General features: G+C 45.4%; 3 protein-coding genes, 2 long non-coding RNA genes and 2 other non-coding genes across 9 annotated transcripts; 2 read left to right on the forward strand and 5 right to left on the reverse strand.

Moving 5' to 3' along the window:
• Positions 1–15,469: 15,469 nt before the first annotated feature.
• On the reverse strand, positions 15,470–22,073 carry LOC124693445 (glutathione reductase, cytosolic). Its single transcript, XM_047226922.1, has 16 exons — positions 21,615–22,073; positions 21,432–21,496; positions 21,211–21,280; positions 20,905–20,976; positions 20,618–20,821; positions 19,009–19,082; positions 18,841–18,924; positions 17,788–17,875; positions 17,617–17,698; positions 17,175–17,248; positions 16,863–16,970; positions 16,683–16,747; positions 16,305–16,418; positions 16,030–16,129; positions 15,891–15,944; positions 15,470–15,808 (listed from the first exon to the last, which is right to left on the reverse strand). The coding sequence occupies exons 1-16, from the start codon at positions 21,756–21,758 to the stop codon at positions 15,713–15,715; spliced, it is 1,494 nt and encodes a 497-aa protein (XP_047082878.1). The 5' UTR covers positions 21,759–22,073; the 3' UTR covers positions 15,470–15,712.
• Positions 22,074–23,640: 1,567 nt separating this feature from the next.
• TRNAM-CAU lies at positions 23,641–23,727 on the forward strand. Its single transcript is given in 2 exon segments — positions 23,641–23,678; positions 23,692–23,727. It is a non-coding gene; the product is annotated as a tRNA-Met (tRNA).
• Positions 23,728–27,164: 3,437 nt separating this feature from the next.
• On the forward strand, positions 27,165–27,321 carry TRNAM-CAU. Its single transcript has 2 exons — positions 27,165–27,202; positions 27,286–27,321. It is a non-coding gene; the product is annotated as a tRNA-Met (tRNA).
• Positions 27,284–29,776, reverse strand: LOC124688784 (F-box protein PP2-B10-like). The gene is made up of 3 exons (XM_047222419.1): positions 29,407–29,776; positions 29,177–29,295; positions 27,284–28,056 (listed from the first exon to the last, which is right to left on the reverse strand). Exons 1-3 carry the CDS (start codon positions 29,674–29,676, stop codon positions 27,558–27,560), a joined length of 888 nt encoding a protein of 295 aa, XP_047078375.1. The 5' UTR covers positions 29,677–29,776; the 3' UTR covers positions 27,284–27,557.
• A 1,224-nt stretch (positions 29,777–31,000) lies between these two features.
• On the reverse strand, positions 31,001–32,916 carry LOC124688785 (putative F-box protein PP2-B12). Its single transcript, XM_047222420.1, has 4 exons — positions 32,635–32,916; positions 32,414–32,532; positions 31,486–31,709; positions 31,001–31,401 (listed from the first exon to the last, which is right to left on the reverse strand). The coding sequence occupies exons 1-4, from the start codon at positions 32,914–32,916 to the stop codon at positions 31,208–31,210; spliced, it is 819 nt and encodes a 272-aa protein (XP_047078376.1). The 3' UTR covers positions 31,001–31,207.
• A 17,591-nt stretch (positions 32,917–50,507) lies between these two features.
• LOC124688786 lies at positions 50,508–51,644 on the reverse strand. The gene is made up of 2 exons (XR_006998621.1): positions 51,456–51,644; positions 50,508–50,537 (listed from the first exon to the last, which is right to left on the reverse strand). It is a non-coding gene; the product is annotated as an uncharacterized LOC124688786 (long non-coding RNA).
• Positions 51,645–53,010: 1,366 nt separating this feature from the next.
• LOC124688787 lies at positions 53,011–55,689 on the reverse strand. Of its 3 annotated transcripts, XR_006998624.1 has the most exons (5): positions 55,619–55,689; positions 55,336–55,510; positions 55,120–55,243; positions 53,195–53,326; positions 53,011–53,109 (listed from the first exon to the last, which is right to left on the reverse strand). It is a non-coding gene; the product is annotated as an uncharacterized LOC124688787 (long non-coding RNA). The 3 variants fall into 3 exon arrangements; XR_006998623.1 differs by having other exon boundaries at positions 53,195–53,271; positions 55,336–55,681; XR_006998622.1 differs by having other exon boundaries at positions 55,336–55,681.
• Between the last annotated feature and the right edge of the window lie 15,497 nt (positions 55,690–71,186).

Raw genomic sequence — 71,186 nt, forward strand, 5'->3', positions numbered from 1 at the left:
ATGTACGATGGATAAGTTATTATAAATCTTAATGGTGAAACACACATACATAACAATGACGCTAAAAATGCCATAAGGCAAATGATTTGAATTCCACTTATTTGTGGAACCGCAATTTAGGTCATGTTAGAAAGGATCGCATGAAGGAACTCCATGCAAATGGATTTTTGGAGTCATTCGATTTGTTGAATCATTTGGCACTTGCAAAATCTTTTCTAAAAGGTAATGACTGAAATACCGTTCATAGGCCGAAGAGTTGAACGGGCAACTAACTTAGTGAAAACATACATAATGATATATGTGGTTCACTCGGGCATAGTTGTGTGCGGAAGATTCTTCTACTTCATGAAAACTTTCAAACAATGAATTGAGTATATATGTGGATATATTCAATAAAGAAAAGTTTGAAACATTTGAATAGGATTCAAATAAATTTCAGCATGAAGTGGAAATCATCGTAATAGAAAAATCAAATATCTATGATTGGATCATGGTGGAAATATTTGAATTACGAGTTTTAGCGAACATCTAAGAGAGTTATGAAATTGTTCTACAACTCACATTTCTTGGAGAATCATAATGATGATATAGTATCCGAGATATGTATCCAAACCTTGTTGGATTAATGATGAGATAAAATATTATGACGCCATTATATTTTTGTGGATTATGCTTTAGTGACTACCGCTTTTACACTAAATAGAGCATCATCATGATCCGATGAAATGACACCATACAAGTTATGGTATGGGTATAAACCCTAATAGTCTTTTCTTTAAATTTTGGTCTAAGAGTTTACAACCAAAATCGGATGAATGTCTTTGTTGGTTATCCCAGAGATTTAATTGGGAATTCTTCCCACAAGACAAAGACAAAAGTGTTTGTCAATGTTTCTTATTTCCGAGAAATTGTTTCTAGTGAAGTATTTGAGTGGGAGGACAATATAATTTGATAAGGTTTATGAACCTGAGCATAATGATCAGAGTAGTGCAGCATCGGAATTGGTTTCGGAAGCGGCCATAACGATCATGGCTCCCATGACTACAAAGTGTTTTAGCCATGGAGATCGAAGTACATATTGAATCTTGTAGGTATGGTTTACTTTGTGATCAAATAAATGATTTGTGAACAAAGGATTGATTTTGAACAAATGATAAACCAACTACAAACAAAGAAGTTATGATGGGCCCTGACTCTGTTAAAATGGCTATACGCCATGAAATCCAAGATAGATGAATACTTTTTGAAAGTAAATGGATCTATAAAATTGATGGACTTGGGTGAAATATCTTTGAAGAAGCTTGACTTGTCGAAAAGTTGTTTACAACAAAGTTCAAAGAGTTGACTACGACAAAATTAGATCTTCCGTAGCAATGCTTATAGTCTATATGGATTATTCTAGTAATCACTACATATATATTTTTTTATGAGATATGTTAAAAGGATGGCAAAATACATTACTTATCAGAAGTGTGTATTAAAGGTGTATACAAGATACAACCAAGAGTTTTGCTGGTCCGTGGAATACTAGATAGGTATACGAACTTCAATTGGATGAAGTAAGTATCGCAGAGTTGGAATCTTCACCAGATGAAATAGTCAAAGAGTTTTTGATTTCATCAGAGACGAGGAAGAGGCTTGCATTTGCAAGAAATTAAGTGGGAGCGCTAAGACACATTTATAATACTTTATGTAGGTGACATATAGTTGGTTATAAATGATGTAATTATATACTTGATTAAAAAGGTTTCATTGAGAATTAACTTCAATGAAAGGATATGGACTGAAACAAATTTAGTGTCAAGATCTATGAAGATAGATTGAAACACATAAATAAGTTTAAGTCAAAGTACATATGATGGATATTGAAGTAGTTCAATATAGAAAAATTAAGAAAATGTTCTTGTCATGTGAAGGTTTAACAAGACTTGAGTGTATCTGACACTCAATGAGTAAAAACACATGAGTGATTATAGATCACGAATAATATGTACACAATCAGATATCATGTGCTATAAAGTGTTATGAGCATATACCAGAATGATTCATATGATGATCATTGGACAACAGTAAGAATATCCTTGAGTACTTTAGAAGAACTAAGGATATATATATATATATATATATATATATATATATATATATATTTTGTATGAAGAAATGACAAACAAATCGCTGTAAGGTGTTACACCGATATTGGTTTTGTCACATATAAAATATAATTTCAATCTCAAATTAGACTAAGTGTTGTTTAAAAGGTAGCACAATGAGCTAGAAGTTGTCTATGCTAGATTTAGAAAAGTTCTAAATATTGTGACGGAATCTACAAAAGAAGGCATTGTTTTGACAATGACAAAGGATGTTAAGTCAAGAGGTTCTTTGAGAACTTGGTGTATTTCCGACAGAGTCAGAACTTTGAAGCTATATTGTGTGTGACAATATTAGTGACATATTTCAGACTGCGGAATTAAGGTTCCACCAGAAGACCAAACATATTTAATGCCGACTCATTTGGAAATAAGTGATGCATTGAGACGCAAATGAATTACAAAATACATACGGTTCTGAGCATGTCAGATCCGTTGACTAAAACCTCTCTCGTGAGCGAAACATGATAAAGCACCAGAAGGCCAAGGTGTTATATCTTTACAAATGTAAACTAGATTATTGACTCTAGTGCAAGTGGGAGACTGAAGGAGATATGCCCTAGAGGCAATAATAAAGTGGTTATTATTTATATCTTTTATGTTTATGATAAATGTTTATATATCATGCTATAATTGTATTAACCGAAACATTAGTACATGTGTGATATATAGACAACAAAGAAGTCCCTAGTATGCCTCTTAAACTAGCTTGTTGATTAATGGATGATTAGTTTCATAATCATGAACATTGGATGTTATTAATAACAAGGTTATATCATTATATGAATGATGTAATGGACACACCCAAATTAAGCGTAGCATAAGATCTCGTCATTAAGTTATTTGCTATAAGCTTTCGAAACATAGTTACCTAGTCCTTATGACCATGAGATCATGTAAATCACTTATACCGGAAAGGTACTTTGATTACATCAAACGCCACTCGCGTAAATGGGTGGTTATAAAGGTGGGATTAAGTATCCGGAAAGTATGAGTTGAGGCATATGGATCAACGATGGGATTTGTCCATCCCGATGACGGATAGATATACTCTGGGCCCTCTCGGTGGAATGTCGTCTAATGTCTTGCAAGCATATGAATAAGTTCATAAGAGACCACATACCACGGTACGAGTAAAGAGTACTTGTCGGAGACGAGGTTGAACAAGGTATAGAGTGATACCGAAGATCAAACCTCGGACAAGTAAAATATCGCGTGACAAAGGGAATTGGTATCGTATGTGAATGGTTCATTCGATCACTAAAGTCATCGTTGAATATGTGGGAGCCATTATGGATCTCCGGATCCCGCTATTGGTTATTGGTCGGAGTGAGTACTCAACCATGTCCGCATAGTTCACGAACCGTAGGGTGACACACTTAAAGTTGGATGTTGAAATGGTAGAACTTGAATATGGAATGGAGTTCGAATATTTGTTCGGAGTCCCGGATAAGATCCCGGACATCACGAGGATTTCCGGAATGGTCCGGAGAATAAGATTCATATATAGGATGTCATTTTATGTGAATTAAAATGATCCGGAAGGTTCTACGGAAGGTTCTAGAAGGTTCTAGAAAAGTCCGGAAGAAATAAGGATGGAAGGTGGAGTCCCAGAGGGACTCCACCCACCTTGGCCGGCCAACCTAAGGGAGGAGGAGTCCCAAGTGGACTCCCCACCATGGTGGCCGGCCACCCCACCAAGGAAAGGGGGGAGTCCCACTCCCCCTAGGTTTGGACACTTGGAAGGTTTTGTTGGGGTCTTATTCGGACTCTTTTGACCTAAACCTTGGGGCCTCCACCTATATAAAGAGGGGGAGAGAGGGGCTGGCCGGCCACTCAAGCCACCACCATGGCCGCACCCCTCAAGGGTGCCCTGGCCGGCACCCCTCTCCCCAAACCCTAGCGGTCTCTCTCCTCCACCACATCCCGCACGCTTAAGCGAAGCTCCGCCGGATTTCTCCACCACCACCGACACCACGCCGTCGTGCTGTCGGATTCAAGAGGAGCTACTACTTCCGCTGCCCGCTGGAACGGGGAGGTGGATGTCGTCTTCATCAACAACCGAACGTGTGACCGAGTACGGAGGTGCTGCCCGTTCGTGGCGCCGGAACCGATCGTGATCAAGATCTTCTACGCGCTTTTGCAAGCGGCAAGTGAACTTCTACCGCAGCAACAAGAGCCTCATCTTGTAGGCTTTGGAATCTCTTCAAGGGTGAGACTCGATACCCCCTCGTTGCTACCGTCTTCTAGATTGCATCTTGGCTTGGATTGCGTGTTCGCGGTAGGAAATTTTTTGTTTTCTATGCAACGTTATCCTACAGCGTGGTCTTCCAGGTCCCATTCTTCTGGTGCGCGAATGTCCGGCGGTGTCTCACGGGAGGAGGAGGACCCGAGGGAAAGTTCCGATGAGGTGGAGGAAGAGGAAGACATGGTGCGCGAAGGGCTTTTGGGAGTGCTAATGTGAAGAGGACGAAGAGGAGAAGCTGTTCGATGCAGTTAAATAAAGGAGATGGAGATTTAATTTTCGAGCAGTTTTTGAGGACATGGTGCCAAAACTGTCAAATCGTGCAGAGAAGTTGGGAAGGCAAGTCGTCATGATGAAACATACTGCGACGGTTCTGCTCTACAGAGTGGTTTTGAAATTATCATTACCAAAACCAGGGGGGCATGTGTTATCACCAGATTTTGGCTAAATCAGGGGGTGGGCCGCGGTCAAGATGGGCTTGGAAGATTACACATGGAAGATCTCTGAAGCGGCCTTGCACGGAGAATTTGGGCTAGGTTGCCCGTGTATCTTTAATTACGATAGATTGTATCTAGATTAAAAGTTAGAGTTTATCTCGTGCACGGTTTGGTGCACGCCCACATTAGAAAGTCCGCTGGACTATAAATATGTATCTAGGGTTTATGGAATAAACAACAACCAACGTTCAACCACAAACAAATCTCGGCGCATCGCCAACTCCTTCGTCTCGAGGGTTTCTCCGGTAAGCACCATGCTCGCCTAGATCGCATCTTGCGATCTAGGCAGACAAGCCTGCCCACGTTGTTCATGCGTTGCTCGTATCGAAGCCTTTTTGATGGCGAGCAACGTAGTTATCTTAGATGTGTTAGGGTTAGCATTGTTCTTCGAATTACATGCTTTCGTTATGCGACCCTTGCACATCTAGCCGCCCTACACCTATCTTAGGTGTAGGGGCGGCACCCGCTTGATCATAATTTAGTAGATCTGGTCCGTTACGGTTGCTCCTTGTTTCATCAAGGATTAGTTTAACATCCGCAATAGTTAGGCCTTACAAAGGGTTGGAGGATCCAGCGGCGTGTAGGGTGGCGTTTGCTAGCCCTAGAAAGGATGTTCCGGGGATCAACCTCGTGTTGGTTTTTAGGCCCTGTCTAGGATCGGCTTACGGTCACCGTGCGCGAGCGCGAGGCCCAATCGTGAGTAGGATGATCCGATTATGCGGTGAAAACCCTAAATCGTCGTAGATCTAATCAGCTTTATCTTGATCAAGCGAGGACCACCATATATTCGGACACCTTGTCCGGATCATGGGTGGATCGGCTCTTTGAGCCGATTCACGAGATAACTCGAGAGCCGATCGAGGCTCGTATTTAATGTTTACGTGTATGCCATGCGGGAAACTAAGCGAGGCATCATCCACACCTTCCCGACCAGGTATAGGTCAGGTGGCACGCCCTTGCGATTGGCATCGGCGCGTGCGACCAGGAGGCTTTGCGGGCCGTCGCTCTGAGGGACTGGGGCCAGCCGCAGCCCTAGTTGTTCCCGGCTCTACCGTGTTGACCGTCTCTGCCCGCCAGGGGGTTTCTGACCGTCAACAGCTTGTTAATTTTATCTTGAGGCTCTTCAAGAGTTTCTAGCCTCTCCTCAAGAGAAGTTATAGTTTCTTGACATTCCTCAAGAGCATTTTTAAGAGCATGAATTTCGAGAGAGTCTTCTCTCTCTATTTGACCCTTTTTCTCAAGCATATCACTTTGTTGAGCTAAACGAATCATGAGGTTTGAAACATGCTTTTTAGTGTTACCTTGTAGGTTGAGAATAAAATCATCAAAATCTAGCATTTCTTGTTTCACTTTTAGACTAGCATCATCAACCCCTAGATCACTAGATATGTTAGGCATAGAGGGGCTAGGAGATGATACCTCGGAGGATTTAGCCATGAGGCAACTTTCTTCCTCCACATGAATGACCTCATTGGGGGATTCACTTGGTGATGAAGAGTTAGTGGAGAGGGAGGCAAGAGCGACCAATCCATTAGAGGTTGCATCTTCTTCATCATCAACATCATCATCTCCGGAGGTATACTCTTCTTGAGTTGATAGCACAATAGGTGTGTCCAAGGAGGACCTTTCCATGAAGCAATGTGCATTCTTGATAGGAGGGTTCTCATTGGGAGATTCAAAGAGAGATGAAGAGGGTATGTTGGTGGTGACGATGGCGGCCAATTCCTTTGAGCTTTCTTCATCTTCATCACCACTAGAACTTTCAACTTCATCGGATGAATATTCTTCCCTTGTTACAAGCACAACTCTTGAGGGCCTCTTGCCCTTCTTGGTCTTGTTGTTGTAGAACTTCTTGTTGGGGGATTTTGAATACTTGCCCTTTGTGTCCTTGCTCTTGTCCTTGGGAATGAGCCTCCCATTATGAAGCTCTCTATTTTCATAGGGGCATTCGGCAATGAAGTGGCGCTTGTCATCACAATTGTAGCAAGATCTTGTCTTTGGACCAAAGCTAGTGAAACCACTTTTGTTGTTCCTCTTGATGTTGTCTTCCTTGGCCTTGGAGGGATCAACCCAAAAGGATTTTGCATGGAAGGCCATGTGATCATGGTAGTGGCATTGCAAATCTTCCGGATAGGACATACTCCACGATGCCCTATAAGATTCTTGAGGAATCACTTCTTCACCGGAGTTGACCACCAAGGCAAGGTTGGCACCTTTTGCCATCCCAAGAGCACGATTGCGAGAATCATGAGAGGTTTCCTCAAGCACCTTGATAGCTTGCATCTCGTGCACGACTTGTTGAGAGGTGAGAGAGGAATAGCATTCCCTTCCCACAAGAGTCTTGACATCAATGGGTGCAAATGGCATCATGCATTCAATGTACTTCTCCTTGATCCAAGAGTCATTGATGTGAGTGGCACCAATAAGCCGGAAGGCATCGGCAACCGTGACAAGTCTTCCATACATGAGTTCATGATCTTCATCCGGTAGCCTCATGAATCCTTCGGCTTTATTCTTAAGAGCATTATACTTGTTCCTCCTTGTGCTCTCACTTCCAATGCAACTAGCAGCCAAGCCGTCCCAAGCTTCCTTGGCGGTGGTGTAGTTCCGGACACGATGCAATTCCGGTGTCCCCACACTAGTTTGAATCATGTGTAGGGCGGTGTTGTTGAGTTGACTATCAATTGCTTCTCTTCTAGTCAACTTGTCGGGGTTGTATGGCTTGAAGCCCTCCAAGATGATTCTCCATAGTTCATTGGAGGCACTACAAACATGAGAGCGGAACTCAAATTGCCAAGTATCGAAATTATCAACGGAAAACTTAGGTGGGTCGCCCGAATGTTCAAATGGGGATGGGGAACCGGTATATCGGGAGATAAGAAAGGTGGAGCTACTCGATTGTAGCTTTCACCTCCACTAGTTCCCCTAGGAGATGCACTTGGTAGATTTGATAGTGTTTAAGTTATCACCTTCCACGGGTTTGGTAGATGAGGGTAAGTCCGAAGCCTCTCCCTCATCTAACGCACCCGTGTCTTTTACCTCTACACTAGGAGCCTTGGGAAGGGCCGGAGCCAAAAGCTCGGCAATCATCTTTTTCATGCTTTCCATTTGGGCTTCCATGGAGGACTTCAATGAATTGAAGTCTTCCACGGAGACCAACTTGGCGGCCCCTACCGAGGGCTCCTCGTCCGGCATACTCTTAGGCGGTTAAGCCCGAAATAAGAGCCGAGGCTCGATACCAATTGAAAGGATCGTATGCCGCACCTAGAGGGGGGTGAATAGGTGCTAACCAATTTTTAGTTCTTTTTCAATTTAGGCTTGACACGAAAGGTAAATTCTCTAGATATGCAACTAAGTGAATTTACCTATATGACAAGGATATCAACTAAGCAAGGTATAGCTACGCAATAGTAGATAGAGTGGGATAGAGGTAACCGAGAGTGGAGCACGCGATGACACGGAGATGATTCCCGTAGTTCCCTTCCTTTGCAAGAAGGTACGTCTACGTTTGGAGGAGTGTGGTTGCTACGCAAGCCAAACCAACAGCCACGAAGGCTTCACTTAGATCTCCTGTGAGCAACGCCACGAAGGCCTAGCCCACTTCCACTAAGGGATTTCCTCGAGGCGGAAACCGGGCCTTTACAAAGTTCTTGGGGCACACATCCACAACCAAATTGGAGGCTCCCAAATCTGTAACAATACAACAATCAACAACAACACATCAACAACAAATCAACTAGGGAACCAAATAGGAACACTAGCATGAGATCCCTCAAACAAGAGAGGGGAAATGAAGAACGCTTCGGTGAGGATGTAGATCGGTGTCTTCTCCTTCGAATCTCCAAAGATCAAGAGCTTTGGTTGGGGCAGGAAGGAGATCTTGCAAATCTTGACTTTCTTGAGGTGGCTCTAATGGAGGTGGCTTGGCAGATTTCTTGTGTAATGATTGAGCAAGCAACCAAGGTAGAAGAAGGGGGTATTTATACCCCCTCTCAAAAATGAGCCGTTGCTCGCTTCAGGGGCCGGATAATCCGGCCTAAGTAAGGGCCGGATAATCCGCCCCCCCCGGATAATCCGGCCTTCGGAACAAAACCGTGACAAAATCCGGCCAAAAGTCCGGCCCTATGCCAGAGAAGCTTTTCTTCCAGTCCTTAGCCAAAAACGGGGGGGCCGGATATTTCCAAAATATCCGGCCCGGATAATCCGGCCCTGGTACAATACCGGGACATTATCCGGGCAAATGTCCGGCCCCCATACTGAGCAGCATTTCCTCGAGGACTTAGCCAAAACCAGGGGGCCGGATATTTCAACAATATCCGGCCCGGATTATCCAGCCTGGCCAATCTTTTTCTGATGACTTTTGACAGACGATCAAATCCAACACACATGAATAATTATCTATGTAATCCCTGTACCACTTAATCAAACATTAGTGTATCACATATATTGACATCAAACACACAAAAACATAATGTGAGAGATGTTCTTTCAATAGTATACTAATAGTGCCCGCACCTTGTCCTAATTAGCTTGGACTACCGGATCATCGCAATACACATGTTTTAACCAAGTGTCACAAAGGGGTACCTCCATGCCGCCTGTACAAAGGTCTAAGGAGAAAGCTCGCATTTTGGATTTCTCGCTTTTGATTATTCTCAACTTAGACATCCATACCGGGACAACATGGACAACGAGATAATGGACTCCTCTTTAATGCATAAGCATGTAGCAACAATTAGTGTTCTCATATGAGATTGAGGATATGTGTCCAAAACTGAAACTTCCACCATGATTCATGGCTTTAGTTAGCGGCCCAATGTTCTTCTCTAACAATATGCATGCTCTAACCATTAAAGTGGTAGATCTCCCTTACTTCGGACAAGACGGACATGCATAGCAACTCACATGATATTCAACAAAGAGTAGTTGATGGCGTCCCCGAAGCATGGTTATCGCACAACAAGCAACTTAATAAGAGATAAAGTGCATAAGTACATATTCAATACCACAATAGTTTTTAAGCTATTTGTCCCATGAGCTATATATTGCAAAGGTAAAGAATGGAAATTTTAAAGGTAGCACTCAAGCAATTTACTTTGGAATAGCGGAGAAATACCATGTAGTAGGTAGATACGGTGGACACAAATGGCATAGTGGTTGGCTCAAGGATTTTGGATGCATGAGAAGTATTCCCTCTCGATACAAGGTTTAGGCTAGCAAGGTTTATTTGAAACAAACACAAGGATGAACCGGTGCAGCAAAACTCACATAAAAGACATATTGTAAACATTATAAGACTCTACACCGTCTTCCTTGTTGTTCAAACCAATACTAGAAATTATCTAGACCTTAGAGAGACCAATTATGCAAACCAAATTTTAGCAAGCTCTATGTATTTCTTCATTAATGGGTGCAAAGTATATGATGCAAGAGCTTAAACATGAGCACAACAATTGCCAAGTATCAAATTATTCAAGACATTATACCAATTACCACATGTATCATTTCCGGTTTCCAACCATATAACAATTAACGAAGCAGTTTCAACCTTCGCCATGAAAAATAAAAGCTAAGAACACATGTGTTCATATGAACCAGCGGAGCGTGTCTCTCTCCCACACAAGCATTTATTCAAACAAAAACAAAAGCAAAATCACACAGACGCTCCAAGTAAAGTACATAAGATGTGACCGAATAAAAATATAGTTTCAAGAGAAGAAACCTGATAATTTGTCGATGAAGAAGGGGATGCCTTGGGCATCCCCAAGCTTAGACGCTTGAGTCTTCTTGAAATATGCAGGGGTGAACCACGGGGCATCCCCAAGCTTAGACTTTTCACTCTTCTTGATCGTAGTATATCATCCTCCTCTCTTGACCCTTGAAAACTTCCTCCACACCAAACTCGAAACAAACTCATTAGAGGGTTAGTGCATAATCAAAATTCACATGTTCAGAGGTGACACAATCATTCTTAACACTTCTGGACATTGCAAAAAGCTACTGGAAGGTAATGGAACAAAGAAATCCACCCAACACAGCGAAAGAAGCAATGCGAAATAAAAGGCAGAATCTGTCAAAACAGAACAGTCCGTAAAGACGAATTTTATTGAGGCACCAGACTTGCTCAGATGAAAATGCCCAAATTGAATGAAAGTTCCGTACATATCTGAGGATCACTCACGTAAATTGGCATAATTTTCTGAGTTGCCTACAGAGAATTAGGCCCAGATTCGTGACGACAAAGAAATCGTTTATGCGCAGTAATCCAAATCTAGTATGAACCTTACTATCAAAGACTTTACTTGGCACAACAATGCAACAAAACTAAGATAAAGATAGGTTGCTACAGTAGTAACAACTTCCAAGACTCAAATACAAAATAAAAGTACTGTAGCAAAATAAACACATGGGTTATCTCCCAAGAAGTTCTTTCTTTATAGCCATTAAGATGGGCTCAGCAGTTTTAATGATGCACTAGCAAGAAATAAGAGTTGAAGCAAAAGAGAGCATCAAGAGGCAAATTCAAAACAAATTTAAGTCTAACATGCTTCCTATGCATAGGAATCTTGTAAATAAACAAGTTCATGAAGAGCAAAGTAACAAGCATAGGAAGATAAAACAAGTGTAGCTTCAAAAATTTCAGCACATAGAGAGGCATTTTAGTAACATGAAAATTTCTACAACCATATTTTCCTCTCTCATAATAACTTTCAGTAGCATCATGAGCAAACTCAACAATATAACTATCACATAAATCATTCTTATCATGAGTCTCATGCATAAAATTATTACTACTCCCAACATAAGCACAATCAATTTTATTAGTAATAGTGGGAGCAAATTCAACAAAGTAGCTATCATTATTATTTTCATCATCAAATATAGGAGGAATATTGTAATCATAATCAAATTTATCCTCCATAACGAGCGGTACTAAAAGACTACTATCATTATAATCATCATAAATAGGAGGCAAAGTATCATCAAAGTAAATTTTCTCCTCAATGCTTGGGGGACTAAAAATATCATGCTCATCAAAGCCAGCTTCCCCAAGCTTAGAATTTTCCATATCATTAGCAACAATGGTGTTCAAAGCGTTCATACTAATATGTTCCATAGGTTTTTTAATTTTCGCATCAAACCATCCATGTCTTAAATCAGGAAATAGAATAAGAAGCTCATTGTTGTCCATTATGCCAAACTAGTGTAAACAAGAAACAAAAAGATGCAATTGCGGGATCTAAAGGAAATAGCTTCGAGCACACACACAACGGCAACGAGAAAAGTACTTTACCCGGGACCGGAGTATGAGTGCCTTTTACCTTTTCTCCCCGGCAACGGCGCCGAGAAAAGTGCTTGATGTCTACGGGTGCTTCTATTCTTGTAGACGAGTGTTGGGCCTCCAAGAGCGAGAGGTTTGTAGAACAGCGAAGCAAGTTTCCCTTAAGTGGATCACCCAAGGTTTATCGAACTCGGGGAGGAAGAGGACAAAGATATCCCTCTCAAGCAACCCTGCAATCACGATACAAGAAGTCTCTTGTGTCCCCAACACACCTAATACACTTGTCAGATGTATAGGTGCACTAGTTCGGCGAAGAGATGGTGAAATACAAGTAGTATGGATGTATATGAGTGGTAATAACAATCTGAATAACATATGGCAGCGAGTAAACATGCAACAGAACAGTAAACAAACGGAGATTCGATGTTTGAAAACAAGGCCTAGGGATCATACTTTCACTAGTGGACACTCTCAACAATGATCACATAATAGGACTACTCTACACCCTCTTGTTGGATGATGAACACCACTAACTATGTAGGATTACACGAACCCTCAATGCCGGAGTTAACAAGCTCCACAATATTCAATGTTCATATTTAGAGTGTAAGATAGATCAACACAATCACACCAAGAACTAACATAGCATGCACACTGTCACCATCACACTATGAAGGAGGCATAGATCACATCAATTCTTATCATAGCAATACTTAACTTCATAATCTACAAGAGATTACAATCATAACCCACGCCAAGTACTACACGATGCACACACTATCACCATTACACCGTGTAGGAGGAATAGACTACTTTAATAACATCACTAGAGTAGCACATAGATGATATTCAACTAGATCACATAAAGAGAGAGATGAACCACATAGCTACAGCGGAGCCCTCAGCCCGGGGGTGAATTACTCCCTCCTCATCATGGAGGCAGCGATGGCGGTGAAGATGGTGGTGGAGACGGCGGTGGAGATGACTCCGGGGCAATTCCCCGTCCCGACGGGTGCCGGAACAGAGACTTCTGTCCCCCGAATTGGAGTTTCGCGATGTGGCGGCGCCCCTGGAGTCTTTCTGGAGTTTCGTCAAGAGGTACTGCGTTTTTAGGTCGAAAGGGCTTAAATAGGCGAAGAGGCGGCGCAGGAGGGACGACAGGGTGGCCCCACACCAGGCCGGCGCGGCCAGGGTGTAGGCCGCGCGGCCCACATGTGTGGTGGCCCCCGGCTCTCCTCCGACTCCCCTTCGGTGTTCGGAGCCTCCCGGGAAAAATAGGATGTTTGGTCTTCGTTTCGTCGAATTCCGAGAATATTGCCCGAACAGCCTTTCGGAACCAAAAACAGCGAGAAAACGAGAGCCGGCACTCGTGGCATCTTGTTAATAGGTTAGTTCCGGAAAACGCATAAAAACGATATAATGTGTGAACAAAACATGTAGGTATTGTCATAAAACAAGCATGGAACATCAGAAATTATAGATACGTTGGAGACGTATCAAATCCCCAAACTAGGATTGCACGGATCACGCGATCGATCTGCAAGTTTTTTTGGAACATGTGATATAATATACTAGTCCTAGTGACATTCATCCAGGAATGTAGGACCTCTTGAACAGCATGAATGTCCGAAGGTGTTAATAACATCCCACCGGCGTTTTCGCATAGTGTAGCTTCCACCCAGCATCCCAAATCGCTATCAGCAGTTAGAGCATCTCGACTCCCTCCCCCACCCCCACCCCAAAGTCCCAAAAACATGCGAGAAAAATTGCTTCCAGCCATCGTCCCCAATATTTACTTTTTGCGCTGGCGAGGCCCACGTTATCATCTGGCGGCCCCAGGCCGAACCCAATCCACGAGGAAGGGGGAGGTGGCGGGGACGCCGGATGAATGACATAACGCCGCCGGCCAGCCCTGTCGGCGAGACTAGCAGAAATCCCTCCCAATCTCGCCCTTCCCACCTCACGACGTCCTCCCGCGACCCAGATCGGCACCGCAACTACCCCTCACCGGCGGTGGCCGGCAGTCTCCGGTAGAAACCACTCCACCCTCATATATATACTTTTCCACTACCTACGCTACTGCGCCGCCCCAATGCGTCATCGTCGCTCCACCGCCAGACCGCTTTACATACTCTGTGTCCCACCTCGCGTCCACCTTGCACGCTAGGTGTTCGGCGTTTGTCAAGGCGATGAACTCTGACAACAAGGAGGCACTCACCGCTCTGATGGACTAGAAAGTCGTTGTCACCACTGCAACAAGGAAAACCGTCAGCGGCGAGGAGCATCTGACGATCCTCGTCGCCCTCCTGTCCATTGGATTCAAACTTGTTAAATTATTTGTGTGTTTTTTTGAACTTAAATTATTTGCTTACTATGATGAACTTGTTGAATTATATCTATGATTTGTTAAACTAGTAATAAATTATTGTAGTTCATTTGTTATTTTAAATTCAAATCATATAAAAAAAAAGTGTATGGGGACGTATGACATGAACGGCTGGGCAAAAAAGAGTGTATGAGTGGAGGGGGCGTATGGTGTGAACGACTGGACACCGGCACCTCCCCATAATCGTATCCGTGCTGTGCTCCTCCATATGGACAAAAAAAAACATAGACCAGTACTGGGAAGACGAGTGGAGACGTTCTTAGCATGTTTAAAACTTCGTTTGACACTGCCTAGCCGGATCCAAGTATCCAACCCATAGAGACCAGCCATATGGACCAAAAAAACAGCAGCTTCGCAATATGCCGTATTAGGGAGACAAGTGGAGATGCTCTTAGCAGGTTTAAAACTTCGTTTGACACTGCCTAGCCGGATCCAGCCCATAGAGACCAACCTGAAAGCGCCGGCACAAGTCGTGTCAGGATTTTCTGTGTTTACGTTGCCCTTCGACCCAATCATTAATTGAGGATGAAAAGTAGACTCTCTCAAAAGTCCAAGGACGAAAAGTTTACTTTCTTCAAGAGAGCATGAAGAACCATGAAACGGTGGCGCGACAAGATGATGCAATATATACTGTCTTTGTTTCAACAAGCAATAAGATAAGCAATATTTGGGACATGGTGCCTAAAGAAACTGAAATTTTGAACAGCTTCACGTTAAATTTGTCATTTGTGAGATGCTCTAATTTTCTAAATAGGGACTCGGAGTGGGAGTGATTGTTATTATTACCTTGCCAACCTTTGCAGTCCCCAGACCTGTACCCAAAGCGCAAAGCTGACTTGGAACAAACAACCTCCATACAAGCTAGGATACATAAACTTTAAGGAATAGAAGCAGACAAGAATATTCAACGACTGACGTGGCAAAATGAGAAAATATTTGAAGAATTATTTGGATCGGAAATAATGGCAATCCCACGATTTCTGTACACTGTTCCGCAGAAACCTTTATTTAATCAAATACACAGTATACCCTTTTTACCCTTCAAATGCTATGCGTGGGGCTACCCAACCTGAGACTAAAGTCTGCATCTACCCTTTGCCATATCGGTTCCAACCAGATGCTATATTTATCAGTCCAAAGCATTGCGTATCTTGTTTACAAGTTCGTCTTCGGCTTAGATGCAGGGCTCACACGCCTGGTCAAGGTCCGCATCGTCACAAACTCTTCCGCGGCAGAAGGGTGGATTCCGACCTACAAAGCAAATAGGTACGATTAGAACCCAAAAAAACATGAGGTCTGGGCACGAAAGAGAGGGTGATGTCTTTCGACTTACGGTGCTGTCAAAGGTGGCTTTGGTAGCTCCAGCCTTGAGTGCAACAGCAATGCCCTGCATTTTTGTGCGTAGAAGCTCAGGCATAGAATACCACGAATGACTAACTGAAAAAAAAAACACAAACTTCACGTATGTGTACCTGCATAATTTCAGCTGCATCTGGTCCAGACATGGCTGCACCAAGTACCTTATCAGTCTCAGCATCAACCACCAGTTTCATGACAGACTTCTCCTGCCGTCTTCAAAATTTGAAAAATGGAAATCTTCCCCATCAGAACAAGTACTTAATAGCAAACAGAGTGTTGATATAGTGCAGTGGTACACAACTAGTAAAAAAAGCTGAAATATCTCTTGATGAGCACACAATGTGAAAGGTTAAACTACAACTGTAAGAGTTGATCCCACGATACTTACTTGGATATGCTGTTCTTCATTGGATTGAAACTAGATGTGTAAACAAGAATATCATTCTTGGCTTCTGCCAAAGCCTCTTGTTCACTGAGACCCACGACGGATAGTGGCGGAATGCTAACTCAACAAAACATAATAGTGAGGGGAATGATAGCACAATAAAATAATGCAATCGAAAAAAAAAAAACAAAGAAGTTAGTGACAGTCTGGCAGGGGTTCAGGGTAAAGAGCAGAAGGAAACATGTTTTCAATCTATTCTCTAACTCTAGTGACATTAACAAGGTCCAGAGCCACTGGTTTCTCACAAAAAAGCTTGAAACGAATTGCTGATATTTTAAGCACAAACTAAGTCATTTTACTGAAATCAAGATAACTACTTACCAGAAAACAGCACAAGGTACATCTTTGTAATCAGGCTTAATAGGCTGGCCACCAAACACAGTTTTCTGTGATGAAAAGATAAGGAAGGACAAATAGTGGTGATTAAACACAAAGATTATTAGCAGAATGACCAGAACCAGTTATGGTTAAGGGATTACAAACTACAGCCACGCCACTTACAGAAAAGCAAGTAGCCTCCATGAGAGCAACAGGTGTAAGGTTAACCCGATTTGTTACATCACCCACAGCCCATATATTGGGAACTGATGTACGGGAGTACTCATCAACCTGAACAGACGTGAAGTCGAAATTAACAAATTATATTATTCAGAGAGTCAAAAGTACACAACCAAGAAACTAATAGTGAATCCAGTGCATAATATGTACACAAAGAGTTTGTCAGGTAGAAACAGAAATGTGAGATGTAAATTCCAGACATAAAAATGATAATTCAATTAACAGGTACAGAAAGGACAAGGAGAGAAGATAAACCTTGATGGATCCCACTTGATCAACCTCAACACCAACAGCTTCCAAGTTCAGCCTATTGGAGTTCGGGGCGCGACCTGTACAAATAAAAACCAGGCACAAGAATAGTGTGTAAACATGCACATCCAATGTAAAAAAAACTCAAATGAACATTACATTCTGAATAGAATAAGGAAACCAGAAGAAGTATCTAATTCTTCAGCAAAGAACCGCAAGAGATTAAAACGTGATAACATATAATTAGTTGGTATTGTAAAAAAAAGTAGTTGGTTATCTGTTTAAATAAAAATCAGTATTCCAGAATACAGAATACAATACACTTTTAATCCATACAAGCAAACCAAGAGATGCCCATGTTGTCCCATAATTGGTTGGATAATGTGAACAAATGGTTAAACGGAACAGATAAGAAGTATCAAAACAAACAAATAAATATGTTAAATACCTGTAGCAAACAGAACAACATCTGCAATGAGCTCATCTCCTTTATCCGTCACAACTTTAATGCCATCCGCCGTTTTACTCAACTGGTTTACATAAATAGGGTTGGTCAAAACAAACTGCAAGCTGAATGTGAGGAAAGTGAAATTAACTTTATGAATTTAGTGCAAATCACCTCAGTTAAATTTGTCCCTGGATGCAATCTGATTCCCCTTCCCTCAAGGTTACTTGCAACAATTGTTCTCATCTCATCATCGAAACCTCTGCAAGTGGCAGTGTACTGTTATGTTTACCTTTCTACGACACAAATGTTTTGAGAAACGAACAACTTGAAAAACGTAGAAACTTTGGAATACTAAATGCCAATGACAGTAGTTCTGTTTTTTATCAGACGTGTTGTAAAATTATAATCAGAGCCACAGGTCAGGCTCTGGGGTCTGAAAAAAACTGGCTAACTACCACCACGACGAAGATGGCCGAAACAGCATATGGCGCAGAGAACTGCTGGTAAATCATAGGTTTGTGAGGAGGAAAGAAGGAGATAATGCATTGATAAACTCTACTCTTACTGCTTGATTGATTATGGATATGTATGTTGTCCCTTAAGTAGGACTTACTTGTGACCTGAGCATTAACATAAAGGATATCAATCCAATCTCTAAATCTAATCTTCTTCTATTTAAACAATTCGAAATCCTATTTAAACAATATTCCATTTCTATTTGGATAATTCCTGATGCTATCTTGACTTGGATATCAATCCAATCTCTAAATCTAATCTTCTTCTATTTAAACAATTCGAAATCCTATTTAAACAATATTCCATTTCTATTTGGATATTTCCTAATGCTATCATGCACATAACAGGCTCCAAACTTTATGAATCATGGCAATCACAACTTACTGGAAATGCTAAGCTAAAAGTCATACCATCCACTTTTCAGTATACTGCAAAACCACAAAAATACATTGCTGGGGTGGATTTTGCATGAGCAAGTGGAAGATCGTGATGGTCAATGAAACTAACTGAGTATTGTAAGAAACACGTAACACTTAAGTAGAAAAAATTATCCTATCAGCTTCAGGTACATGGTAGCGTGACACAACATCTCCAACTGCACAAACTACATGAATATTCTTCTGAATTTATGCAGTATCTTATTTGGGCAAGGGACCAGAAACTGTGTGCATTATCCACAGGGTGCTGACAGCAGATTAAAGAGCATACCTTAGAGGAAGTTCTTTTCTATAGAACAAGTCTACTTCAGCACCCAACCCTCTCCAGATAGAAGCAAATTCAACAGCAATATATCTGCAATGACATGCCACATGAGAAAAATGCTAGAAAGATTACAATGTAATAATATAATGGTACAGGGGGTATCTAGAACCATACCCGCCACCAAGAATCACAGCACGTTTCGGCAGCTCCTCCAAACTCAAAGCCTCATCTGAGGTAATAGCAAGCTCCTGCAAGTGAATGTACCCGTTGGTGTAGGTCAGAACAATCCAGAAGAATAGAGGAAATAGCAGATAGCACCACATGTTGGTGACATTTTTGCACAGAACGTCAGAACCACAACATGTGTTTGTTTTTGCAAAGAACACCACATTTTGTTGTAATCACTTGCACCAAACACATAATCCCTTATTAAAAGTTTTAATGGACAATTAATCTCCATTGACGTCTGAACGAGTATGTTCGGACCGGTTCGTCCAGCAACGAAGCGAAGGCGGCTACCCTTCACCATGGTCCCCGGTGTGATCGACAACATCAGCACATGAGGTGTTGTGCTAGTGGTGGAGATGAGACCGACAGCGGGACCATGGGAATCCATGGTCGGCGTCCTGGTGCTCTACTGTCGTGCCACCGTCATGTGCAGCGGTTGCTCGTCCGCAGTGGTGGAGTAGATGCTCACCCTTCCCACGAACTCGACGAACGAGAGACCATGTCCGGTCAGGCGCCGATGTAGCGCGCCAAACCATGCCGTGCTGTCAACAGGCTTCTTCCTGTCTAGGTCGTAGTAGGACTGAGAGGACGTCTCGAGCAGTCAAAGCACGACATGTCCGCCTTACTGATCGACTGTACCGCCGAGGCGGCAAGGCACGGGGAGCTGCCTTGTCGTGCTTGTCTGCATCCTAACAATACATAACATCAATGAACTCAAGATGGAGATCTCTTTGATAGGGATGGGTGAGTCGAGGACAACGCAGCACAACCGACACACCTCGGCGCGACACGGATGAAGCCGGTAGAGCATGACAAGCTCGCTCCCGCCATGGGTGGTGCGCCTAAGGACCATGCCAATTCACCCTCTGCCTCCACGGGCCAACATGGCAGCGTTTAGGTCGACATGTGTGCGGGCAAGGCTCGCCGAAGGACAACGCGACAGGCGATCCGTGAGCGCTCTCTCGCCTCGACCAATGTGCGAACAAGGCTGACGGTCTTCAGGTTGCCGTGAACTTGGAGAGGCTGGCTGCCTCCTCCTGGTATCGGGACGAGTTGATATGTACATACCAATTCAGTTGAATAAGGAGAGAAAATACCATATTACGTTTTGTGACAGCGGGCCAGACTGGCTAACTGGCTATTAAAGCTTTTAGTTTTTGGCTATGTGTTCTATGCAAAAATAAACGCATGTTGTTGGTTCCTTGCAAAAAATTCAACAACATGTGGTGTTAGATGATATTTCCTCAGAAGAATACAGAAAATAATGAATGTAATTTTCTGTTTCCTTGATAACCCAGAGAATGAAAGATGCGAAACTAAGTGGCTTTCAAAATTTTAACACGTCTGGAATTCATGGAAATATCAAAAAAGTTGTCCGTCTGCAGGCACTAAGTCAAGAGGATCAAAATGAGTAAATCAGATGGCAGAAACATGAACATTCTTAAACCAAAGAGGCATGGGCAACACAAAGGAGCTAAGGGAACATGTTAACAATACCATCACCCAGTAATAGAAGCATAACTTAAAAAAATATCTCATGGGGAACTTGACAAACCTTTCCAGGGATGTTGACCCGCGTTGCCCGGCTGCCAGTAGCAATCAGTATGTGCTTGGTGGTGTGCCTCTGCTTCGAACCATCCGGCTGGGTAACCTCAACGGTATGAGCATCGACTATACTCCCTGCCCCTTCGATCATCGTCACACCAGAATTCCCAAGGATCCTCTTGTATACTCCATTCAGCCTAACAATTTCTTGAGTCTGCAGGATAAAAGAACCACGATCATTCGGGTCTCTACTCGCCGAAACACCGACGCGCTCAGCCAAAATGTCACGTCACCGACCTTGTTCTCCAGCAGCTTCTTCCAGTTGTAGTTGATGTCCCCACTGATTTCCCACCCGAACTGCTTCGAATCCTGCACTCGCGACACCAGCAATTTAAAACAAGTGTGTCGGAGCGAGCATCGCTTGGAGCGGTAGTTTTGCAAAGGTACACATAAGCTCTAGGAAATGGAACGGGGAATAATCCCAGTCGAAATAAAAGCTACGGTAGTTGGCTAGCTTAAGGGTCGAGGTTGTGCAGCAATGATTAGGAAGTTTGGTAGACCAAGGAAGGACCATTGTTTGCATAAGACAGTGAGGCCACTTGCCTCGAATTCGCCCCGGAAGGATGCCCCGTAGACGAGGATCTTCTTGGGGACGCAGCCACGTATCACGCACCTAGGGCAGCAGAGAGGCAGTCAGATCACGGCGAGGAGCACGCGGGTTCAGAACATGACAAAATGTCCAGGACAAAGGTTAGCTGCTAGACGTCCAAGCATCAAGAACCAGCAAAATGCAGAGAGGTAATAATGGGGATTGTTATGCTTACGTGCCGCCGTGGCCTCCGAGCCACTCCGAGCTGATGGGGTGGAACGGGAGCTCGCAGATCGCAACCTGGACAAGAAATCACACCAAGAACCGACACTTGAGTCGAATAATACGGCGGGCAGCCATAACACACTGAAGGAAAGAGGAAACCTTGGGAGGGGGAGACTGAACAGAAAGAGCGGACCTTGGCTCCGAACCCCGCGGAGGTGCGGGAGCCGCGGACGCCGCCGCTGCCGGCTCCGATGACGAACAGATCGTAGTCGTAGCTCCCCTCGTCGGCGCCGTCGGCGACGGCCACCTCGCCGTCCTTGAGCATCTTCCTGGCCATAGGCTGGGCCGTCGGCGGCGCTCCCGGAACCCTAAGGGCGGCGCGGATTAGCGAGGAAAAAGGCTAGATTTTTCGCCGCGGGGAATACAGTCTTAATCGATTATTAAATCGAGGGGAAATCCGCCGCACCTTGGCTTCGGAGCAGAGCGGGTGGGGAGGCGGCTAAGGCCTGATCAGGGACGGATGGATGGATGGACGGATCTATTTCTATGGGGATGGGGAAGAAGAAGAATCGGAAGCTTCTCTCCGCCGCGCGCGCGGCCTGGTTCCCGTCAGACGTGGTGCCGCTTCTGGTCACGGCGATCGTCACCGGTGCCGCAGGGCTCCACGATTATGATAATCAGATGGCACCTAGTGAGTACCCCATTTTTTATCAGAACACCTAGTTGGTACGGTTGTACTCGCAAAATCATTTTTTGCTTAATGCTGCGTGTTACATCAGCAGTGACCTGACAATTTTTCTTGGATCTCCTGTGCACTTACGTACAGTTGGTCATCTTTATGAATGCACGCACGTCCTACCTTTACGAACATCTTCAAAAGATTGGATACATGAAACTGATGATCTGGCAGATCTTGAGATTGACAAAGTCATCATAAACGCATTGCTATCGACGTAACGTCGCCTCCTACTAAAAAAATATCTCGTCTTTATCGGCACCAAATTGTCAAAACTATGGCTTAAATTCTGGTAGACGGAGGTGCCACTGCCCTACTAACCATCCAATCACATGCCGATTCTACGGGTTTTTTTTTCTCACATGCAGCTAGAGTGACCCCGTTTGATTTGTGCACTCAAAACGACCTCTGATTCCAAACTATGTCCTGTAATATGTGAATCATGAGTATAGGAATTTGTTTTCTTCACACTATAAACACAATTTTGAATCTTGAACGACTGAAGAGAGGAGAGTGGCGACATGAGGCTACTTCTAAAACCCATCCAGGGTATTGTCCCCCTCATTGGCGTTGTCGCATGTCCACTCCGCCTCTAGTGGCCTTGGGGTCTTGGAGGTGCGACGGACCACGGCCCCTCGTCGGCGGAGGGTTCACATCCTTCGTTTAGGTTTATTTCAGTGTCTTCTTTGAAATTTGGAGACGACGGCTAGATCTTTAAGTCAGAATACGGTTATCCTTGCCCTATTCTCGCTTCGGTGGTGCTTCAAGCAGAGGGTTATGCATCTCGCGGATCTTCTACGATCCTATCGATTTTTGTTTGTGTCGTTTCAGTTTCGTCTTTTCGATCTACGGGTCTCATCTTTGTCAATGGTTCAAGTTTTACTCGACTCTGGTGATGGAGGGGTGACGATGACACGCCCTCGACTCGTGTCAATGTCTTTAGTCATCGCTGGATGGTCCATGAACCGATTTGCAATCTTTATTATTTTGGTTTATTTATACTGCTATTCATGATTATGGTGAAATTTCTCAAAAAGAAAACGACTAAAGATAACGAAGTACTAATCTGTACATGTGTGATGCGTTAATCAGAATCGCAACTGCGCTATCTTTGGTTATGCTGTGGGATGCATGCAGGTTGCGCCACGCGTTCCGTTGGGGTGTGAAGCCGTGTGCGTTCACTGAATCTAGACAAGCTGGTCCCGAGATGGGCTAGAGAAGTGGAGATGGGGCACCTGTGGACGATCCAAGTGGCCCATTCACGGCGGCCGACGCAGACACTAGTGTTAGAGCTGTGGCTGGACCGATGATCTTTCGCGACTCGCTGGCTGTATCCATCACCAACAGAAAACACAAAGGACAATTTGTATCTCTCCATCTTGCTATAATCCTGATTCTTTGCACGAGTGATTTACAATCTATAAACTTGTCTGTGATGATTAATTTCACTTTAATTATAGTAAATTCAAAACTATTTCACAAAGGGGTGGTGGCGCAGTTGGCTAGCGCGTAGGTCTCATAGCTAAATTGAGTGATCCTGAGGTCGAGAGTTCGAGCCTCTCTCACCCCAACACTTTTTGTAAATTCTCTGACCGTTCTGTTGAAGAATATTTCCATCTTTTGTTACAGGCCTCTTCCCTTCACATGGCTTGAGGCAGCTGCTTCTTTTGGCAATGCTCTTCTTGATCTTCGCATCTCTCCATGCAAAAAAAAGAAGAGTGACGTACATATAGGGAAGAATTTCTGAGAACTACCATATTCCTGCAAAAAGATGCCCACATCGAATATGTCATGGTGTTCAAGCAAAAAATACTTTGTTAGTAAAAGTGTGCATACCTTTTCTACCAGATATGGTCTGTTACTTTGTTAGTCATCGAACAATGTAGGCTTCCTTGCTACAGATAGTGTGCTTTGTTAGTCAACGAACAATGTAGTCATCCTTGCTACAGATAGTGTTTTGCACACTAGTAGATTTCATTATTATCCACAAATGGTGTTTTCTTGTCAAAAACCACATATGGTGTTTCGTTGTTAAAAACCACAAATGGAGGCCGAGCAGCATGGTGGCCGTTTTTCATGAAAAATTCGAAATCAATATTTGTAAGTTTTTGAAAAAAATAGAATAAAAATTGTAGGTGTAGATAATGTTGGTAGGTGAGAAAATGGTCCTTGTGATTTCACTATTATATGTACAAAATTTTAATTCAAAATTCGCAAAAAATGAAAAATCTGACAATTTCTCAAGTTTTGAAATATTTTTCACTTTTGGTGAGCCTAAATTACAACGAATTCTTGATTATTTTTTTGCAAACTAATAGATTCCATTATTTTCTACATCTAGAATTTTTGTTCCTATTATTTTAAACTAATAAATGATATTTTCGATTTAAAAAAAGAGCTAAATGTAGATGGGAACCATTTGTTCGTTCTCATTTCGTTGTTTGATGACTACATTGTTTGATTCAAACACTATCTGTAGCAAGGATGAGTTTGTGTTTCCATCAAATGGTGCAAGCGGAAGCCAAATAGCTATGTCGATGATGAGGAGAACCTAAAGATCATCGTTCGTATTTTAGGTATGCAAGCGTTGGAGAATGCTCCTCCCCGACATGGAGTTCGAAGACTAGGCGGAGAAAAAACAAGGATCATGAAATATGTAGTTAGATGACATGTAGAATGTAGTAAAGTAGAATGTAGTAAAATAAAAGGTAGTAAATTTCATAGAATGTAGTAAAACTAATTGAGAATGTAGTAAATGGCATGGAAAATGTAGTAAATCTGAATGTAGTAAACTAATGGAAAATGAAGTATTTCATGAAACATGTAGTAAAAATCATAAAGGATCTAGTAAAACAAAATATACTAAATTGTATTTGTTTGCTGCCGACAGCGAGAGCGAGCACGCTACTTTGACGTGTTCCTCCATCCATGAATGTGGCCGTTGGCCAAGGCGAGCGCCAATGGTTTTGTTTCACTAGCAACTGGGTTTTGTTTCACTAGGTCGGATAGAGGAGGACAAACGGACTCGCGAACCGTGTCCACCTCGACCCATTTACGGACCAAACTTGGTCCAGGAATAGATTGACGCGTACACTCTTTTACATACCAAATTTGGTTCGGCAATAGGTCGCCGCGGATAGCTTGTGTCTGACCGCTGGGTTGAGTTTTCTTTATCCGCGCAGATACGCAGACAAAAACAAACAATCACAGTCCATTTTGCATCAGGCCGCGACAAATGCTCCGTCGACGCCTTCCTCTCCTACGCCTCCTGGAACAGTAAATCTTCTATGAGCTGTTGGTATTTGGTCATGTATTTTTTTTTTGAAACGGAGGCAAAAGATTTGCCTCATTCTATTAATTAAGAAGAAGGTGCCCAATTTTTAGGAGAAAATCGGGCGAAAACCAACAACACACACTTAGCACCCTTGCCAACCTGGCTACCCACACGGAGCACACACGCCATCGAGAAGAAAGACCATCGTTGAGGATGTCATGGAGCGTCATCGTCGTCACTCCTCCACGAGCCAGCGATTCCGACTTCACCTTAGACAACCGCCACCGAGACCCTCGCCGCAAACGACATCGGAACCCAAGTGAGCCTATGCCAAACAGTCAACCCACAAGCACGTCGAGGAGGAGACAGCTCCGACTTCAACCGTGATCTTCATAGGAGAAAGTTGCACGCCTTGCACCGACGCAAGCACCAATCAAGTGGCATCGTTGCCACAAGTCGCCTCGCAGCTCCGACTTCACCATCACGGCAGGGGTGACGAAGGACATGCCGCAACTCCGATCCGCTCACCATTGTCATCGTCGCCACGCAACCCACGACGCCAACACCATCAATCTTCCACGGGTCCCTCCGACCTAAGCAACTCCAAATCGATGCCCTCAAGAGGGAAGACGACACAAGAGCGCCGCCCATCGACCGATCACGGCGGATCTAGGGATTTCCCCGGAGCATACCCAGACAGGAAGCCACCACGTCACCTCGGCGATGCCTTCAAGAAGGGAGCGGCGCCCGAAGCCGCCGCCATCGCCGGTCTCGGCCAGCTGCCGGCCGGCCGGCAACCGAGACAAGGCGTTAGCCCGGGACTAGTCGCGCCATCCTCGCTCGTGCCCAAGACCGGACCACCTTCTTCCATCTTGCCCGACAACACCCCGCCGCCGGCCGGCCGCCACCCCGACCCGTGCCAAGCACCTAGCCGCCGCACCATTGCAGCGAGCACCACGGCCCGGGGCCCTCCGCCCGGCCCAGCCGCGACGCCCGGGCCACCCGCGCCGGAGCCGGCCCGCGGGGCCAGCATCCGGCCCGGCCACGCCCGCCACCCCAGCGCCGCCGCCCCCGCACGGCCTCGCGCCACCATCTTCCCCAGCACCGGCCGCCATCAGCCACGCAACGCCTGACCGGCCACTGCCCGACCGGCCTAGGCCAAGCCCAGATCGGGCCCGCCGCGCCGCCGCCAGAAGCCACGCACCAGGCCGCCGCAGACACCCTCCACCGCGACCACCGGCACCGCCGGCCGTTGCGCCGCAACCTCCCGCCGCGCCCCGAGCTTCATCCCGCCGCCGCAGCTTCCCCAAACCGCGAGCGAGCTCCTCCGCTGGCCGGAGAAAACAGGTCCTGCCGCCGCCGGCTCCGCGCGGGCTTTGCCCGGCGGAGACCACCGGCGACGGCAGGGAAGGAGGTGGTGGAGGGAGAGGGTGGTTGCCGGCGGCGTGGTTGTTTCGCCGCCCGTGTCGCCCAGGGGAGGAGCGACGCGGGGGCCCTTCCGTATGGTTTCCGTAGAAGGCTATAGAAGCCCACTTGCTCTGAATGTTACTTGCAACTCAGACTGTCAGACATCCCACTAATCATTAATCAACTACATTACCTGTACAAAAATCACTTTCCCCATCGTGCTACACTTCTGATTTCAGCCAGAGTGTTTTACAAATTGCAATCAAGAAACGTGCAGTACGGTAACTAGTAAATAAATTGGGTAGATTCTACCCGTTGGCAACAAAGGGGTGGTGGCGCAGTTGGCTAGCGCGTAGGTCTCATAGCTAAATGTGAGTGACCGTGGGGCGGGGTCGAAAGAGTTCGAGCCGCCGCTGCCAGGCCTCGCAAGCTTCTCCAGAGTGAGTCATCCTGAGGTCGAGAGTTCGAGCCTCTCTCACCCCAAAAACTTTTTTTTTCACTCCATTTCTATCGTTCCTGCATCTGGCTCCAGGTAGCATAGTTTGTAACTGTGTACAGAGTTTTGTTTGCGATCAAGAACGAAATAACAAACTTAATTTGTAGTTCTGCACAGCATTAGCAGCAACAGGCAAGCGTTTCCAAAACACACACCGCATCCGATTCCCTTATTTATTTACTTAACCCCGGATGCCTGTTTGATCATCCTAGAAGCACGATCCTCAGCCCGATGCCTTGCGTCTGACCTCGATGCCCTGCACGATGAGCCCGCTCTTCCAGTGCCCGCCTTTGATCTCCATCAGGCTGAAGGACACCTCGCCGTCTTCGCCGCCCTCGTTGAAGAACTCGCCCAGCTCCAGCTCCATCCAGCCGTCAGCTCTCTTCTGAGGCTGCCCCACATTCTCTCCATGAGGAACTGGACGGCCGTTCCTTCTCCTGACCCTTTGCTGTGGGGGAAACATTATCGGCCGATAGTTCTCGGGAACCCCACCAGCCTCACCGTCGTCATCGTAGCCATGGAAGCACACCTTGCGGGTCAAGCTGGTTCCTCCGACGCTGACCGATGCCTCCTGGGCCGGATAATCCAGACCAATGGAACGCTCTTCCAGCTTGAACACTATGTAAGCGGCGTAAGTAGTGTCTTCCGACAGCATCTTGCTTTGTATCTTTCCACGGATTTCGAACCAGCAAACGTCCCGCAGTTGGGCGCCTTCAGAGAACCTGTCGCAAACATACTGTTAGATCTTGTGAAGAAGACGAAAACCAATCAATAGCGTGAGTGCTAAATGCCATCTAGCATTGCAGCAAAATTGCGTAATTTGACTATTTTTTTTTCCATAGCTCAGGTGCAGATGGCTGGAATAAAGGCACAAAATACTCAATGAACCCTTAGATCATAGAGACACATTACACATGCAAAGTGGCATTTATGTGGTGCCTATAGTTTATAGAAACATAGTTATAACGGGCATGCACTTTGCTCTTGAAAGTAAGGAAAATAAAAGTAGTACTTGCAGCAAAATTTTGTAATGAGGAAGAAAAACAATCAATAGCATGAGTTGCTGAAAACCATCTAACATTGGAGCAAAATTTCAAAACTGGTTAATAACCACATTTTTTCATGACAAGTTTTCACATAGCTCAGTGTAGTTGGCTAGAATAAATGTACAAGACACTCAAAGAACTCTACTGTGAACAAGGTAGGTCAAAGAGCAATTCAAAAACAAGAAAAGGTAGATCGTAGAGTCACACTCTGTATGCGAAGTGAAATTTATGTGCTGCCTATAGCTTACAAAAACAGCATTGTAAAGGGCATGCACTTTTCTCTTTGAAGTAAGGAAAATAAAAGTACACTTTGTTCTGCATAATGTGTGAAGCAGCAGCAGGTATTCCGGTTTCCAAATGGAACTGACTTCGACTTGGCCTCTTTCAGCATAACTAGAACTGAATTCGAGACTGTTCTTTTTTTTTTTCGAGTGTGATTTCGAGACAGTTCTTATCCTAAGATTTGCTACCAGTCGGGACCATGCCAAAACCCCTATTCTGGATTTTGGTTCAGAGCGGAGTTTCATCTACCTACCAAACTACCACTTGCACCTGTAACTTGCAACTACTAACCTGAAATTCGATTGCAATCGGACGGGGTGAGCAGATCACAACAGCACAACACAACCAAACCAACTGTATCCGCAGCTGGACGGGAATAAGCTCACAATGCGGGACCATTCAGCCAAACAAGCTGTATACAATTATCGGTACAATACAATCTGCATCGACACAGGCTAGACAATGATCCGGACAACCAGCACGAGAGTAGCCAGGAGAGATCGAGCGAACGAACCTAGAGTCGGCGAGAGGGATCCAGGTCCAGTACTGCGGCGTGTCGCCCCAGATGATGGTGAGGTCCCTCGCCGACAGCATGTAGCACTTGGCGCCGCTCTCCCTGTCCAGCCACATGCTCTGCAAACGGCGCGCGCGGCACACGACCGCGCGCCGACCAATTTGGTGAGCAGCGATTCACAGGAGAAACCACAGCGTTCAGCGACGGGGGATCGGCGTGTAGGTACGTACCACGCGCCTGTCCGGGAGGAGGACGGGGCGGTCGGAGAGGCGGAGGAAGAGGTCCTTCTTGCGCGGCAGCGCGTCGGCCAGCTCCCCGTCGGCCAGCGGCGGGAGGGCGCGGGGCAGGAAGCAGGCCCAGACGGCGTCGGAGTCGGCCGCGGCGCGGAAGGCCGGAGAGACCGCGGCGGCGCGGCAGGCGTCGCGCGTGGAGGTGCGGGCCAGCGCCGCCGAGAGGAGCTCCTCCGGCAGCCGCGCGATCTCGCAGGCGTCGGCGTCCATCGGTTGCTCCGCCGCTGGTCGGTTGACTCGATTCGGTTCGATTTGGGAATGGGTAGGAGCGGGGGTTGGAGAACACGAATGAATCCCCCGTGTTTTATATTCCGGGTAGAGAGCGCGAGCAGAGGCTTAGCCACGAAGCACCTTCAAGCAATTTGGTTTAGTTCAGTGACGAACATTTTGTACTACCTTTGTTTATAAAAGTATGTCCTAAGTTCGTCTAAATTTAGATTATATCTATACACTTGTTTGGATATACATCTAAATTTCAACAAATTTTCTACATCATTTCATGAACGGGGGTGTTCCGGACTTCACAACAGCGGTATGAAAGTTGGGGCGACAACACAGGTGAAGTGCAGAGTTTTGAGAGGCAAGATCTGCCCTTAACTGGTTGTGTTTGGCAATGACCTTGGTGGAGGCATTGTTTTGAGAACGGGGACTATCTTCAGGGTGAAAACCCAAGATCTTTGATCGGGCGACGACGGTGTTTGAGCACTGTTCTCTTCTTGGAGGCGTCGTTTTTTGAAGAGTCTGTAATTCAGGTATTGTCATGGCGGTGGATGTATTGCTGTTGTTAGGTCCGAGATACTGTAGCGGGACTTTTGTTTCTTAGTTTTATTTTCTTTTTTTTGGTTGTGTGCATCCGTAGTGCCATTAGGGTGGTGCGTTATTGCAGAGGTTGGGTGTAATTAGTATCTCTTGATATTAATATATTCCCTTTATCGAAAAAAATGAACGGGGGAGTAGACAAATCTTCTATAATGATTGTTTAATTTATAGGATTGATTTTCATAGAACTTTTTTCTAAATAATCCTTTGCTCTAGATTTTATAGTAGAAAATTTAACATCCAATCATATATTATTTTCAAAATTATTTGTATTTTTCTGGTGGAATCAAATAAAATTTTGGTTCATATTAATCATCCCAAACCCCATGCTCTCCTGGTCGAGGCGCACCCGAAGCCGTTATTCATGGCTAATTCGTTTTGGTAGTGAAAGTGTGCGGCCTTTTCTTTTCGAGAAAAGGAGTGCATCATGCAATCTAATCCTAAGAGATACACAATTTGTTTTTTCATATTCTCGTATTTCGACACTTACTTCAGACCACAGGAAGTATAATGGAAGCCGGATGCGAGTGGAAAGTATGGGACATTCTCAACATATTGGTAGGTTCAAAAATATTCTCTTACTGCAGTGCGAAAGATGGATACATATGCAAAGTAGCCACAGGTCCACAAGGATCTCAGCCCAGCCAGATGCGAAGCTGCTACCTCTAACTACATTTCCATCTGAACCAAGAACTAGAACTGCAGCCACTGCCTCTAATTACACTTTCCAAACCAAATGTTGTCGCTCACCAAGCAGTACACATCTAGGTAGCACAAAAAATTTCCACCAAGAACGAAGCAACACGCTTGTAGTTCCACACAGCATTTGCAGCAAAATGCAAGCGTTTCGAAACACTACATTTCCAAGCATGATTCCCTTATTTATCTACTTCACCGGGGATGTCCGCCGTCCAGAAGCACATCAGCCTGATTTCTTGCGCCTGATCTCGATGCCCTGCACGATGAGGCCACTCTTCCAGTTCCCGCCTTTCGTCTCCATCAGGCTGAAGGACACCTCGCCGTCTTCACCCCCCTCGTTGAAGAACTCCCCCAGCTCCAGCTCCATCCAGCCGTCGGCTCTTTTCTGAGGGCGCCCTACGTTCTCGCCATGACGAACTGCACGGCGGTTTCTTCTCCTGGTTCTTTGTGGCGGGTGTGGCCTCACTGGCCAGTAGTGCCCAGGCACCGCACCAGCCTCGCCCTCAGCCTCATCATTGTGTTCGAGGCAAACCTTGCGGGTTAAGTTAGTTGCCCCGACGCTGACGGATGCCTCCTGGACAGGATAATCCAGCCCGAGGGAATTTTCGTTCACCTTGAACACTATGTAAGCGGCGTAGACAGTGTCCCGCGTCAGCATCTTGCAAGGTATCTTCCCACTGATGTCGAACCAGCAAACGTGCAAGAGTTGAGCACATTCAGAGAACCTGTCGAACACATAGGGTTAGAATTTGTAATGGAGATGAAAATCAATAGCAAGTTGCTGAAAACCATCTAGCATAGCCCCCTGTAGTTGGCTGGAACAAGTGAACAAAATACTCCAAGAATCTACAGCGAACAAGGTATATCACAGTGTAAGTGTAATGGAACTGATGCCTACAGTTTAGAGTTGTAAAGGGGATGCACTTTTCTCTTGAAAGTAAGGAAAAGAAAAGTAGCACTTAGTTCTGCATCTGTGGGAAGCAACAGGGGACTTAGCATGTAGAGTGAGTACTGCGATTTCCAAATCGGCTTCAACTTGGCCGCTTTCACTATCACCAGAACTGATAGCGAGCATGTTCTAATCCTAAGATTTGGCTAGTACCTCGTGGTGCCGACAGGCACATGTAACTCGGAAAAATTTGTTGAATGAAATAAAAAAGGCTAGTCGGAACCATGCCAAAGCCGATCCTGCTGACTATTAGCCTTCAGTTCAATTGCGATGTGACAAGTGACCACAACGCCATAGCATAATCAAACAAATTTCAACAGCGATCAGGCCCTAATGAGAACAGAACGCAGCAGCATTCAGCCACACAAGCTATACTATACTAGAATTGGTACAATCTGCATGAACACAAGCTAGATAGGAGTACTATAATTCAGACAATCTGCATTGGAATAGCAGCTAGGAGAGAGTGAGCGAACGAACCTGGAGTCTGGGAGAGGGATCCAGCTCCAGTACTGCGGCGTGTCGCCCCATATGATGGAGAGGTCCCTCGCGGACAGCATGTAGCACTTTGCCCCGGTCTCCCTGTCCAGCCACATACTCTGCGCGCACAAAACCACCGATCAATTCCAATTCATTAGCGAGGGACCAAACGTACATGGAGTAGTACGGGTTGGGGGATCCACCGGATATCACGTACGTACCACGAGTTTGTCCGGGAGGAGGAGGGGGCTGCCGGAGAGGCGGAGGAAGAGGTCCTTCTTGCTGGGCGGCTGCGGCGCCGCGGGGTGCAGTACTTCCCCGTCGGCGAGCGGCGGGAGGTCGCGGGGCAGGAAGCAGGCCCAGACGGCGTCGGAGTCGGCCGCGTCGCGGAAGGCCGGGGAGACCGCGGCGGCGCGGCAGGCGTCGCGCGTGGAGGTGCGGGACAGCGCCGCCGAGAGGAGCTCCTCCGGCAGGCGCGCGATCTCGCAGGCCTCGGCCTCCATCGGTAGCTCCGCTGGTTGCTTGGTTTATTGGATTCGATTCGATTTGGAGGAGATCGGTAGGTTCGAACTTCGAATGGATCCTCCCAAGTTTTTATATATTCGGGGTGGACAGCGCGACGCAGAGGCTTAGCGACGAAGCGATTTGATCCGAGATTTTAATTTGTGACCAAGCAACAGATGGCACGCAGGGGCAAACCTGGCCAACGGGCCGGCCCACGGCACGGCACGGCCCGCTAAGGCCTTAGCGTGCCTGGCCCGGCACGGCCCACCTAGGCACGTTAAGCTAACGGGCCGTGCCGTGCCGCCCGGTGGGCTTCGACTTGAGGCCCAGGCACGGCACATTAGCTAAGTGGGCCTAACGTGCCGGCCCGTTAAGGCATTTAATACTATTTTTTCTAAAATGAATACTAAAAAATAGAATTAAAAAATAGAATTAAGTATATAAAATTAGAAAAAAACCTTAACGGGCCGTGCCGTGCCGGCACGTGGGCTTGAGGTAGAAGCCCAGGCACGGCCCAAGCTGGGTCGCGTGCCAGGCACGGCCCGTTAAGTGGTGGGCCGTGCCAGGCCCATAACGGGCCTGGCACGTGTGCCCACGTGCCGGCCCACCGAGGCACGGCCCGTTGGCCAGGTCTGCGCAGGGGTGCTGGAGGATCGATCACACGTCCTCCATGCTCCAGCGTTAGGCATTAGCCGGGTTTAGAAAGCCCATCCATCAGCCAGAAACCGTCGGATCAACTTAACTAAAGCGAATTTCAGGTGTCCCACCGTGGTAAAAAAACGATTAGCCTGTAACAACTTATGTAATATCGGTCGCCAATATTTTTTTTTGTCATGAAAACAATGGTACAATTTGTTTGCTAATGGTACGAAAAAATTCAGAATGTATCATTTTTTTCCCTGCTATATAACATTTTCGAAAATGTTACATTGTTTCACAATAGTTTTTAGCTGTGTATCAAACATTTTTGCCTAAATTCGCCAACATTATAGAAACATGTATGTAGCATTGGTGCAATAGTATGTACAAAAATCATTGTACCACTTTGTCCATACTAACACACCAAAATCATTGTACCACTTTGTCCATACTACCGTCTACCTGTGGCGCGAGGCGAGGGTTCGGCGGGGTGTCGGCCAGCTCACCACGAGGGGAGCGCGCGACCGCAAATCGGGTAAAAGGACGGGGAAGAAGGTGGGCAGGGGCGGCGTAGGGAGAAGGAGAGGCCCACATGGAGATAAAAGGAAGTTGTGATCATGGAGAGAAAAAGGTGGGAGTGAGCACGCGAGCCATCGACAAACCGGCTGTAGCCGGCTTTCAATAAGACTTTTCCATTTTATTATCTACTAGTTAAATGCTAGTGTGTTGCTAAGATTATTTGAAAATATCTTCTCGAATCATATGTAAATAAACTATATGTGAAAATTTAGCATTCCAAACATTAGAATTGCAAAGAAAATATTGCAACCACATTTTGCAATGGTGGTGTAGCTAGGTTCATCCAGAATTTGCTTTGTCGGGCTCCATTTCATGATGGGTCTACTCTTCATCCCACTTTCTTCCACCTTCACTATTCTTCATTTCCAGTTGTTGCGTCCTTGTGTCATTTCTAACTTCTAACTTGCAGACATTTCAAAAAAAAACTACACATTTTGACTATACACGATAACCAACCAACGCCAAAGAGTTGGCAATTCACTTCCCGCCGTTCTCTCGAACCTAGGGAAAATCTACTAGGAAGAGTCGCACGGAGACAAGGGGTGTGTGGCGGCAAATTTTTGGTACTTTTCTCTGTAGGAGAGATGACATGCATGCATATAGGAATATTACATATAATGGTAACATCATCGCATTAATTTCTAAATATGAATTTTTAAAATAATTTACTTTCTGAACCATTTATTCAATTAGTGATCCGATTTCACTGGCGAGTTTGTCTCAATGGGGGTTTCAAAACTAGATCCTATGTTGTTATGCAACGGAGATGACGCCACCGTTGGACCTTCCTTGTATTGTATGAGCAACTGATGTGGCTTTTCCATCAGAATATAAACACGTGACCGAGCCTGCACAATGGCATCGTTTCCCCTACGACCATATGATCCATCGATTAAAAACCCCACACCAAAAAACAAGGACATGCTTGGTTTTCATAAGACATGCCGAATGTATTTCATTCTAAGATTCAAGATACGGCCAATGTTTGTGAGTGACTATAAAAAGGTCGTTTGATTGTTTTTTTAGACTTTTAAAAATTACAATTAGAAGCATTGCTCAATAGTGCCATGCAAAATTTTAAAGTGCCTCAAAAAATCATTTCTCAAAAGTTTTTTGAATGTTTTTTTCCTGCCCTAATTGATAGGGCACTTTTTGTATGTCCTTCAAAGATTTTTAGAGGTATTTTTTGTTATATTGTGATCCAAATTCATATACTAATGGAAGGCTAACTTCTGACGAGCGGAGCGAGGCTCTTCGATCGTAGATTCTTGCATTAACTTTTTTCTGACAGTCAAAACGCAATATACTTTACTAAAGATCAAATGTTCAATGAGAGGATAAAGCACATTGATATCAAGTACCATTATGTTCACGGCATTATTGCTCAAGATAAACTGAAGGTATGCAAGATAAGTACTCATGATAATCCTGCTGATATGATGACAAAGCCAGTTCATGTTTCCAAGTTTGAGCTTTGCTCGAGTTTGATTGGTATAACTGTTTAGCCCAAGTGGCTGTTGGCTCCAGCAAGTGTTTTTCTTTGTTGTTCAGGAGATTGTCGAAGTTCATGCTACAAGATGAAATTTGTCTCAAGGCGGAGTTTGTTATATTGTGATCCAAATTCATATACTAAAGGGGGCTAACTTCTGACGAGCGGAGCGAGGCCCATCACCGGTAGGATTGGGTTTATCAGATTATAAGATAAACCACAACGTTTGTAAACACTCCCCGATATAGTGAAGTTTTGCTAGCTGGCGTCCGTGGTTTTTTCTCTTCTGTGTTGGAAGGGGTTTTCCACGTTAAATCTCGTATCTCCTTTTATCGTTCTTCGTTATTTGTTTGTCGTGTTTATAATATTTTTAGTTTTTCTCAATGGCACTTTGTTATGAATCTAGCTAATAATAATTGATCAACCGGTGGTGTAGCGTTGTCTCTAGCTTGGTTGATTGCCCCAAGATTGATGATATATGATCACGGATCGCACTTGGTTTCGTCAAGAGGTAGAGGTAGCACGAAGGAAAACTAAGAGCATCTCCAGCCGCGTCTCCCAAACCGTCCCCCAAACCGCGCCGGATTGAGCGTTTGGGGGACGTGTTTTGTTCGTGCCGCGTTTGGGGGACGTCGCTCCCCAGCCGCGTCCCCCAAACGCCGCCCCCAAACATTTAAAATAATTTTTTTAGCACATAAACCATTTATATCAAATGTAGCATATGAAAAAAAATGTTTTCGAGGATTGTTTTCAAATTAAATTACAACAAACAATAAAACAAGTAATCAAATATAATAAAAAGGGTTAGATGATACATCAAGGTGCCACGGTATTTCCTTTGATCCTCCACAAATGCTCAACGAGATCAGCTTGAAGTTGCTCATGCACATTGCTGTCACGGATCTCTGCGTGCATGGCGAGAAAATCAGCAAAATCTGCAGGCAACTCATGATCAACCTCCGCGAGAGGGCCTTGACACTCATAGGGACCAACATGTGACCTAACATGATTCTTGCGGTCATCCTCGATGATCATGTTGTGCATGATCACACAAGCCTGCATCACCTCCCACATTTGGTCGTGAGACCAGCTTAGAGCAGGTGCCGGACAATGGCAAATTGTGCTTGAAGCACACCAAATGCCCGCTCGACATCCTTCCCGCAAGCCTCCTGTCGTGTAGCAAAGTGAGAATTCTTCAGACCTGATGGATTCGAGATTGTTTTGACAAAAGTGGCCCATTTTGGATATATACCATCGGCTAGATAATAGCCTTTGGTATATTGGTGGCCATTGATCTCATAGTTGCATGGTGGAGCATGCCCTTCCACTAGTCTGCTGAACACCGGAGACCGCTGCAACACGTTGATGTCATTGTGTGATCCCGCCATGGCAAAGAAAGAATGCCAAATCCACAGGTCATAATCTGCCACGGCTTCAAGCACCACACCTGCAATATCCATGACGCCCTTTGTATATACCTTGCCAAGCAAACGGGCAGTTCTTCCATGCCCGGTGCATGCAATCGATGCTTCCAAGCATTCCAGGAAATCCTCCGGCAGCATTTTGTGCCATGATCCTTGCGATCTCTTCCTCGGTTGGCCCTCTCAAGTAGTATTTGCCAAACTTTCCCACCACAGCTCGGCAAAACTTGTACATGCACTCAATGGCAGTAGACTCACTCATGCGAAGGTAGTCGTCCCGTGTATCGGCGGAGTGCTCCGTATGCAAGCATCCTCATGGCGGCGGTGCACTTCGAATGGATGAGAACCCGAGAACGCCTACAGCGTCGACCTTGAGCTTGAAGTAGGGGTCGAACTCTCGAATGCCGTGGAGGATATTCATGAACAGGCCCTTGCTCATCCTGTACCGGCGCCGAAAATTGTCGGCATGTGTTGCCCCGTCGGCGAAGTAGTCGTTCTGCAGCATGGCATGCCCCTCCATCCTCTGCCGGGGCTTCGACTTCCTTCTTCCCGGCCTTGATCCTCCGCGGCGCGGCCTCTTCCTCTTCTCCACCTCAGCGTCAAGCATGCCCTGGAGGGACGCGATGATCAGCAAATGCTCCCGCAGGTCGTCGTCGAATGCTTGCTCGTCCTCCAGCAGCAGGGCAACCATCTCATCGTCGCTGTCCATGGCTAAAGCAAAATCAATGGTTAAAATTGCGCCGAGGCAGACGACGCAACAAACAGCGACCAATCGCGCCTACCGGCAAGTCGTCGAGCACCTTCGTGCGCGGAGGTGGGGCGGATTTGACGGCGCGTTCGGGAGGCGCCGGCGACGCGGCGGCGGCGGCACGACCGGCGGGAGCCCCGGCCGCGACAACGGTGCCGACTCGCAGCACGGATCGGACGCCCAAACGGCCGGGAAATCCAGCGGCGGCGGTGGGGTGGGAGGCGCGGGAAGGAAGGAGCGACGAGAAAAGAGGCGCGAACCAACGGTTTATGCAAATAGTCGCCAACATGTGGGAGCCCGCCTCGCTTTTCGTTGTGTCCGGCATCCCCGGAGCGTTCCCTGTGGGACGGGGACGGGCTCGGGGCGCCGGACACCGTATAGGGGCGCGCCGGACAAAAAAGGGCTTTGGGGGACGCGGCTGGAACGCATTTTCTGTCCGGCGCACCCCAAATCCCTTTGGGGGACGGTTTGGGGGACGCGACTGGAGATTTTCTAAACAAATTGGCAGAGATAAAATCACAAGGGTGTTGTGCAAAGTTAAAACAGTTGGATCGATCGGTTCTTGTATTTATGTACACATAGGGACGCTTTAAACACTGATTGACAATTTTGTTTTTTGCATAGACGGCAGACGAAGGCTAGGAGATATGAGCTGATTGTTCTGGTGCTGTTCCTATGTTGCCGTGGGAGCAGTTGTGGTCCATGAGCTGGATGTGCCGCTCCCTGCACTCGTGGCTGCAGAATGCCACCTCGCCCCTGCATGACTCGGAGGAAAAAGTATATATAAGAGAGAGTAAGATTCATGCAGTGAAAACTGAAAACTCATCAACACTACTTGACTCATTGACTGCTTATAGCAAGCTAGTCGCAACACACGGAAAAATAGTTCAATCTGTTGGTGTGGAAAACGAAAGCAGCAGATCGGACTGATCGGATTCTAAGAGAACTCGACATGAACATAGATAGATAGGTACTGAAGAGAGAAATATCGACGCGAGATCCAGCAGCGCTGATGTATATATACCTGTATATGTAGGTGTCCATGCCGGGGCCGAGGCCTTTGCCGCAGAAGGCGCAGGACGTCAGGAACGCCGCCGCCTTCACTCCCGGCGAAGTCGCGTGTGCCTTGTCGCCGGGGCTTTCCTGGCGCGCCTGCTTCGCTGCCGACGGCAGCGGCGCCTCGCTGGTCATCTGCCGCTTCCCAAGCATCTCTGTCAATCTCTGATCAGATTTTTTGTAGTACAAAGAGGGAAGAGAGAGAGATGGAGGGAGATGGGTTTTGGGGAGGATCATATATACTGTATAAAAGGACGCGGTTGATCTGAGTATGTATGGTATGGCATGTAATCAGCGGATTTGATGCAGGCGTCCGTTATCTCTGCTTCTCCCGACCCGTCATGTACTACGCGCTCCATCGTGGCGTCCTAGTGCTATCCAGTTTCGTTCTGAAAAATCGGACCTCCTGAAAAATACAAGGAGCTTTGCATGATGTTGCGTTAGTTCCAGGAAAAAAATGGAGCTACTACTTTGATTAAGTTTGTACAGAAAAATATTAACCTTCAGAATATCAAATCAACACAATTTAATTCATCAGGAGGTATATTTTAATATGATATATATTCGATATTATAGATATCGTTAATTTTCTCAACAAATTCAGTAAAGTTAGTGAAGTTTGACTTTCGCGGAAATCAATGTGCAGACATGGCGCGAGTAAGGTATATAAGTTCACAATAACAAGAGCGAGACTATAGATTATTCACTGTATCAAAAACCTCTCAAACAGTTAATTTACAATGCAAAAAAAGAGAAAACATATTACTTAATTCTACGGTCTCCCTTCTAGAAGAGAGAGATTATGTCACCATCCTTTACCTGCAAGAAGAATCGGTGTCGGTGTTGAGGTTGAAGTAATCTTCGGTGTCTTTGAAGCTCTATCCCACATACGATTTCAAGCAGTACACTTCTCCTACTTATTCTTCATATTTTCAGACCTACAAATCAATAAGTTAACTGATAAGCATCATCATCCTATAATATCAATTGGGGCAAATCATAAGAAAAAAAAGCGATCGAAGCACCGTGGTTACGGTCACAGTTAGAACTCTGAAATTCTAAAATATAATTATGTGATTTTTGAAATCCGATATGGCCAGCGGGAGTGGGAATATGGTGCTGCACTACTTCTGCTATGGTACGTGTCATAGCGTCGGCGCCACTATTCTTGCCGGACTGCCGGAATATGGATACGGTGCTGACCGCCGTTCTTCCCTGCCGTGGAGGTCAGGAAAAGAGGGCGGAGGGGCGGAGAATGGGAAAGAGTTATCACACAATGGGAAGATAACTCACCAGAGGTAGGAGGGAAGAGGTGTTCTGTCCGCGGCACAACCGCACGACGCGCCCACGGCTGAGGTGAGCCGATCTATCGAAGATCATGGATGCGCGCGTCGATGGAAGAAGCCAATGCATCGTCATCGCTATCCGTTCACAGGACGAATCGTTGTCGCAATTGTTTGTTGTACTTTAATATACCAAACATTTTTTTTCCTGTAATGTTGTTTGGTCCTTAAGTTTAAACAAATGAAAGTTTCGTCTTTGATCTTATTCAAGGTTTTCCTCTAATCAAACCCATAACACGAAATAATTGTGAACCGGGGAAGTTTTGTACGGGTCCTAATTTCTTTAATCCGTTTTGGGGGATGCTTGAGTTATTACTTAATTCTAATCTCAATGATCCATACAATGAGACCATAATTTTTCACTTGGCCCTAATTTTCAAGCAAAATTACAGCCACAAACACCATTTATGTAAAAAAAAATCACGGTGTGGTGCGCCCAAAACTCGCACCTCTAGGGTTTGGAGAGGAGGAAAGAGAGTCCTTTTAGTGAGAGAAACATGCTTGTGTAATACAATATGTGATTACACATATGTACTATTATTTGTTGGTGCCAATATATGTTTCTAAGTTTTAAAAAATATGTTCCTCGACTTGATCCATTTTGATTTGCTTGATGTACTTATATATGCCCAACAATTTGTGTCCCGTGTTTTTCAATGGTCCTTCATTTTTAGCCAATGACAATTTCACCTCTGATATCATCTAAGGCAGCATAAATGCATAATGATATCATGACGATATCTTTGCAAGCACGCCAGACTATTGTCAACACACATGAATTGCAGAATATCTTGCAATGCGTAACTTTGTTTTAACCATCTTTTCATCGGGCACCAACTCAATATTGAACACTTTTTCGGTCTATATATACATGAAAAACAAACTCGTTAGAAAGATGTTTGGAATTAGAACTTCTTCGACGACATGGTCCTTATCAGAGAGAGCTGAGCGGCTTCATTTAGTTGTGGTGTTCGTGAGGCAGGTAGGGGGGCAAGGTGACGTCGAATTCGGTGACCACATGTAAGGTCTAGGAGACGGGGTCGTTGGGCGATGTGACAATGTACCGAGACAACATACAAAGTGAGGTTGTCCGAATGTTCCGAAGTTAATCCCACCATCGAATGTTCTGTGAATAGACTCGTCCTCAGGATTTATGTAGTTTGGTTGACGAATCCATACATTTCTTCGGAGAAATCTTCAAAAATCAATAAATAAAAACAACACACATGCAACAAGCGTTTATTGTGTCCCAAATTCAGAAATTAAATTTTGTTCACGCTAAGAGCAAATCAAGTCATAGTGTGAATACCCACCATCTGGATTGTCCTTTTATTTGGTGTTTTTTCCTGGGACTAGATATTTTGTTGCTTAATTCTAAACTCGATGCTCCGCACAATGAGACCTCCCTTCGAGTATAGACGTTTGGTCTCATTCAATGCCACCCGCACCTCGCCATCGTCATCTTCGTGGTTGTAAAACCCATCTGCTAGCTCGAGCTCCATCCAACCATCCGATCTTCTGTGGGGAAGAGTCACGTCATCTTTGACAAGAGCCGTGTGAGAGAAGCTCGGCCGGGGCCAATAAGGAGTACGGGTACTATCCACGACGTACTTCCGCGGCACCACACCGCCCGCACCATCTTCATCGTAACCTGATGACCCACAAGTATATGGGGTGTATCGTAGTATCTTCGATAAGTAAGAATGTCGATCCCAACGAGGAGCAGAAGGTGTTGACAGACAGTTTTGATGAAGGATTCACTGTAAATGCTCACAAACAAGTATTCAGGGGGTTTTGATGTAACAGATGAATAAAGTACGAGTAAGTAAAATGCGAGAGAAATAATTGCAGCGAGTGGCCGAATCCTTTTTAGCACAAAGGACAAGCCGGTTTGTTTACTTATAATGACCAAACGTTCTCGAGGACACACGGGATTTTAGTCTAGTGCTTTCGCTACATACAAGTTGATTAATCTTCATTGTTTTGATAAGTGTTGTGTGGGTGAACCTATGCTAATGTACCGCCCTTCCTAGGACTAATACATACATGTGATTATACCCCTTGCAAGCATCCGCAACTACAAGAAAGTAATTAAGATAAATCTAACCACAGCCTTAAACTCTGAGATCCTGCGATCCCTCCTGCATTGATATACCAACGGGGGTTTAGGTTTCTGTCACTCCGGCAACCCCGCAATTGGCAAACGAGTACAAGATGCATTCCCCTAGGCCCATAAATGGTGAAGTGTCGTGTAGTCGACGTTCACACGACACCACTAGAAGAATAACACCACAACTTAAATATCATAATATTGAATATTACTCAACCATAGTTCACTACTAACAATTAGACTTCACCCATGTCCTCAAGAACTAAACGAACTACTCACGAGACATCATATGGAACATGATCAGAGGTGATATGATGATGAATAACAATCTGAACATAGACCTTGGTTCAATGGTTTCACTCAATAGCATCAACAACAAGTAGAAATCAGTATCGGGAGAGTTTCCCTATCAAACAATCAAGATCAAACCCAAATTGCTACAGCGGTGACGATGTCAAGCGGTGGAGATGGCGGTGATGATGGTGGAGATGATGATGATGGTGATGGAGATGATGTCCAGCTCGATGGCGGTGACGATGGCGTCGATTTCCCCTCCGGGAGGGAATTTCCCCGGCGGATTCCCGCCCGCCGAAGAGCTCTTTTCTCTGCGGTGTTCTCCGCCCCGCGAGGCGGCCGTAACCCTTCGTGAGGATTCCTCTGTGGCTTAGGTCTTCGGGACGAAGGGTTTCGCGAAGAAAAGGAGGCGAAAGAGGCCGAGGGGGCTCCACACCACATGGTGGCGCGGCCAGGCCATGGGCCGCGCCACCCTATGGTGTGGGCTCACCCTGGGTCCAGACTGGCTCCCCTTCCGGCTTCCTCCGTCATCCGGAAAAATAGGATTTTTGGTAAAACTTCCTTCCACGGTTGATCTTCCGAAATATCGCATCCCGACGGTGCTTTTTCCAGCAGAATCTCGGCTCCGGTGCTCGATCTCCAAATAATCATGAAACATGCAAAATAGATGAAATAACATAAGTATTGTGTCCCAATATGAAATATATCAATGAATAACAGCAAATTATGATATAAAATAGTGATGCAAATTGGACGTATCATAACCATGGAGGCAAGCTCGTCGGGTGGATACAACTCCTCCGACGTTGATCAACCCCTCCTGGAACGGGAAACCTAGCCCGTGGGTTTTAGGGTCCAATCGAAACACTAGGTATACACCGTAGGTGGAGTTTGGGGAGAGCATCCTGCTCTCGATCTTGCCTCGGACTTCCAGCCAGGCAACGTGTAGGAGTTGAGCGGCTTCGAATGTGATCCTGTTGCAAATAATTATTTTGTTTTTCTGAATGGGAGCAGGAGTATAAAAAGCTTAACATTTTACAAATCAATTGAAATTGATGGAGCATGCATCCATAAATAATTAAGAAGGTGGTGTAGGATGTGTGACCTTTTGCCGCCATGCAAGACGTCGAGATATATCCAGCGCCAGTAGTTGGGCTCATCGCCCCACGAAATATTCAGCGCCCTGGCCGAGAGCATGTAGCACTTGCCGCCGGTAGCCTTGTCCAACCACATCCTCTGCATGATCCGTGAACGTACACATTGATTAATTGATCGAAGAAGAAGCGAGGAGGGAGATGGACTGCGGGAGCAAGATTGCTGTCTGCCATGGAGAGGGGAGGGCCGGACCGTAACATACCGTGACTCTGCCTAAGAGGAGGGCGGGGTCGTCGGAGAGACGCAGGAACCGTGCCTTACACGACGGCAGCGCCATGAGGGAGCTTTCGTAGGCGTCGACGAACCGTGGGAGATCGACGGGCAGGAAGCAGCACCAGACGGCGTCGGAGTCCGCAGCGGCGAGGAAAGCCCGGGAGACTGCAGCGACGCGGCAGGCGTCGGGAGGCGAGGTGAGGGAGATCACCGCCGCTAGGAGCCACTACAGGAATGGCGCGATGCGCCGACGGCCGTGGCGTACGCCGACGGCCAAATGTCGGGGCCGTCGGCGTACGTCCGGTCCAGGGCAGCGGCCCAAAGAGCCCCTCGGCGTAGACATCCCCTCGGCGTAGAGACGGATACGCCGACGGCCACCCTCGGCGTACCCAAGGCCGTCGGCGTAGCACGAGCATCTGCTCCGGTCCCGCTCCGGCCGTGACGGCCCGGTCACGGCGTCGGCGAGGCGCCGAGGGCCACCCTCGGCATAGGGCATCACCCACCTATGCCGACGGCCACCCTCGGCATACATTTTTTTTTTCTTTTTTTCTTTTTGGTCATTAACTTTATATTATGTTTGTTTTATTTATGTACTAGTATGAATTATGTAAAAATAGTTACTTTTTTAAAGAAAAAAATGGTACATGGCTTATGTAGATCCCACGAGTGACGCTCTTCGTAGACGGGTCGACGGGATCCAGTAGGCCCAACATCTGCTATCGATGTACATATGTCCTAAAACAAAGGAAAAAAGTCCATTGCTAACCCTAACTCTAACCCTAACCCTAACCCTAACCCTAGGGGTAGATTTGCGGGGTCCCCGCCCCCTAGGGTTTCCCTAGATACAAACCACCGGAGCGTCCGAATCGCTGGAAACTCCTGCTACGGCTCATCCGGGGCCTATTTCATTCCAAACCTATGGTTTCCATGTGCATATGTCCTAAACAAAGCAAAGAAATTAAAAAATCCATTGGTGAACCCTCGCACGAAAAAAGCTATAGGGGTAGATCTGCAGGGTCCCCGCCCTAGGGTTTCCCAAGATACAGATCACCGGAGCGTCGGAATCGCTTGAAAACTTGCATTTGTCCCTAACATATGTGTACAAGTGTGATGTAAGGTTTGTCTAACCTTGCATGTACCCGGCGTTGACGATTTCCGCATACATGGGCCCACACTTGGTAAAATCCAGGATTTGTATGTGGAAACTCCTGCTACGGCTCATCCGGGGCCTATTTCATTCCAAACCTATGGTTTCCATGTGCATATGTCCTAAACAAAGCAAAGCAAATTAAAAAATCCATTGGTAAACCCTCGCACGGAGAAAGCTATAGGGGTAGATCTGCGGGGTCCCCGCCCTAGGGTTTCCCAAGATACAGCATCACCGGAGCGTCGGAATCGCTTGAAAACTTTCATTTGTCCCTAACATATGTGTACAAGTGTGATGTAAGGTTTGTCTAACCTTGCATGTACCCGGCGTTGACGATTTCCGCATACATGGGCTAGCACTTGGTGAAATGCAGGATCTGTATGTGGAAACTCCCGCCACTGCTCAAACAGAGCCTATTTTATGGTAAAGTATGCCCAACCTATGGTTTTCATATACATATGTCCTAAACAAACCAAAGCAAGTAAAAAAGTCCATTGGTAAACCCTCACTCGGAGAAAGCTATAGGGGTAGATCTGCGGGGTCCAGCAGGCGGCCGTCTCCATGGATCGATCCCTCTCTCGTTGTGCACGTACGTACAGTAGACGGGGTGTGATGTGGTTGCGCGATAGAATAGATCGGACACGGGATTGCTTTGCGTTGGAAGTTGGGTACGGATGGAGCCTTTTGTTGGCAAAGGAACCGCCTTCCCGACGGGTTGTCTATGAATCTGAATCGAATTGAGCAGCGGCATGAGATCGGCAGTATGAGCCGTGAGGTTTCCCGTTTCCTCCTGAGTCTAGAAGCCATTTTAAGTTTACCAAGACCGTGGGTGATCAAATATGATTGTTGGTCTCGAGGATGGGAGAAAACGGGAGTGTTTTCTTTCCAATTAGCCTATAGAGAAGAGATTTGCTAGTTCTCAGCTACTTTTTAAACCGAAGGTCCGTAGACCCAGCTTTATAAATAAAGCAAGCGACCAAAGTCAAAGTTTACAACCATCAACACGACTCACGCCACACACGCGCAGCCAAGAACGGGAAAAACCCACAACTAGACACGTCCTGTGCTAAGCCCAGCACCACAAGTACAAAGCGGTAAGATACAAAGCCCTGAAGCGGGTCGAATGTGCTAAGTCGCCCTAGTCCACGCATGTAGCCTCCTGACCTCGTCCACCGCCAAGTCCAGCAACGCACGATCCCTCGGTCTGACCAGAACCCTCCAAGACAGCATATAAATCAACATGTGGAAGAATGCGTCAGCTGCATTGCCAATCAGTTTCCCTTCAATAGTTAGTTTGTTCCTAATAAGCCAATCAGTTGACCTTATGCATGCATGAGTAGATAGAGAGGCCGAGACTAAACATTGCCTTTCATCAATTTTGGTTCATCAAATCATAGCGTGCTTATTGATTTTGTACTGTCAGGTGTTCTTGATCGTAAAATCTCATCAAAATAATAGTTTATTTCTAATCTCAATGCCCCACACAGCAAGACCAAACTTGAGATATCCTCCGTTTTCCTCCACTAAGCTGACAACCAGCTCTCCCTCATAGCCTCCTCCGATGTAGAAGTCGCCCAGCTCCACCTCCATCCAACCGTCGGTCCTTTTTTGAGGAAACGTAACGTCATCTGTATGAGGAAGATAATTGTTTGGAAATAAGAATCTTCCGAAATTTGACCTCAAGATATGCTTTATAGGCACCCCGCCATCCCCATGTTCCAGGCAGCCTTGAAGGCAGACTTGCCGTGTGGATTCACTCCCTCCAACGCTGACCGATGCCTCCTGAAACGGGAAATCCAGCCCGTAAAATCCATTACTTAGCTTGAACACCATGTAGGCGGCATACAAGGAGTTCTGGGACAGCATCCTGGTATTTATATTGCCACGTATTTCAAACCAGCTAACATCTAGGAATAAAGCTGATTCAGTGAACCTGCACGTGAGTCATGTAAAGGATGATGATGTAGGATTAGTAAACTAGCTACAAGAGCAACATAGTAGTACTAGCAAAGAGGTCTACATATTGTCCAATAAAATGACGCGCTGTAACTAGTGTAATTCTTCCCAAAAAATAGTACAGTAGATCGAACCTTTTCTTTCTTTTGATCTCATCAGAGCCAAGGTGGACTTTTGCCCAGTAGTCTGGCGCGTCGCCCCACGAAATATGCAGCGCCCAAGCCGAAAGGGTGTAGCATTTGGTGCCGGTAACCTTGTCTAGGTGCATGCTCTACAAGCACAAAAGGACGGTGGATAAATTAGCACATTAATTCTGATCAAGAAAAACGAAGCAGCTTATATGTAGTATACTGTAGTTGGGTTGGGTCTGTACGTACTATGAGCTTGCACGGGAGGAGGGCCGGTTGATCGGAGAGGCATAGGAACATCCCCTTCTTGGTCGCCCGCGGCATATTCGAGAGCTCACCTTCAGCGAACCGTGGGAGGCTGGGCACGAAACACGACCAGACGGCGTCGGATCCTGCCACGGTGCAAAAGGCGCGGGAGACGGCGGAAGCACGGCAGGCGTCCGGCGGCGATGTGAGGGATATGATTGTAGCAAGGAGTTCCTCCGGCAAGCGGACAATCTCGCAGCTGGCTGTCTCCATGGATACCTCTCCGTGTACCTAGTCGGCTACTCGATCGCTTAGCTTTGTCGGTACTAAATCGATATGGTTGCGATTAGTTCGATCAGAAAAGGAACGTTTTGTTCGAAACAACATGAACAAACGAAGAAGAAATAGAAGTCGAGGACAGAATATCTTTAACTGTCCCGTCAAGCGTCCTGAGGCCACACGCGGGATTGGCCCAACAATTGCATGCAAGCCCAGCCCACTCAACATGTTATTTTCGTGCCTCGCTTACGGATGTGAAGTGCACCTAGTAGTATGCTTCATAGCTTATTTGAAACCTGCTTTTGTGTTTAGTTTTGCATTATTCCTATTTTCAAATTTCCTGAAGTGTTTTTGCATGTTTTCCCACAATTACATAAATAGTATACCAAAGTTTTGGAATTTCTCAGAAATTTCAGCAGATTTTGAAAAAAACAGTTTTGGATTTTAAAATTCGTTTGAACCATCTCAATCTGTACCGTATCGGTTTTATTTTTGAGATTTGCTAGCAATCTGTAATTCTGGCCACCGCTGGTAGAAAAAGGCACCGATTAATGCAATAAACCAGATGTACTACTCAATTCTGTTTTACCGGTTTCATGTCAAATGAAATTGGGTGCAATGATCTTTATTTCCAAACAATGCATGTTCTTCTACAAAAAAAACAATGTACGAAGCTCCTGATCCTAAAAGCTTATCAACATCAACGTTTACTTCTAATCTGAATGCCAGCAACAATAAGTCCACTCTTAAAGACCCCTTTTGTCTCTGTTAGACCGACGGACACCTTCCCATCATAGCCTTCTTTGTTGTAGAACTCACCCAGCTCCAACTCCCTCCATCCGCCATTCCTATACCGAGGGAGAATAATGTCGTCGGTGAGAGGAAGGTCGTAGTTATACACCTTGTTTCCCACCCTAGAACCGAAGATGTGTCTTGGAGGCATCCCGTTATCCCGACCCGTTATGTCGTAGCCTTGGACGCATACTTGCCGTGTTGATGCACGCCCTCCAGCACTGACGGATGCATGCTGAAACGGGAAATCTAGGCCGTAGAATCCGGTAGATGCTAGCTTGAACACCAAGTATACGCCGTAGGTGGTGTTCCGGGAGAGCATGGTGCTGTGTATCGTGCCACGTATTTTCAACGTTACAACCCCTAGGAGTTCAGCCGCTTCGAAGGGCCTGCCATAGATGTGGAGGGTAGGGATTAGTAATTAACTACAACCTCCTCTCCGAAACATAAGAATTTTTCCGAAAGCTGGCTTAATTATATAGCTATCAAAAAGGCTTATATTTAAGAAGAGAGATTACTTTGGTACCGGCAAATAGTACGTACTACATAATAGTCGAAATCAAAATTGAAAAGGGACGATAATTCATTCCGAATAAACATTGAAACAACTGGAACCTTGTGTTTGCTTTGGACTCGTCGATGCGGATCCACTTCCAGCAGTCCGGCGTGATATCCCACGAAAGACGCAGCGCCCTCGCCAAAAGCGTGTAGCACTTGGCGCCGGAGAACCTGTCTAGCTGCATACTCTGCATGCATTCAGAAGACGTTAAATTGATCGGCCGATCGGTTCTGAGCTAGTCTAGAAACAAGAAGAAGCAGCCGTATATATGCACGTACGTACCCTGAGCCTGCATGGGAGGAGGACCGACAGACGGGACAGGCGTAGGAACGTCCCCTTCTTCGTCGACGGCAGTATAGGTGGGAGCTCACCTTCGGCGAACCGTGGGAGGTCGCTTGGCAAGAAGCACGACCAGACGGCGTCTGAGTCGGCCGCGGCGCAGAAGGCGCGACAGACAGCGGCGGCACGGCAGGCGTCCGGCGGCGACGTGAGGGAGACGATCACCGCGAGGAGCTCCCGCGGCAGGCGCATGATGTCGCAGCTCGCTGACTCCATGGATGGATACCTCTCTGCGTCGTCGAGTCGGTTTCGTCGCTTGGCTGATGGCTGTATCGTTTGGTTAGATCGGAGGTAAGGAAGAACTTTGGGTATGTATATCACCAACACCCAACGTGATGTTTTGAATTGTGCCCGGGTTAGAAACAACCAGGAGCCAAAACTGGAAGAATAGTAGGAGTCGAATAACCGTTTCCGTCTAGCGTCCGAACCCACCGTCGTTGCGGAACTTACCTAGGCTAGCTCGACCTCCATCCAACCGCCTGTCTTGTGACGAGGAAAAGAAACATCCTCTTCGGAAGAAATGAAGTAAATATTTAGAGGGACAAGATGTGATATCCTTCGCGTCGGATGCGGTTTGGATTAGGGTGTCAAGGTGGGATCCCGGTGGGATGTCATTTTGTACTATGTAATTCAAATTTTGATGTCAACTAGTACAAATGCCCGTGCGTTGCCACGGATCTTCAAATTTCATTTCTCAATGCACATATATAAGGGATACATATTTTCTTACAGAAAACACATTCCTTCTAGCAAACAACTTCAATGAAATTATCTTTGTTCGGACTATCGTTCAAGTCTAATCACCAACTCACTGTATGTACATGTGTTCATAAAAAAAATGCAAAAACTGGGCATCCAGCGATAATGCGAAAATACTGTTACATTTTTCGACCAAGTAATCACATAAATCACGTTCCTTGCGTAAATCTATCAGCTAAAAAGCAACACTAACAACACACAATCTATTAAACAGCTAGACCTTAATTTAGGCTTACAAGCCTGTACTTCAGCTTCACTTTCAGCAATGAATGCCCACTTCTTTCTTGCCACTTCAGGCAGCACCATGCACACACTTGATTCTCTCCTTTCTTGGTTCCTTGCTACACGTCTCTTTTCACACCACCACACTGCAGGAAGTCAAAGACTCCTCTTACTTCTTTCTTCATCCCATCAATGTTCTGTGCCATTATCTTGCAAATTGCTTTTTGGGGATTAAAATAATTTAATCACATCATGATTATCAATCAAGAAAAATGCAGTACCTTCAATTATTTTTCCAATTACATTCCAAGTATTAAGAAATAGTTCATGGCTCATACAGGCTTGAAATATACTACTCGATAAAATTATATAAGTATATCGTACTATATAGTACCCTTAAAAAATTATGTAATTATATCCACAATATTTTTATGTAATTCCCCCCACTGAGATTCCCTGCAAACTGATTACTTTACAAACTATGTGACTCCCTGCATAGTACATAATAGATTCAAATAAATAAAAACTTATATGAGGAAAACAAAAACTAATAAACGAAATTTATCAGGAATATAAATTATGATGTAATAAAAGGAAAGATAAGTTCAGGTGTGTTTTTCTCATTGTCTTATGTTATATCATCGGTAGCTAAAAAGACACATATTGTGTCAGCTTCATGAAATCTATTTGGCCATGTACATTGATGGAATTGCAGAAAACTAAGCGAATCAAAAACCTGTATGCTATTTCAGTTGCGTTATCTTTTCAATCCTATTACTTTCTTTATCAGATTCTTAAATGCTTGAAAGAATCAGTGACTCAATAATTCACATCTGTTAATCATTACATATCATAGGTTACGACAATAAGTTACACTATATTGATCGATTGCAAAATATGAAAGAAGACGGAACAACATGCCTTATAAGCTTTTTTAGTGAAAGCAGAAGGAATAAATTGTTGTAGCGAACCAACAGACATCATACCACCCTGAATCTATCTTATATAACATAAAAGGACTTTACTGAACTGCAAGGAGTTTATATTCAAAGATAGAGTTGTACCAGAAAATTAATTAATTTCCAGGTTAAACTACATATAAATTCGCATACACTGCAAAAGTATGCAGAGATGTCAGCATCATCAGGTAAATAACAAGCCAAAAGGACGGACAATTACGCATAGATTTGAGTGATGAAGATTACCCTACTATCTCTTCCTGCCAAGGAAGATGCTACTAACCCAGTAACAAGTAAGCAGGCAACACTTTATTCTATAAACGTATAAACGGGAACACTTTCCAAATAATATTCTCTGTAAGCAGGCAAGCCCGCAGACCTGTTCCACCGTTGTGCCACACCTCCTGCTTGAGCAGATGTTCATCATTGTGCAGGAGACCACATGCAACCTGCAAAACAACAAATCATGTTGCTTATAACCATATTAGAAAAGAAGCCCAAAATGCACAACATCCATCACTAACAGAATGCTCGAACATAGAACTCAGGCAGAACACCCCATACTGGAATCATCACAAAAGGAGGGAGGTGCACCTGCGCTGCACACCCAGCGCACAGTAGCACCCCAGCAAGTGGTCGCGAGGACGGCGTGCAGGATCCAAACCCTCCGCCACAGGGGCTGGTACCGAGGGCGGAGCTTGGCCACCCACCACTGAACCAATAAAATCCATTAGAATCTGTCCACGATTAGGAAGGGCACATAACTACATGAACAAATTCTATCTGAATTAGGAGCAATGGAGTTTCTGCAACAAGAAAAAATCATTGGAATGAACCAGCCACCACCAACCATGAAAAATGTTCTGATAGAAACACTTTGATGTTGTCCTGCTGAATGGTATAAACGGTGGCACTGAACACATGAACATAGAACACATCTGGAGTGTCATGCATCTTACTGGAAGTTGGTCTGTAGAGTTTGTTTGTTGTTTATACCTTCCGAAGACTACTTTGTTCAAATAGCCCGTTGCTGATGCACCTAGACAATTGGGGTTTAATTAAACAATGCTAGGTTTGTAGCTACTTGGCAACTAACATTATTTTGTTGCAAAAGGTAGTACTGATTCAGATAAATGAACTATTTTGCTCCAACGCTTCTAATGCATTTCCCTTGTGTATATAGGCCTAATGACTCTAAAAAATTATCTATTTCAATGGTTAGCTGGGCTTTACTACCTTGACTGTCTTTATGAGCGCCAACCATAAAAGCCGCTCTTTAAAATTTATTAGTATCTGTCTCTTGGTAAGTTTATATATTTTAGTGACTAATTTAAGGCTTATTGGATTAGGATTAGTGCACTTACCAAATATAATGAACCTAGTATATCAGTAGTAGTAGAACTCTTCTTTAGGAAATTTTGATTGCCCTTGACCAAGTATGGAAAAGAACCATAATAGGCCAATAGCTCATCTTCGGATCATTCAAATTCGGAATATCATGAACAAGTCTGGAAAAGAACACCAGATGTTCAGGGATTGAATATTAGTAACACAGGTCATGAGATCAATTCAGAATGTCTTACCATTGGAACAAGTAGAACCTTTTTACATCGAGAAAAGAAAACGAATTTATTCAAGCTGTGTAGCAACCGGTCAAGTAACTTGCACTGGAGGAGATCACAGCTCCAACCCATTTCTGTATTCGTGCTCTTTCTCTGCGCAATCCCAAAATTACCAATGTTGTGCTATTTTCTTCACTCTGTAGTAAAAGGGGATCAATCATTTAAATTGTATCCACACAGCAACCCCCTGCCCCCCAAGTTAAATCCTACTAATTAACTCACCTGATGTCCATGGTTCTTTCTTATCATGATCTCCTCTCACTGTAATTGACGATGACGAAGTTGTCTCTCTCAGGATCCTACCAACAACCGACAGCAATTTGACATCAAGAATATGCAGGTTTACCTATGATGCTGCACAATTTGTAGCATGTTATCTGGAGGAATAACTTATCCAATCCAATTTGTAGTATGCTACGAGCTCTCTCGGGCTGACCGCGTGCCATGTATAGGACAGTCGTTCCACGTACAATTTAGTTATTTTGGTATGTACGAGTATAATCTTCACTACAGAATTTTGCTCTTTGGTATAATATATGAATCACTATTTGTTCATGTTGTTTTAGTAGTAATGTTTGTATTATAATTCCATTCCTCTTTAATGAACAAAGTGTGTTATTTTTTTTAGGAGTGTGCTTCGATTATACAGGTTACCCTTATGTCTCTTTTAAAACAGTGCAACTAAACTAGCTTAATATATTGCTCCCTTAGAATTTCTTCGTCACCATTGAATTATCTTTTCATTTGGATCTACAAAAATATGAAGATTTTAGGTTGGTGCAAATTAATCCTATATTAACTTATACCAGATGTAGTTATGTATCAAGTATCATGTGAATGATCCATGGCACAAAAGAGTTTTGTGGTTTACTGAAACCTTCGATAAAGAATATATGAAAAGGAGATGAATTGCATGATCAGAAGGTTCACCAGTCCTGCACCCATTCTACTGGTTTCTTACTGGTGGCAACGCACGGGCATTTCTTACTGGTGGAACTTAGGTGCACTAAATTGTTACTTACTTTCCCATCCCTAACCGAGTGTCTGACACATTGAAAATATCTCAATAAAACCTTTGTATTCCTTTTTGTAGGTATCTTGGTGTAGATGTATAATTTTGTCACGAGGTCCAGTTTCCATAGTATCGACGGTATGACATTCGAGTTAAGCAGCAAATTCCTATGGGGCTTCTCGATCTAGATTTAACCATTTGTCCTCTAGATGTTGTTCTCTCTGTGCTCTATATCGTTGAATTTACTAAACATATGTTGCACTCAATGAGAACTGTGCATTCTCTAGCTCCAGTTTCATTCCATGGTCTCTTCATACTCACAACTTTTAGTCTCTTATGTGCTATTGTCAGTAGTAGAGAGGGTTTTTTCCGGTGAAAGAAGACAAAAACTACAATTTCGAAATAGCCTACATTAGTCAAATCGTTTTTCTCATATTTAAAGTAACTTTATAGGCTCATTATAGTGCTGCTTCAGAAATTCTTCGAGTGGATTAGTTTTACTGTCGGATTCATGCTACTTTTTTAACATTCAGGTTACGAACATATGTTTTCATGTATCTGAGAAATTCAGCGGAATAGTATAACCTCATACTTGGATGAATATGATGGTTCGATCATGCCTTGCATTGTCTAGGATGCTGAATGCATCAAAGATTTGAGTTTGTCATAGACGTTCAAGTGTCAAAAGAGTGAGGTATTTAACTTTCGCTTATAATACACACACACATACACACACTCAAAACTACACTTCCTTTGTTTTGTTATTCTGGAAGTGCATAATCATTTGTCTCTTTATAGCTTATCTGAATGGTTGATTCAAAATAGTGTATGCTTCCTGCTTAGTATCTTATGACCCGTTGAATAAATATCCATGTATACATGTCCAGACACAGATCAACATGCCATTTCCAGGGTTCAGTTTCAAAGAACACTCAAAGTTACGGCCCTTTTATGGGTTGTAGCAATATATCCAATCAAGTCATTCTCCACACATCATGATTACGCAATTGCTTTAACCTGAATATTGACTTTATGATAGGGTGATATTATGCTACAATATAGCGTGATGTTCATTGCAGGCAATAAGTATCAGTACTGGATAAGTGGTCGGAAAGAGGGAGAGTGGGGAAGAGACCTTGAAGCTCCAGGTGTAGTAGTTGGTGTTGCAAAGAGCGGTGGGGAAGATCTTAAATGCGGACCTCGGCAGCAACAGCACGTCCTTGATCACCAGCGGCATGTTCGCCTGTAGGCTAGCACTGCTGCAACCACCCGCTCCAGGTCAAACCAAGCAATTCCAAGCAAAATCACGACAGGAGTTCCATTGGGGGATCCCAGGAGTAGGAGACCGAACCTGGGACGATGCGGTGGTGGCCACAACCCTGACGGTGGGGGCTTCATCTTGATGACCTCATTGTCGTTAATCTCATCCTCATCATTCCCAAACTCCAAATCCGATTCCCTTAAGTGCACCTGATTGAAATCCTCAAACTCCCCATCCACTGTGAGGCATGTGGTAAATCATCCACCTATGTTAACAAAAACGCTGAAGAAATTCAGAAAGTTCAAACATGGAAAAATTGATCTGAACACTATTTGAATGCAGAATAAAACAAAAGAGACGAACTCAGACGAACGGGTCTAGTCCACCAACGATGCCCGCGGTCGACGGCATTGGTGAGCTCCCAAGTGAGCAGTTCCATGGGTGCCACGGGGCAAGCGAAGCGCCTAGGTTAGCAGCTCCCTCCCGCCGCCCCGGCGGCACACCCACCGGCGGTTTGCAAGGCGGAGGACGATGGAGATGCGGGAGGCGTCGAGGGCGTGGGGGCAGGCGAGGGCCTCCGAGATGCGAGGCGGGACTTGAGAGAGGAGACCAGTGAGAGGAAATCGGAGGTCAGATCGGCGCAAGCACGAGGTGCCGCGGCGGCGGCCTGCGCCGGTGCGGGTGAACGGGAGGGAAGCCGGTATCGGCGGCGCTCATGTTTGAGGAGAGAGGGAGGGTTCGGGTGGAGGTGTGGTGGGAGTGTGGGACGATGGGCTAGGTGCCGATCGTGGTTAGTTTCGCAGGCAGTCAAAAAACCAGAAAAACCAGTGGATTTGAGGCTAGGCGGAAAAAATCGGTGGGACGATGGCGGTGCGGGCGGAACGGGATAGGACGACGAAGGATGGCTGTAGTGGCGGAATAGGGAACATGTTCCTCCTTTTTACTATGTAGTAAATAGTAAAAAATCGGTGGGACGATGGCGGTGCGGGCGGAACGGGATAGGACGCCTCGTATTTTGTACTATGTAGTTCAAATTTTGATGTCAAAATTTGTACTAAAAAAGTCAAATTATACTACAAGTGGGACAAAAGTAGGATCCCACTTGACACCCTTAGTTTGGATGCTGCATGCTAGGATAGGAACCGTGCAGGCTATGTAAATCGAACCAGGAGAGGTGGTGATTATTACAAGCTCAAGCCTCTAGTTACAAGATTGCCAAGGATGAAAACACACAAGACCAGGCATGCCCAGCTTAGAGTACAGTAGAAAATTACCTCGAATATGATTTTTGGGTAGAAGGAAGATATGCACTGGGGAGAGGAATTGAATTTCTGCTAGATACATATAAATTTTCACAAATCTCAAACAACTTTAGTGAGACGGAGGAGTTGTAGCCGCGAGAATAGGACTGCCGAGAGGCAGCAATGGCAGAAGTCTCGAACATGCCTGTGGACGACCCATGGGTGAGCGTCTTGCCCTCATCGTGAGCCTGAAGCTGGGCATACAGCTCGCCGAGAGTTGGAGGCGCTTTCAGAATCCCGTAGGCTTCAATCTGATTAGAGTACTCGGAGCCGAGGCCGGTCATGATGTAGGCGACATGTTCATCCTCTGGAACGGGCTTGCCAGCAGCAGCCAGATCATCAGCAATAGACTACATCTTGAGAAGGTAGACATCAACAGGATCATGAAGACGTCGTGTGGTGGACATCGCAATCCGAAGATTCGTGATCTTGGACTGGCTCTGCGAGGCAAACATTGTTTCCAGCGCTTTCCACACGCCGGCGGCGTGCTCAAGCCGCATGATGTGCGGCATGACTCCCGGAGAGATTGATCCAAGGAGATAGGAGAGCACCATCTGGTCACGAGCTAGCCAGGTGGCATAAGCTGGGTTTGGCACGGATTTCGCCGATTTGTCAATATCCTGCGCCGTGGCTTCAACGGTCATCATCTCAGGCGACACGGCATCAGACCCATCGAGTAGGCCGAGCTGTTGGGCGCCGCGGATGGCAGGGAGGACTTGGGCATGCCACATCGGATGGTTTTGTCGGGTGAGTTTGTCGGTGGGAGGATGGCCAAGGACGGGGAGGGCATGGAAGGTGGAGGAGGATGCCATGACAGAGATCGGAGGCGGCGACAAGTTTGGGATGTGGCGGCGAGGTAGGATAGTAGATCGATCCAATCAGCTCGATTTTCGGGAAGACTGGCGTCTGATACCATGTAAACGTAAGTATTTATGGGAATGACTTGGATGATCCCGAGCTCCCCTGATCTCTCGTTTATATATGCGCAACGGCGTGTCATACAAGATTACATAAGAGGGGTAGGTAGGGGAGTGGTGTTTTGGAACATGGGAGCATATGCTCCCTATATTTTGAAATGCATCTTACACATATTTTAAATTTCAAAAAAATTGAAACAAAAAATTCGCAGTACATCTTCACGTGCTACGCGCTCACAAAGTTGTTTCATAAAAAATGAACTTATCATGTGACGTGTGTAAAAAAGACAAAATTCAGTGCTGAAAACAATGTTTTTCACAGGATAAGTTTTCTCTTTTTTACATAGGCCACAAAAAATATTATTTTTTCGTGAAACTTGACGCATACACATATATTATGGAGATGTACATGTAGAATTTTTTGTCAAAATTTTTCCACACTTCGAAATATGTTTTGTTGGTAGAGGGAGCATACGCACCCAGGAGCCGAATTGAATTTCCGGGGTAGAGAGGTTGGACTCAAGTCCAATACATATTCAATATCTAAACCAATTCTATCTCTAACAGGAGGGAGTATTAGAAATGTCATGAAATATATTTTCAAATACTCTGCATTTGATATCATGAATATTGATATTTTTCCTTCCATTCTTGGTCACAATTTATAATGTTTGACTTTGACTAAACCCAGACCGCGAGATGATTGTGAATGGAGGGAGTGCTAATAGTACTAACTATTGATGAAATCCATCGCAATATATTTCATAATTCAAACTCTTGTTTCTTAAAATTAAAAAAAAACACATTTAGAAGTAAAAAAATGTCAATGTATGACACTATGGACCATGTCATCTGATAGAGCTTTCGTGATGAGTTTGAATTCGTGTAGAGCTCGCCCCTGCGTAGTGGAACTACTCATTTGAATCTAATGGAAATTTTAGTCCGCATTCCCACTCAGCCCTTGTTCAGTTTCACCAATCCCGGAGAGTATTGGGATGGTTTAAGGGAGATTTAAGTTACGTTTAAGTCAAAATTCTCCCCAATACCACCCAATATACTTCAATACACTTTTCAAGTGTATTAAAAGAACAAGGCCTCAATAAGATCTGAATTCTACGCGCTAGAGTTCAACGTGTTTAAGTGTCGCTCCATAGGATTATTGTGTTATGCGCTTGTGTTGATCCAACTTTATTTTTATTCTCTTTACAAGGGAGCGTGGACATGTATTGAGCTCCTAGTATCCTACCGGTTTCCTACAAAAAAATTAAAATATGTATGGCACAACATATATTGAAGCAAAAGGAAAAAAAAACCACGCAACCGAAATTAGGCTAATAGAAAAAATCCAAGAGAAGTTCCCAAATGCTACCTAATTAATGCTATAGCTCTCAATTCAATGCCCCACACAATGACGGTAGGCCTGGCGTCTGAGGTGTGGATTAAGCTGATAGAGATGTCGCCGTGGCCTTCCTCATTGTGGAACTCACCCAGTTCCACCTCCATCCAACCATGGGTCTTCTTACGAGGGTAATGAACGCCGTCCACGGGAGGGATTGCGTCGCATCCGGCAGGACACCTACTCGGCAAGATGTGCTTCCGAGGCGGCTCGTCCCCGTCCTCGACGTAGCCATACAGGCAAACTTTTCGTACTGACTCGCTCCCGGCCACGCCGAAGGATGCTTCATGGAACGGGAGATCAGCTAACCCGTAGGACCTGCCGTCGACTAGCTTGAATACCATGCATGCCACGTACGTCGCGTTCCGGGACAACATGTAGCGTTGTACCTTTGCATGGATATCCGGCCCTGGCAAATAGTAGGGTATTTCGACGGCTTGTAAGAACCTGTTTGCACATAAACGGTGAGGGAGGGTGGTCACGGAGGAGGAAGGCGATCGCGAGGGAAGCATAGTTAATTAATTAAGTAAATTCGCTGCGGAAAAAAAAAAGATGGAAACCGCGCGCTAAGCTAGCTAGATCAGACCTTTTGCCTCTTTTGCTGTAGGCGAAATCTGAACCCACGGGGACGGGGATCCAGCTCCAAATGGAATAGGCCGGAGGCTGCAGCACGCTCGACGAGAGCGTGAAGCACTTGGCGCCGGTAGCCTTGTCCAGCTGCATCCGCTGCATGCGTGCACGGATCATCATTAGCATCAAATTGAACAGCGCGCGGCCGGAATTGAAGTATAGTGAGATGTATATATGCGCGCGGGCGGACCATGTATTTGTGCCGCAGAAGGACGGGCTCGTCGGCGAGGCGCCGGAACAGCCCCTTCGTGGTCGACGGCCGCCTGCGGGGGATCTCGTTCTTGGCGAACCGTGGCAGGTCGTTTGGCAGAAATCGGGACCAGACGGTGTCGGATTCGGCGGCGGCGTGGAAGGCCCGGGAGACGGCGGTGGCGCGGAAGGCGTCCCCGGGCGAGGTGAGCGAGATCACGTGCACCAGGAGGTCCTCCGGCAGGCGGTCGATCTCGCAGGCGGCTGGCGTCTCCATGATGTACTCCGATCGACTTCCTCGGCGCGCTTCTCCGATCAATCTCTGGCGTGGTTTTGTGGACGAGTCGACATAGTGATGTGATGTGGACCCGATCGAACAGGCATATGTATATATATGTAGGAGGCTTTGCCTACGATTGGAATACGAAACCGTGCGTGCTACGTTAACGTAGACAAGGAGGGGTGTGTGCATTGGAAGATGACTAGCTAGGAGCCGCGCGTACGTGCATGCTACGTAAACCGAATTACTATTAATTTGGAGATTGGCTTTTCTCAAAGTAAAATGGAATTGAATTGGCAACGATAGACCGTTTTTCTTGGGAGTACCTTACACCACGGAGGGCCCCTGGCCATCAACATGTGCTGAAAGTGTAAACTAGCATGAAATTTTCTTTAAAAAGTAAAATGAATTAATGAATTCAATCGTTCCTCTTCTCGTTAGGAAAAAGTTGCACGTGGGACTGGGAGTTCTAAAAGAAAAGGTTACAACACATGAATGGAAAGGTAGGAACATCTTCATATGCAGTATATTTATGTTACCCAATTTGTTGACAAACAAAGAGGCATGGGTGGTCGGATCCATTTCGATTAGCATAGGTCGGTCTCAAATATTTTAAAATTAATTAGTACTCCGAAGTTACCAATATAAGTAGTACTAACTATTGATAGAATCCATTGCAATATACTTCATAATTCAAAATAATTTTTAATTAGAATTAAGAACCCACATTTATAGAATGAAAAAATGTCAAAGCATGACACTAAAGACCACGTCATATTTCTATAGATCTCGCACATAGTGGAACAACATTTGAATCTGATGGAACTTGCAGACCCCATTCCCACTCAATAAGATTTATAGGCGCTAGAGTTGTTCAACGTGTTTAGCATCCGTATTTATCTGAGTGTCGCTGGATAGGAGCATGTGTGGTGCTTAATTCATTTAGCACCGTCGGTTGCTTTTTGATTATTGTGATGTAGTGACCCAACTTTATTATTATTCTCTTTACAAGGCAGCGTGGATAGGTATAGAGCTCCTAGTGTCCCACCGGTTTACTAAAAAAAAAATTGAAAAACAATTCGGGCACAACATGTTGAAGCAAAAGGGAAAATAAACCACATAACCGATACTAGTCTAATATAAAATCTAAGCGTAATTTACAAATGCTACCTAATGTCATGTTGGACTTTGTTGCTTACTTCTCAACTCAATGCCCCACACAATGAGGCTAGACTTGCGGCTTGAGGTCTGGATTAAGCTAATGGAGATCTCACCGTCCCCTTCCTCATTGTGGAACTCACCTAGCTCGACCTCCATCCAACCGTCGGTCTTTTTACGAGGGAAATGAACATCGTCTACTGGAGGAATCATGTCACACCTAGTAGGATAACAACTTGGCAAGATGTGTTTTCGAGGCGGCTCGTCAGCCCTGTCCCCATCCTCGATGTAGCCTTGCAGGCAAACCTGGCGTACGGATTCGCTCCCAACAACGCCAAACAATGCATCCTGGAACGGGAAATCGAGCCCGTAGAATCTATCGGGTAGCTTGAACACCATGTATGCCACATACGTTGTGTTTTGGGAGAGCATCTTGCGTTGTATCTTTGCACGGATATCTAGCCCTTGTATATAGCCAAGTACAATGGCTTGTAAGAACCTGCTTGCAAATATATAGTGACCAAGGGTGTCACGGAGGAAGGCGCAAAAAAGTATAGCACACATAATTAAATAAATTTATTGTGGAAAAAAAACTAAAAACTGCTCGATCGAACCTTTTGCCTCTTTTGTTGTAGTCAAAATCTGAACCCACACGTGTCCAGTTCCCTCGCCTGGCATAGGGCGGAATCTGCAGTGCGCTGGCCGAAAGCGTGAAGCACTTGGCACCGGTAGCCTTGTCCAGCTGCATCCGCTGCATCCATGTATCATCATTAGCATCAGAAAGCGATATATTCGCATCAAATTGAACAGCGGCCGAAGAAGTAAGCATAGGATTGATGCATTAGCTAAGTTTCTAAAAGTTCAAACTTTTAAAAGTGGCTAGGCAATATATTTATATTCAATACTTACCCTTACGTCTACCACTGTCATGCTCACGAGGTTTGTCAAAAAGGTAGAACGACGTTATTTAAAAGGGTCTAGGCTATTTTAGTTTTTAGCTAGGTTCGGTGTAGGGCGCAAAATATTTTTCTTTGTTTTTTAAAAATATGTAAGCAGGGTTCGATGGTCTGGAACTAGAGATCTTTTAGCTCTAATACTATATAGAACTAATGCATTAGCTAAGTTGTCCAAAAATTTAAACAGATGGAAAGGAGGTAGGTAGTATATTATATTCAACAGTTTGACCTCCGCATACCATGAATTTGCGTGGTAGAAGCACGGGCTCGTCGGAGAGGCGCCGGAATAGCCCTTTCTTGGTGGACGGCGGCGTGTGGGGGAGCTCCTTCTTGGCGAACTGCGGCAGGTCGCTCGGCAGAAAGCGGTACCAGACGGTGTCTGAGTCAGCGGCGGCGTGGAAGGCCCGGGAGACGGCGGTGGCGCGGAAGGCGTCCCCCGGCGACGTGAGGGAGATCACGTGCACCAGGAGATCCTTCGGCAGGCGCTCGATCTCGCAGGCAGCCAGCGTCTCCATGGTTGTACTCTCTGCTTCCTACGCTCGCTTCTCGAGCACGGCCTGGTATGCGGTTGGGTGGACGACTCGGCGTTGTGATGTGATGTGGAGTTTGTTGAGTGGACCCGATCGAATAGGCAGATGTATATGTAGGAGGCAAGGAACCGTGCGTGCTACGTTAACTGAAACCACGAAGGTGTGTGTGTGTATTGGAATATGACTAGCTAGGAACCGCGCGGCTTTTCGCAAAGCAAAATGGAGATTAGCACCGATGGGAAAACATGAGACTAGACACTAGTGATCGTTGGGAGAAAATTACAAACGAGCACGTGTAACAAAAAAAATAATCAATTTACGTTAAGATTTTAAAAAACCTTTTTTAAAAGATTTTAAAAAACCACCACTCTACAGTTAACACTTAACAGATAGCACCGATTCCTCTATAATGATTGTTTAATCACATAACTGACATGTGGGTCTCACTTAAGGCTGATGTGGCACGCCAAAAATGTTTAAGAGAGACGCACGAGAGACTAGGTCAAGTTCTAGGTTTTTCTGTAAAATTAGAGTGACCCCACGTATCATATCAATCTCTTCTCCTCTAAAAAAAAGAGGAAACACGGAGCGGACCACGACCCAGCCGTACACCAGGACGACCAGGTTGCGGAGGGACACGAGCGCTGCCGCCACCGCTACGGCTGTCGGCCACGAGCAGCTCTCCGCCCCCCGCGGTCCCTCCTCACCCCTCCTCACGTTCCCACCGCCACCAGCCATGAGCAGCTCGCTGCCCCACGCGGTACCTCTTCACCTCCCTGTCGCCGCCCCGGAGCAGCTCGCTGCCCTGTGCGGTCCCTCCGCATCCCTCCTCACTTTCTCACCGCAGCCGTCCCGCCCGTCGGCCGCAAGCTGCTCGTTGTCGTCGCTGCTTGCAGCAGAGACCCTCCCATTCACGCGCCGAAGGGACCAAGACCGAGCTCGACAATCCCGTCCTCCCGCGCATCCTCGTCCTCCTGCGCATCTCCTGCCTCCTCCCGTCATCCCACCCCTCCCTCCACATCGTCTGCCACTGTCTCGTCCTTCCACGCATCCCCCCGGCTAGCTGCCGCTCCTACACCACCTCTTCGTCGGCGGCCAAATCCGCAGTTGTGACCACCATTACCAGAGGACCAGCTTGGTTCCTGTCTGTGAACTAGATTACCGGCTCTTCTGCGCATGGGCTGCAAGCTCGTTGTGTCCCCGGATGATGGGGAGGTGGCGGAGGCCAAGGCGGCGTGGCCACAGTGAGCGGAGCAGCAGGTAGCTGTCCGGCGTTGGGGATGCATGTAACGCGGGGAAGATGACATGATACCCCCAAAATTAGAATTTGTAATGTATGAAGGTCTTCTTTGCAAAATGCAAATGCCACGTCAGCCTGACAACAAGACCCACCTGTCAGTTATGTGATTAAATAAGCTTTAGAGAGGAATCAGTGATATTTGTTACGTACTTAGTGTTAATCGTAGAGTGGTGGTTTTTTGTTACACATCCCTGAAATGTGATGATTTTCTTTTGTAATTATCTCAATCATTGGTTGTGACCATGGTATGCATGGACATGCCGGCATTTGCTATTCTGTGTGACGGTGGACGGGTGGATCTAGCATGCATGATACTGTGATCAAGATTTCTGGTAAAATCAACAATTTGAAAAATTATATCTCTTATACTTAGAATCCAATTGGTGACCTGTCTTTGTAGTCGAATTTGTCTCTGTTTGATATTCAAACTTATCCAATAATGTTTTTTCACCATCAAAGTAGCAAACTCACCATTTCTTGCCATGGTGTTGTTACTAAAGTTATCGTATGTAACTTCTCACAAAATAGTTTAGCAATTTGGTTTCTTCCCTCATAACAAAAGAGACTCACTTTTCCCAAAGTATAACAATGCGGTGTCTGGCTTTAATGCCCTCGTCAATACAAAACTAGCAGTTTAAACGGATTGCGACTCGGTCAAGCGGATTGAGCTACAAATTAGTTTCAGTTTACATAACTAGTTCTCAATGTGCTCCAGTTGTTCTCTATACTAGATGATACCCCGCGCGTTGCTGCGAGAATTTATAGTGATGTATAAATAGATTAGTATTGGAGATAAAAATAGTGTTTTTTTGTTGGAACTTTAAACTGATTTATGACTTGAAATATTGACGAACATAGTGCATTGTAATTATGCACTATCATTGTAGCTTGTTTTGTCATTATCAAACAGATTGCCAAAAAAAAAGATAATGTGTAGTCTTCTCATGGAGAGATTACATGCATTGGATTGTCATGAAATAGCAGTAATGAAAGGCGTTAGAAATAGCAGTAATGATAGGCGATCAATCTAGAGATCAATAGCTCTTGATTTAAACAACCATATAGCTAATTCTAGGAAGAAGGCATTGCACTTCTTAGATTGTTCCATGAGTTGGTGGACATATGCCCTGCATTTAGTGGAAAAAACAACATTTATTAGCAAGTGAGGAACAATACTTTATGACAATTTTGTTTGAGCATGAGAATTGATAGTACATTTTTATTGTTGTTATCATGTCGCCCTTGTAAGATGTTTGCTGTTTTACCATAAAAGTGTGAATGAAAGATTGAGAAGATGCACTTACATTTTCTTATGCCGTTTGACAACCTGAAGTTGAAGCTTTTCATGTTCAGGAAATTTGATGCTTATTTTTGCAGCAGACCTGCGGTAAAGAAGTAGTCTTAAAGTTGAACACTAACTGAAATAGAAGAGAGATTACATTTATGCGTGAAGGTAAAGTTTGGTGTCCGCATAACTGTTGTAGAGGATTTCTCTTTATACCTTATCTGAAGGTTCTTCTGTATATGTTGTTGTTTAATCGATACATATGATGCGTACGACAATGAAATGAGTCGTTACGTAAGATATGCATCGGAAGATATACCATGAAGTAGGACAGAAGATTTGAAGGGACAAAATTAACTAATGGACCTTTGATTCTATGTTGTGTACGCCGAGATCCAGTTATTGGAAGATGCTAATTAGTTTAGTTGAGGTGTGATGACAACCTGTTGTGACTAAGGCCGGGCAAGGGGTCACCGACTCCGCGGGACTGAATGCCGACCAGGCGCGATTCAAATCTGCAAATCATACACATGTAAATAAGTAAATTGACTTGAAACAAAACATCAACGGTTAGCTCGATTTACAGTAGTAGCTAGCCAATCTAAATTTGCAAATATATTGCACAGAATAATTCCTATTGAATCTACTACGCATGGGAAAAAAAAGGTGCATATGCTCATCCAATCTAGCTAATGAAATTCGGAGCTGGGAGACTGATGCGAGCAGATAGAGTAATGTGCTCATCCAACGTAAATAAAAGAAATTTAAAAGATGAGAGCTTTACCAGTGCGATCAGACCTACGAAGAAATGGAGGATCACATTACAGAAGCGAAGGAGCAATGACCCTTGTCGGCAAAAGGTTGAGTTTCTTGGTAGCTGGAACACGATCCGACGAATTCCAAAACATGAGTTGGGGGTTACAAATATTCAAGGCAGGCTAAAAACTGGGAGCATCCAGCTACCTTCCGACGAGGCCAATATCGAAGATGAAGATGCGAATAGGCTGGCGCGCTAGGTACAGGCAGGTTTTTAAGCACCGGCAGTAGGGACTCAATTAAATTGAGCAGTTTCTTCCTCATTTGCAAGGTAATACATGTTGATGAATGCTGCGTGAGTCCGTTTCTGTACACTTCTGGCCGGGAGGTGATAGTGACGATATTTAATTGAGTCATAATTAGTAGTTAGGGAAATGAGACGTGAGAGTCAAATGTTGTGCCACGGAGGTAGAGGGACGTAATGATGACAATGTTGGCTCCTTTATTTTGTGAGGTTGAACATGGGATACATGCACAACCCAGTGCAAGAAGGTAGTAAGGAACGGCTGAACCGAATGTGGGTGAAAAACAAATGGTGACGTGGCTTCATGGGAGGCCAGCAAATTGGGGTCATCTATTTAGAAAGGGAAGATATGGACCTACCAGTCTCTTACTCTCTGAAATCACCTTGTAAAATTTTAAGTTGCAATATATCTTCGCTCAAAAAAATTTCTTTCGAGGTTATATGATGAGCTAAGACCAGGGTATGAACCCAAGGACAACTTAAATAAATAAACCATGTCAAAATTTAATACTAAACTTCTATACCTCTTTTAAATTTATCTTTTAACATATTATAGTCTTAAGGAGTACACACCAATGTTGAGCATTAGTTGTGGTATTTTATTATCCAGATGTAACAAGTTGGCTTGTCCGGAAATTAAATTGCATGTTGTAATTAAAGTTTTATGTGAACTAATTTTTCGTTATATACATATATATTTAAATGTCATTTAATATCATGATATAGATCTTTAAACAACACGCTTAAACAAATATCTTACTAGCGGTTCTAGTGTAATAGGTTGTAAGTATAATGGTGGAAGCTTATATAGTATAAAATGTATCACTAGTAAGTGTGTATTGAAATTTCGGATTGGTAATATATTGATATGTCATTCTAAGATATTGCACTCTACAAACCTGGTGCAATGGAAGACCATTAGCATGAAATTATGCATACTTTTGATAAACAATTTGATTTTCCTAATATCCTAGACTTGGAACATATTTCTCATATTTTGAGATATTTAAACAAAAGATACTCCGCGCAAGTGAAGATAGAGGATATCTCCGTTATATCGGTTAAGAGAAAGTATTCCAATTATATATTAACAACAATTAGTGAAAAAATATCTATGATGATGTCCATTCATAAGATGTCTATCCTTATATCATAATATCAGGTTAATGTACACATTCATATGTAACATGTGTATTGACACACCTATCACAGATAATAGTTAAGTTCAATATACTAAAAAGATGTGGGACCATCTATGGACCAGCTATCACGATGCATACAACCTAACGGTGGTAGGTTCACCTCTCGTGACCCCGCGGGGCGGCTGCCTAGGCTTCATGGTGGACTCTTCATCGGGGTTGTAGTATGGTATGACTTTAGTTTTTTTGTGAGTAGGACACTGGCATTAAAAGAAACATCGAACAATACAAAGCAACCCAAGAAAAACGAAAATTACAACAAGATCCTTAAGAAGCCCTTCATCTTCAACCTCCAGACTATATCGACGGCACGCCGCCGCTGCAGCTACTCCCTAAATCGGCATGATGTTGTTGATTGCGGACGGGAAGTCGCCGAACCGGTCGAAAAGACCACATCCGTCCCGAAGACGAAAAAATAGGTGTGATGTGGATGAGCTTTGCCAAGGGTCTACTTAGGAGCTTGCTCAGCCACTAGCAACCAATCACTCTGATTTTTTGCAGAACAGACGCACACACACATACAACCCAATAGCATGCTTAGCTTTCTATTCACGTGAAAGACAAGGTCATGGGCCGGATAATCTTACAACTTGTGCGGAAACGTTGCGTCAGGCCTGCATATGTCCAACCAGGCTTTCACATGTGTGGTCGCACTATTAGGGAAATAGCTAATCAGTGGCGCACAACTATTAGCTGTCAGTGGCGCACCCTGGTGCGTCACCACTTGGTGCGCTACTGCTAAATTGCTAAATGTCTGAGGTGCGCAACTGGACAAAAATAAGGTGCGCCACTACTAAAATTTGAATTTTCTAGATCTGGATCCGGATCTAGCACATTTTGTTTCGAATTTTTTGGCTCGTTATTTTTTCTCCTTTTGTTGCCAGAATTATTTGTCCAATGTTCATTCTCATTTTTCTAAGCCTAGCCGCCGGTGAGGAAGGATGAGAGAGGTAGGAGAGGTGAGGATGGAGGATGTAGGAGAGGATGAACGAGAGGATGAAGGCCAAAGGAAATGGAGGTCAGAGGGTCGTCGGAGAGTATGGTCACCGGAGTCGCCATAGTGGAGGAGGTCGCCGGAGTGAAAGGAGAATTAGAAGAAAATGATGAAAAGAGAGGAGGAGGAGAGGAGGAATGTAGGAGGAGGACAGGAGAAGGAGAGCAGGAGAATGTGTGGAGGAGGAGGGAGGAGGGGGTAAGTGGCTGGATCCTCCCATTTTAAAACCCATTTTGAAATTCGTGGGCGGGAAGGTTAGCAGTGGCGCACCAAGGCATGGGTGCGCCACTGTTAATTTTTTCTTTTTTTGAAATTTTGCTCGAAATCAAAAACCTGAAAAAACTCATGTTTCTGTTTTGAATTTGACGAATCTATTTTTTGTTGGAGATACTTTTTGATACAAAAAAAAGGTTTTCATCGGAGGTCGTATGCAAGAAGAATTGCCGTTTTACCGAAAAATAACGCCATTTTGCATAGTATATCGAAATTCATGTTTTTAAATTTTCATTAAAACTAGATGGCATAACACATGATCATCTCAAAGGATTTATTTTTTGAAATTTCTATCTATTTCTTTTATTTTTTCTAAAACCGAAAAGGCGATCTGAAGGGGGTGGTGGTGCTATAAGTAATGCCCAAACATGTCCATCATCCCCCTATACATAGTAATAGCGCACCATTTAGAGGTGCGACACTACTATCTCAAATAGCAGTGGCGTACCTATACATGATGCGCTATACATAGCAATAGCAATAGCGCACCATTTAGAGGTGTGCCACTACTATCTCAAATAGCAGTAGTCTATCTGTACATGGTGCGCCCTTGCTATGTATAAGGCTGGATCATACCCATTATCAAATTTAGTGGTGGCGCACTGCTCACCTAATGGGCCACTGCTAAGAGCAGGTCTAACAGACCCCGTAAAAGGGGCAAACCCGTATAATAACCGCCGGTTTGAGGGTTTCGGCTCTACCCGGCCGTCTAGCACGCCCCGTAAAAACGCCCCCCGAATCGTTTTTTGCTGTTTTCGAGTACGGGGCGGGTCCTCGCCCCTACTTGTGCGGGGTGGGAGCGGGGATAGTGGGCGAAACCACTATCGTCCACTCCACCTGCGCGGGAAGCATTTCGCCGAAGCCAACCGCCGCCGCCGCCGCCCGATCTCCTCCCCGCGCCATTCCCGGCCGGATCCGGCCGCCATGGACCGTCCGCAAGAGCCGCCTACCGCCGGCGGTACACCTCCTTCGGGCGCGGTGGTTGATGTCCCCGTCGGAGGTCCGCCGGCCGCCGGCGTCGTGTCCGCCATGATCGCCTCCACCATCCCGTCGAAGAGGAAGAGGATCCCGAAGCAATTCTTCGAACCACCGGCGGCGGCCGCCGATTCACCGGGCGAGCGCCGCCGGCTGCCAAGAAGACGGGCCGGTTGAAGTCCAAGGCCGCCGGGCCGAGGGCGTGGCGCCGGCCAAGGTGCGGACCAAGGCAATCAGCCGCATCGGCCTCGCGCCTCCGCCGGCCTCCAAGGCCACGACCCCTCCTCCGTCCGTTCCGGCCGTTGCGCTGCCCGCGCCGCCCGCGCCGCCGCCAACCACCATCGACGTAGACAAGGTGTTCGATGTTGAGTCCACAACATCGTACTTGGACATGCTCAACGATTCCGCGGTGAATTTGGACGCCGGTATCGGTGCATTCGATGGGGAGTGCAATGTTGAAGACTTTGATGATGAGAAGGAGGATGAGGGTGACGAGGACGAGGTGGTTGAGGTTGATCCGGCTGCCGCCGGTTCTTCGTCGACGCCGAAGCCACGCACGGCGAACTACGGCGAGATCGAGGACGTCATCTTGGTCCGTGCTTGGAGCAAGGTGGGGATGGATGCGTGCACCGGAGTGGACCAAGGCGGCAAGCGCTATTGGCAGCGCATTGAGGACCAATACCACCAGCTGAAGCCTCGCACGAAGAGCATGGCGGACAGATCCTACCGCTCCCTTGAAGGCCGATGGAACATCATCAAGCCGGCTTGTTCTCGTTGGAGTGCTTGCCATGGATCAAGTGGCCGACAACCCTCCTAGTGGATGCGTGCCTGGAGGACTACGTAAGTTTTCCTTGTGTTGATGATGTGTTCATGATGTGGAAACATCTCCTCATACTATTGTTGTGCAGCCCAAGTATGCTCAACAACGGTACAAGGACATGGCCGGCTCAAAGAACAAGGAATTTCAATTTGAACATTGCTTTTCCATCCTTCAACATCTTCCTAAATGGAAGTTGCGGGACAACGAGCCAAAGTGCAAGAAGGAGGCACTTATCACCATGGATGATGAAGCGGAGGACATGAGGGGGAGAAACACCGGCAAGCCCGAGGGCAACAAGAAGGCCAAGGAGAGGGTCAAGGTAGAACTTGAAGCAGCTAGCTTCCGGGAGAAGTTGGATCAACTCATGAAGTCCAAGGAGGCATTGACGATGAAGACGTTGGAGACCAAGCTCATCATCACCGACAAGAAGAGTGTGGTGAAGCTTGCCAAGGTGCAAGCAAGGAAGGAGCTTGACATGAAGATGATCGCAGCCAAAGAAGCCAAGGCCATGAAGGAGCTCTTGGCCGAGGAGAGGGAAATCATGATGATGCGCACCGACGGCATGGACGAGGATCAGCCGGCGTGGTGGAAGGAGACCAAGGCGGACATCATTGCGAGGAAGAAGGCTGCGCGTCAAGCTCGTGATCAAGGTGAGTCTCCGGCGAGCGGTGGCGCCGG

The sequence above is a fragment of the Lolium rigidum genome, chromosome 2 (genome assembly GCF_022539505.1).
Source record: "Lolium rigidum isolate FL_2022 chromosome 2, APGP_CSIRO_Lrig_0.1, whole genome shotgun sequence".
NCBI classification, from domain to species: Eukaryota; Viridiplantae; Streptophyta; class Magnoliopsida; order Poales; family Poaceae; genus Lolium; species Lolium rigidum.

What these genes read in the sequence shown, in the direction of transcription:
- LOC124693445 (XM_047226922.1), bottom strand. Translation starts at nt 21,758, where the DNA reads ATGGCCAGGAAGATGCTCAAGGACGGCGAGGTGGCCGTCGCCGACGGC. An exon ending in GCTGTGATTCTTGGTGGCGG is followed by an intron (nt 18,925 to 19,008) that starts GTATGGTTCTAG and finishes ATGTCATTGCAG; the next exon opens with ATATATTGCTGTTGAATTTG. An exon ending in TGTTGTTCTGTTTGCTACAG is followed by an intron (nt 17,249 to 17,616) that starts GTATTTAACATA and finishes TTATTTGTACAG; the next exon opens with GTCGCGCCCCGAACTCCAAT.
- LOC124688784 (XM_047222419.1), bottom strand. Translation starts at nt 29,676, where the DNA reads ATGGACGCCGACGCCTGCGAGATCGCGCGGCTGCCGGAGGAGCTCCTC. An exon ending in TCCTCCCGGACAGGCGCGTG is followed by an intron (nt 29,296 to 29,406) that starts GTACGTACCTAC and finishes CGCCGTTTGCAG; the next exon opens with AGCATGTGGCTGGACAGGGA. An exon ending in ATCCCTCTCGCCGACTCTAG is followed by an intron (nt 28,057 to 29,176) that starts GTTCGTTCGCTC and finishes TGTTTGCGACAG; the next exon opens with GTTCTCTGAAGGCGCCCAAC.
- LOC124688785 (XM_047222420.1), bottom strand. Translation starts at nt 32,916, where the DNA reads ATGGAGGCCGAGGCCTGCGAGATCGCGCGCCTGCCGGAGGAGCTCCTC. An exon ending in ATCCCTCTCCCAGACTCCAG is followed by an intron (nt 31,710 to 32,413) that starts GTTCGTTCGCTC and finishes TGTGTTCGACAG; the next exon opens with GTTCTCTGAATGTGCTCAAC. An exon ending in ACACAATGATGAGGCTGAGG is followed by an intron (nt 31,402 to 31,485) that starts GCGAGGCTGGTG and finishes ACCGCCGTGCAG; the next exon opens with TTCGTCATGGCGAGAACGTA.